This window comes from Nicotiana tabacum, chromosome 23 (genome assembly GCF_000715075.1).
Source record: "Nicotiana tabacum cultivar K326 chromosome 23, ASM71507v2, whole genome shotgun sequence".
Taxonomy (NCBI): Eukaryota; Viridiplantae; Streptophyta; class Magnoliopsida; order Solanales; family Solanaceae; genus Nicotiana; species Nicotiana tabacum.
Window position 1 is genome coordinate 11,815,033 of NC_134102.1, and position 72,089 is coordinate 11,887,121.

General features: G+C 39.0%; 2 protein-coding genes across 2 annotated transcripts; both read left to right on the plus strand.

Moving 5' to 3' along the window:
- Positions 1-44,172: 44,172 nt before the first annotated feature.
- On the plus strand, positions 44,173-51,980 carry LOC107760848 (uncharacterized). The gene is made up of 9 exons (XM_075246046.1): positions 44,173-44,388; positions 45,351-47,005; positions 47,218-47,444; positions 47,529-47,861; positions 49,407-49,653; positions 50,232-50,360; positions 50,441-50,656; positions 50,984-51,107; positions 51,391-51,980. The coding sequence occupies exons 2-9, from the start codon at positions 45,458-45,460 to the stop codon at positions 51,624-51,626; spliced, it is 3,060 nt and encodes a 1,019-aa protein (XP_075102147.1). The 5' UTR covers positions 44,173-44,388; positions 45,351-45,457; the 3' UTR covers positions 51,627-51,980.
- Positions 51,981-59,848: 7,868 nt separating this feature from the next.
- On the plus strand, positions 59,849-64,464 carry LOC107760849 (WAT1-related protein At2g39510-like). The gene is made up of 7 exons (XM_016578957.2): positions 59,849-60,128; positions 60,868-60,930; positions 61,027-61,143; positions 61,913-62,150; positions 63,025-63,189; positions 63,332-63,483; positions 63,926-64,464. Exons 1-7 carry the CDS (start codon positions 59,920-59,922, stop codon positions 64,023-64,025), a joined length of 1,044 nt encoding a protein of 347 aa, XP_016434443.2. The 5' UTR covers positions 59,849-59,919; the 3' UTR covers positions 64,026-64,464.
- The last annotated feature ends 7,625 nt before the right edge of the window (positions 64,465-72,089 follow it).

The window sequence follows — 72,089 nt, forward strand, 5'->3', positions numbered from 1 at the left end:
TTTAGTGACTGAAGTGATTGTTGATGATGCTAGTGCCGTGATGAATGTTGATGATACCTTGGAAGCCGTATTGCTTAATCATGATGATGATGAGAAGGAAGGCTTTGTGGAATGTGTAAATGTTTTTCAAGGAATGGGGTCGTACACCTATAAACCTCGAAAATTGTCCTTAGATATTGAGAACCGGAAGACTCCTCCAATAAATCCCTCAATCGAGGAGCCTCCCACTTTTGAGTTAAAGCCTTTGCCTTCACATCTCAAGAATGAGTTTCTTGGCCCATGTTCTACTTTACCTGTTATTATTTCCTCTTGCTTGACTAACGTACATGTAGATTCTGCTTTGGCGGTGCTCCAAAAGAGGAAGAAATATATAGGATGGCATTGACGGATATTCGGGGTATAAGCCCCGCCTTTTGCATGCACAAGATTATTTTGGAGGAAGACGCCAAACCCACCGTTTAACATCAAAGAAGATTAAATGAAGTAATGAAAGAGGTAGTGAAGAAGGAGATCATTAAATGGTTGGATGCTGGGGTTGTTTACCCCATTTCCGATAGCTAATGGACCTCTCCGGTGCAATGTGTCCCAAAGAAAGGGGGCACGACTGTGGTAACGAATGACAAGAACGAGTTGATCCCCACAAGGACGGTCACTAGGTGGAGGGTTTGCATGGACCATAGGAAGCTCAATAAAGTCACTCGGAAAGATCATTTTCCACTTTCATTTCTTGATCAAATGCTTGATAGGTTGGCCTTGATGGATACTCCGGTTACAATCAAATTCTTATTGCTCCTGAGAGAAGACTACTTTCACTTGTCCCTATGGTACTTTTGCATTCTCGCGGATGTCATTTGGGTTATGCAATGCACCGGTAACTTTTCAACGGTGTATGATGGCCATCTTCACCGATATGGTGGAGGATTTTCTTGAGGTCTTCATGGATGACTTTTCCGTAGTGGGGAATTCTTTTGATGAGTGCTTGGACAACTTAGACAAGGTATTGTCAAGATGTGAGGAAACAAACTTGATTTTGAATTGGTAGAAATGTCACTTCATGGTCGAGGAAGGCATAGTCCTCGGCCACAAAATTTCAAAGCATGGTATTGAGGTCGATAAGGCCAAAATTGAGGTGATCTCCAAACTCCCTCCCCTACATCCGTGAAGGGAGTGAGGAGCTTTTTGGGTCATGAGGGGTTCTATCGCCAATTCATCAAGGACTTTTCTAAGGTGGTAAACCCCTTGTGCAAACTTTTGGAGAAGGATTCCAAGTTCTATTTCAATGAATATTGTATGAAGACATTCGAATTGCTCAAGTTTAAGTTGACTACTACTCCTATTATCACCGCACCGGATTAGAGCTTACCTTTTGAGCTCATGTGTGATGCAAGTGATGTGGCGGTTGGAGCGGTGTTAGGGCAACGTATCAACAAAATCTTCCATCCGATCTACTATGCTACTAAGACCATGAATAATGCCCAAGTCAACTACACAGTGACAGCAAAAGAGCTCTTTGCTATTATTTTTGCTATGGATAAGTTTCGCCCGTACTTGATGGGTACAAAGGTGATTGTTCACACCGACAATGCGGCGCTTTGATATTTGATGAGCAAGAAAGATTCTAAAGCAAGACTAATGCAGTGGGTGCTTCTTTTGCAAGAGTTTGATCTAGAGATTCAAGATCGCAAAGGTAGTAAAAACCAAGTGGCGGACCGCTTGTCTCGTTTGGAGGAGGAGGGGAGGCCACATGATGACCTTGAGATAAATGATTCATTTCCCGACGATCAACTCCTATCCATTTCTATGACCGGGATGCCATGGTTCGCCGACTTAGCCAATTATCTTGTGAGTGGCATTGTACCGAATGAGTTCTCTTCAAACCAAAGGAAGAAGCTCAAACGAGATTGCTTGACTATTATTGGGATGAGCCTTATCTCTTCCAAATTTGTACATATGGTGTGATTCGACGATATGTACCGGAGGAGTAACAAATGGAAATTCTTGAAGCTTGCCACTCTTCGCCATATGGTGGTCACCATGGTGGAGCTAGAACGACAACAAAAGTGTTGAGTTATGGATTCTATTGGCCTACTCTTTACAAAGACGTTAGCGATCTCGTCAAGCGTTGTGATGAATGTCAAAGGGCTAGTGGAATTTCTAAGAAAACTGAGATGCCCCTCACCACCATCTTGGAGATTGACATTTTTGATGTGTGGGGCATTGATTTCATGAGTCCGTTTGTGAGCTCTTGTGGGAACACTTACATATTGGTAGCTGTGGATTATGTGTCAAAGTGGGTTGAAGTCGTGGCTTTTCCCAACAATGAAGCTAGGAGTGTGGTGGCATTTTTGAAAAAGAACATTTTCATAATGTTTGGTGCTCCAAGGGTCATTATTAGTGATGGGGGATCACACTTTTGCAACAAAGCTTTTGATACCTTACTTACAAAGTATGGTGTTACTCACAAAGTGTCGACCCCCTATCATCCTCAAGCAAGCGGGCAAGTTGAAGTTTCCAACCGGGAGATCAAGAGTATTTTGTCAAAGACCGTGAATGCCAACCGGACGGATTGGTCTAAGGAAATGATGATGCTTTTTGGGCTTATAGGACGGCTTACAAAACACTGATTGGTATGTATCCACATCGGTTAAGGTTCGGGAAAGCTTGTCACCTACCGGTGGAACTTGAGCACAAGGTTGTGTGGGCATTGAAGAAGCTTAATCTTGAATGAGATGTCGCCAACAACTTTAGGGTGGCATAATTGAATGAGCTTGATGAATTCCTGTTCCATGCATATTCAAGTTCATCCTCATACAAGGACAAGATGAAGTACATTCATGACAAGTACATCCGGAACAAGGAGTTCAATGAAGGGCGATCTTGTGCTATTGTTCAATTTTCGATTGCGGATATTTTCAGGAAAGTTGAAGTCCAAGTGGAGTGGTCCATTTGAGGTTGTGCATGTGACACCTTTTGGTGCATTAGACTTGAATAACAAGAATGATGAAGTGTTTAGAGGCAATGGTCACCGGGTGAAACATTATCTTGGCAAGGTTGATGATGGCCACATTGTGGCGTTGAGTCATTTCAAGTGATTGATGGTAACCTGCGTCGTGCCGCGACGTTAAATCAAGTGCTTCTTGGGAGGCAACCCATGTTTCTTTTCATTTTTTTTCTTTTTAGATAGTTTTTTTATTGAGCTAACTGGTTTTGAAGTGAATTGCAAGAATGAGTGTGCATTGCAGGGACTATAAGTGAAAAAATTGGCCAAGTGTTGAAATTATGCAGACCGCACAAAAATGCTTGCAACCGCAGAGAAGGCTATGCAGCCGCACAATTCTTTGTGCGGCCTCACAACTGGAGACCCAAAAACATGAACTCTCTGAAGTTTGGATTTGTAGAAAATTGGCCAAAATACGGCCGCACATAAAATTGTGCGGACCGCACAAATTTATGCGGTCGCACTCACTTTTGTGCGGACCGCAGTTCAAATAGCAGGTTAAGAGTGCGGACCGCACTCAAAATTGTGCGGCTGCACTCAACTAACTTTTTAACCGACTTGGTCAAACTATAATTAGGGCTTTTCAACGCTATTCACACTTTACGCTCTTTGAATTCCCAAGCCCTAAGAAAACACTATACATCACAAAATAGTTCACAAATCACACTCAGTCCATCAAGTTAGTTTCTCACTTGCATCATTCATTACTGGTATGTTCAATCCATGTTAGATTTTTGTCCATTTTTTCTTAATTTTTATTTTTGTTTTATTTGATTAGTTTAGTTATTTTTTGGCCTAAAAATGTCAAATTTGCTTAATATGTGCTTAAAACTCATGTGGGTAGTTTCATATATGTTCATTATGGACTGGGTAGACCATTAATCATGTTAATTTGTGCATGCCATGTCTAAATTATGAAAACTTGCATGAACCCTAACCTTATTGTCGTAAATGTTCAAATTGTGCGCCCGCACACAAATTTGTACGGTCCGCAGACCACTTGATTAGGGAAAATTTTGTGCTTGAAAAGTGCGGACCGCACTCAAAATTGTGCGGTCCGCAGAAAAATGGTGCGACCGCATAAAAATGTGTGCGACCGCATTTTTGAACTTCAGAGAATCAGTATCTTAGTATTGGACTTATGCGGCCACACTCAAAATTGTGTGGTCCGCACTTCAGGATGTGCGGCCGCACTCACAATTATGCGATCCTCACTTCAGGGTGTGCGACCGCACTTCAAAATTATGCGATACGCACTTCAGGATGTGAGACCGCACTCACAATTATGCGGTCCTCACTTCAAGGTGTGCGACCGCACTTTAAAATTGTGCGGTCCGCACCCGACAGTCTGCGGCCGCACTCAAAATTGTGCGGTCCGCATTGTCTCCTTTGATGACTGTTGTGCTGTAATTGTTCTGCAAATGTTTGAATTGTTTTGAACTCAACTGACCTATGTACCTTGTATTGCAGACAATGGTTATATCATGTGGTGGAGGCGATACATCAAAAGGGAGAGGTGAATCCTCCCGAGGCAGTGGAAAAGGCGCATGCCCTCTGCGAGTGCAATCGAAGCCTATTGCTAAAAAGCTGACCACCGGGAGAGGAAGGGCCATAGATCCCTCAGAATCCAGTTCCTATGCCCCATCCAGGGAAGCCTCCGAGGGTCATTCAATGGAGTTCCAACCTGAGGCCCAGTTCCAACCATCCCAACCCACTGGGAGTTATCAATTGCGCAACAAACCTACATCTAGTTCTTCTGGGCTTTCTGATGCAGGAAGACAGGGTTCCAAGCCCTCATCTACATCTACTCCTTCAACATCAATAGCTACTTATGTCGATGATGATGATGTCCGGATGATGGTAGGTGGGGCACTCAAGTGGGCGGCCTTGAGAGGTCGAAGAGAAAGGAAATATGGGAGGATCGGTTCGTGAGCTTGACAACCTTCAACATGTTCCGGGAATTGTGGCCCCAGAGGTCGCTCACACTTGAGCGACAGTTCTTAATGAAGGATTTGGATATTCATAATTCATATATCCTTAGACAGTTTCGGGAGCGCAAAGGGTGGAAGTGGTTCACCCACAGTGTCATCAATGCAAATGAGCACTTGGTTAGGGAGTTTGAAAGTCCGCTTCGACACATGCTCTTTGAACACTTATGTGGGATTTGAAGAAGTGAAGGCAGTCCAGTACCTAGAGAAGTTGTCTTTGGGTGATGCAGCTCGCCCTTGGCTAGCTGAGATTTTGGTCGCCCGAGGACCATCACCACCATGGATTACAACAGGAGTTCCTATCCTCTGGGCCACCCTCAATTTTGAAGCTAAAGGGTGGCAAACCTTTGTGTGTAGCCGGATTGATCCGAGTTTGAATGAGAACAACCGCCCACTTCCCCGAGCAGTTCTGGTGGCTTCTATTATGGTGGGGTACCCGATCAATGTGGGTGCCATCATGTCAACCAATATCACATTGGCGGTCTGAAAAAGTGAAAAGTCCTACCCTTATCCAAACACCCTCACAGAGTATTTCAATGATGCCAAGGTGGAGCCGAGGCCATATGACACAAAAGTAAAGGCCAAGAAGCCTTTCTCATGGTACCACTTGTAGGGTGCTGATAACCCAAAGTTTAAGGGTAAGGTCACTACCACCGTTGGTTAGTATGACGAGCCATCGGTGGTGGGTTCTGAGGCTGCTACTGAGCCATTTACAACTCCCATGCCTTCCACAACAGCCGGACCTTCCACCGAGATAGCCGCCATGCCACCACTTTCATCTTCTACGCCATTAGTTGCAGTACCAGTGCCAGCCTTATCCACTTATCTTCTTACTATGCTGCGAGTCTCCCAGAATTTGGCGAGCCTCAACAACTGGATGCAGACAACCACTTCTAAGCTATCTGACATATTTAGTACTGTTGTAGCACAATCCTCTACCCCAGCAGCACCACAGGTCCCTCCATCAGTGGAGGAAACATTACAAAAGATTCTGGACAACCTGAAGACTATTATGGATACACTTGTGACTCACGTGGGTGCTATTGAGGAGTTGACCATGCAGGTGAAGAAGATGAGGAAATCCCAGGCTTCAAAGAAAGTAGTGGAGAGTTTTAGAAAGGAGGTGACGAAGATAGCAGCAGCAGGTGATTTGCCCTTTGACCTACTGATGGAGGCAGATCCTTCAGTACCAGTTGACCCAACAGCACCATCAACAGAGGCACCAACTGGCCAGTTTGATGAGCCAGATCTCACTGCCCCCACTGTTGAGGAGATGCTTCAGATTCTCACCAACCCTGTTGTCCCTTAGCCCGGTGATGATGAGATACAATTGGAGAAAACTGAGGGTGGTGATGCTGCCAGTGACCCTGATACCACATCAGGAGTTTTCTTTACTCTCTACCCTCTTTTGTTTTGATATTGCTAAGCATTGAGGACAATTCTTGTTCTTATTCTGGGGGGTGGCCTATTTTGGTTCATTTTGGATGACTATGATGACATTTTGATGACATTTGATTACTTTTGGGTCTGTAATAACTTTAATAATCTTTTTATTTTATTTTTATTTTCCCCCTCATTATGTATATATTCATCCCTCTTGTATATATTCTATTCCCCTCGGTTTGTATATTCAATTGCCTTACTTTCAGTAGTTTATTTCATAGCTTCTTCATTTTGTTTTCTTAATAGTATAACTTCTTAGTTACTTTATTAGCTTCTTTTTGATTTGTTAGCTTCTTTTTATTTTTTGGTGAACAAGAAGCCTTTGGTTTTCTTAATGCTACGGTTCTTTCCAAAGGTGGGTCTTGTGTGAACCGGGTGACTCTTCCCAACGATGGATGGCGTGACAACCTTCTTAAGGGATCGAGTTAGTTTTTGATGATTAGGTAGAAACAAGTAGTATTAATGAATAAATAAGGGTCAAGCATGCTTCACTTGGTACCAATACACTTAACTATGCGCTTATGATTAAAAATAAGTTTTTGTAAAGAAATAGCCCTAGTTAGTGACATTATGACTCTTGTGTTGACTTAGGCAATCATCAGGTGGTTTAGTTGAACCATTAGCGATTTTCAATCTTGAACACGATTGTTGTGGGTGAGGACTCTATTCTCTTTGACAATCCGGTTGTGTGATAGGTGAGGTATTTTGCTACAAGTCCAAGTACCTGTGCGAGTGGTCTAAAACTTACCCCGAATGTGTTTCTAGGCGAAATTCTAAGTTAGCCTAGCTTGAGAAGTGATTGTAGGCTTTCCTTGATCCGTTTTGAAACCTTCCATGGCCCACCAATGATATCATCCTTAGTAAACCCTTTTGAGCCTAAAGCCTTTTTATTCGATAACCACATTACAAGCCTTTACACGTTTTATAGTGACTCTCTCTTGGCACTCGAACTTTCTTTAGCACTCATGTGATTCAAATGGCAAAAACATAAGTTTGGGGGAGAAACGAGGAGTTTAAAGATGGTCTCAAGGCACAAAAAGAGAAAAGAAATGAAGAAGAGGAAAGGCAAAGAAAAAGAAAGGAAGAACAAAAGAAAAACACAAAAAGAAAGTGAATAATGTGAAAGGGTTGAATAGATGCAAAAGATAGAAAAAGTTCAAAGCATGGAGAAAACAAAGAAGGAAAGTATGAATAGCATGACAAAGAAAGAGTGATGTCAAATTTCTGTAATCCTCCCAAGGGAAAAGAAAATGACTCAAAGAGTCAGCAAAGTAAGAGCCAAAAAGAGAATATGAAGTGCTAAAGGAAAGATGAACCAATTCCATTCCGAAATTTTTCTCCTTAGTCCAAAAGCCTTCATTACATTCCAAAAAGCCCTAAGTGATTTCAAGCCGAGCAGGCTTACATTAGTGGTGATCTACATGAGGGGCAAGCATATGGTACTTAGAGCCGGGCTTGTGACATTCTTTTGAGAGTGATGAGTGAATCTTTCTCGGGTCATTGAATTGAATTCTTCATTCGTGAGTGAGATGAGCTTCCGGAGAGTATATGAGGAGGAGTTTGGGATCCACAGTGACCTGCATGAAAGTACGAGCTTCCTTGATGAACAAAGTCAACCCTTGATGCTCAAATGTAACATTAGAACCATTTGTGCTTTAACATTCAAATCATAGGCTTGTTAACGATTCATGAGTGTGTGGGTAATTGTTGGTCCCAATTGATTTGTGTTTGATTCAACTTAGGCCAGCTGAAATAGCCCTTTTCTAGTGGAGGTAGGAAATTGCCTTAATTGCTTGAGGACAAGCAAAATCTTAAGTTTGGGGGAGTTGATAAGTAGGGATTTTGACCGCTTATTTGCTCTCTTTTACTTACATTTTAGCTAAAAAATGCTTTAAGGTATTCCCGAGAACTAATGAAATATGCTTTCTTGAAGGAATATTGGGAAACGAGACAAAGAAGTGAAAATCAACTCAAAAAGGAGTAAAATTGGACAAGAACCAAAACAAGGAAAAAAGGGCTACAGTGCGGACCGCACAATACTGTGTGCGACCGCAAACTATGAAGATGCACTGATAGAATTTCTTCACAGAGTGCGGACCGCACAATTATTGTGAGGCCGCATAAGACTAGATTCAGAGACTTGTAGTTTGGGAGCTTAAAGATGTGCAGACCACAATATTATTGTGCGGCCGCAGGATGCCAAAATGCGGCCGCACTCATAAATGTGCGGTCCGCAGAATGAATCCCAGATCCAGTCCAAAAGTAAGAGTGCGGCCGCACTCAGAAATGTGCGGTCCGCACAATTAGAGGAAGTGCGGTCGCATCTCACTTTTATGCAACCCTAGAAAGCCAACCTGACCAGTCAGTCTTAAAGTGCAGACCGCGTACAAAATTGTACGGTCGCACAACCTTCGCAGGGGCAATTTTGTCAGATATTTTTAACTGGGTATAAATAGATCTTTTTATCATTTGTAGGTAAAGTTTGGTGTACCTAAACACTTAGAGCCGTTTTTATTTACTGTATTGGGTAACTTTGTACTAGTTTATCATTTAAACATTAGATTTTCTTTCCTTAATCAATTATTATGCATTTTATCTTAGATTCTTCTTTAATTTCTTCATTTTCCATGAGTAGCTAAACCTTTAGCTAGGGTTGTGACCCAACCCTAGTATGTGTACTTAATGGGCGATTGATTTAGGGCTTATTTATGATTGGGTATATGATATTTAGCCTAGTTCTTTCTTGAATTTGAGAATTGATAGTTGCAAACATTGATTCATGCCTAATTGACTTAGTCTATGCTTGAAAAATTGAGACTAAGTCTACGAAAACTTGGCTAACAAGAAATTGGGGTAAACTTATGAAATTGATAGCCACAATTAAAGGGTCGAAACTAGAGATAGTAAGACCCGACTTGAGCATTTATCACTTGTTTCGTGAGATACCCATTTGGACTTGAGAAAGCCAAATTGGGAAAAATCACTCAAACTACTGAGAGATATAAAATGATTAATTGTGTGTGATTGCTATATTGTATCCTGATCAACCAAACATGCCCTAAATCTCTAAATCCGTTAGGTAACTAACTAGGAGGAAGTCGCAACCCTAAATCTTTTATAACTTGAAAAACAACCAAAACCAAAAACATTGTCTCTTAGCTTTACAATTACAAGAATTAGCGCAAAAGTAGAAGTAAAAAAAACAATTAAAAATATGGAAGTGTAATATCTGGCACGTCATATATTCACATTAGGTATATACCTAATCCCACATCAAGCTCCTTGTGGAATCGACCCCGACTCCCTGTGGTGTGAGTTTGGGCGACATCATCCACCCGGAAAGTGAGTTCACCAGCTTCTACATCAACAAGAGCCTTTCCCTTAGTAAGGAAAGGTTTACCAAGAATAATAAGCACCTCATAGTCCACTTCACAATCAAGAGTAACAAAATCCGTCAGGAGAATGAACATGTCAACTCGAACCAATACATCTTCAATCACCCCCAATGATCTCTTCATTGTACGATCGGCCATTTGTAAATAGATGTGGGTCTTGGTTACCCAATTCCCAATATATTGAAAACCGAATAGGGCATCAAGTTGACACTCACCCCAAGATCACAAAGAGCTTTTGCAAACTCGTCACTTCCAATGGTACAAGGAATTGTAAAAGCACCAGGATCTTCCAACTTAGGAGGCATCGAATGCACAATTGCATTCACTTGGTGAGTGACATTGATAGTTTCAAAATTCATCGATCTCTTCTTTGTCACCAAATCTTTCATAAACTTAGCATATCCGAGCATTTGCTCAAAAGCTTCAACTAATGGCACATTTATAGAGAGACGTTTCTTCATATCAATGAACTTCTTGAATTGATTCTCACCATTTTTCTTGGAAAGCCTTTGAGGAAAGGGAGGAGGTGGCTTAGGCAATAGTGCCTTAGCATTTTGCACTACCGGTTCCGGTATGTCAATCACATAATCCCTAGATGGGTTCACATCCTCTTGAGTCTCTTCCGCCGTGTCATCAATATCAATTAGCACTTCATCGTTTTCTTGCACAACATTGTTCTTGATCTTCTCTTCTTCTACCACTTGCTCATCATCCACAAGATGCCTTTGACTTGAGGTAGGTGCATTCCCACCTCTTCCACTTCTTGTAGTAACGACCATGGCATTCCCCGTAGTGTTCCCACCGTATCACTTGGTAGTGCCCTCTTAGAACAAAAATTTAAATCTTGAGAGATTTGACCCATTTGCACTTCTAAGTTACTGATTGATGTGTTGTGTGAAGCAAGTTGCGCAGAATTGACATTCTTCTCCATTATTTGCTTATACATGTTCTCAATACGACCCATTTCATTGTTGGAGAAACTAGGACCATGATAAGGATAAGAAGGTGGGTTGCTCAGTTGTTAGCACATCGAGGGCCTTTGAAAACCTGACCCCCAATTTCCTTGGTTGTTGTTCCACCCACCTTGGTTGTTACCTCCCCAATTTCCTTGGTTATTATTATTTTATCAATTCCCTTGGTTATTGCTTTCACTACAATTGCCTTGATTGTTTCCACTATTCCAATTACCTTGGTTGCTAGAATTCCAATTGCCTTGATTATTCGAAGGTCTCCATTATTGTTGACTAGGGACTTGGTAGTTGTTTATTTACCCTTGAAAGTTGTTCACATGTTGGACCTCTTCTTCTTGATCATTGTAAGAATCTCCTTGATCAAACCCACTATCATCTTGCAAAAAATTGTCCACTCTTTGTTGCACTTGTGGACTTCTTGTTTTTCTCTTGTTTACCATCATATTGACTCCCTCCATAGCATTGACTTGCCTCGGGTTTTGCACTTGTTGAAGTTGAGCCTTTGCCAATTGGTTCATGGTGGTTGTAAACTCGGCTATGGCTTGCCCATGGTCATTTAACTCTTTATGAAGAAGAATCACATTTTGATCACCTTGTGGAACATTGACTCTAGATTGCCACATCGATGAAGGATCCGCCATCTCATCCAAAATATCACACGCCTCCGCATAAGGCATAGTCATGAAGTTCCCACTGGAAAGTTGATTCACTACACATTGGTTGGTGGTATTGATCCCCTGATAGAAAGTTTGTTGAATCATGTTCTCCATCATATCATTAATGGGGCACTCTTTCACCATTGTCCTATATCCTTCCCATATCTCGTGTAGTGGTTTATTAGGCTCTTGCTTGAATGCTAGAATTTCATCCCGAAGAATGGCCATGTGCCAGGGAGAGATGTACTTTGAAATAAATTTCTCCGCTAGTTCATCCCAAGTTTGAATGGAATGATTTGGAAAACGTTCCAACCAATCTAAAGCTTTCTCCCATAGAGAGAAGGAAAAAGTCGTAGCCTTAAAGCATCCTCGGAGACATTTGTTTGTTTGCTTCCCCAACACATATCAACCAACCCCTTCAAATGTTTATGTGCATTTTGACCCGGTGCACAGGTGAAGAACTCTTGTTTCTCGAGCAAAGTGAGCATTACGTTGGTTATTTGAAAGTTGCCCGCCCTAATACGTGGTGGGATGATAGCACTTGCATACCCTTCATTCGGCAACACCCGGTGTGGAGCTGCTCGTGGTGGAGGTGGGGGTGGAACGAGAGCATTGTCTTGAGGCAGTCGGCCTCGCCTATTGGCTTGAGGTTCAAGAGGGACCTCATCCATTGCATCATCATTAACGTCCACATCCCCCACGGCTATGTTTCCGAGCTCATTATTTGCCATGATTGCACCTACAATACTCACACGTTAATAACAAGGAAGGAAAAGAAGATATTCCAAAAACACACCTAAATATATAGCTAATACTGTCTTTTAGCTCCCCGGTAACGACGCCAAAAATTGATCTCGTCTAATTTCACTCCTTCATTTGAGGATATAAAAACGGTCGATGCAATAGTAATACCCAACAAGGAGTCGGGGTCGATTTTCCACAGGGAGCTATGAATGGGTTTTAGGAATATATATTATAGTGTATGAGCTTGAATTATTTCAAATTGCACTTCCATAAATTTGGGTTGTTTCTAGGTCTAATTTAAACGAAGATTACAAACTAAGAATTTAAAGTAGGAAAGTGTTTTTGGTTGTTTTTTTAATGATATGAAAGGTCTAGGGCTATGACCTTCACCTAGGTGTTCGCCTAATGAGTTGTAAACTTTAACGCTTGTTTTATTGGTCGGAGTGTATTATAGCTATCAACACTCAATTACCCACTCAATACCTCTCGGTCAGAGAGTGAGTTTTGCCCAATTTGGCTTTCTCAAGTCCAAATGGGTATTGAACAAAGCAGTTGATAATAAGATCAAGTCGGATTTTACTATATCTAGGTTCAACCCTTTAATTGGGCTTATCAATCTCTCAATTGACCCAATTTCTTGCTAGCCAAGTTTTCCTAGACTAAGTCTCTCTTTCTCAAGTAGAGACCAAGTTAAATAGGCATGAAATAATGTTTGCAACCATTAATTCTTCAAATAAAATCAAGAACGAGGCTAGATAATCAACACCCAACCATGAACAATCAATAAATCAAACACCCATTAAGTCTACACACTAGGGTTGGGTCACAACCCTAGTGAAAATCTAGCTACTCATGCTTAAATTGAAAGAAAAAGAAGAAGTGATAATTAAAATGATGAAATCAATATTCAAAAAGATCAAAATGGCAAAAACTACTAAAAGAGTAAAAGAAAACGTCTATTGTAGTTGTTGATGACAAAACTTGACCTAAAAAAGTGAAACTCTTCTATTTATATAATGCTAAAATTTTCAGACAAAAATGCCCTTTCGGAGGTTCTATGGCCGCACAATTCCATGTGCGGTCCGCACTTTGCTTCAACCTGACAGGAATGAAAACTTACGGCCATATAATTCTGAACTGCGGCCGCACTTCTCTCTTTCTATAGTCTGCGCATTTCTGAGTGCGGCCGCACATTGCTCTTTTGCGGACTGCACAAATGTGACTGCAGCCGCGTAGCTGTTCTTCTGCGGCTACACAATAATTATGCGGTCTGCACTTCTGTTGAACTTGAGATATCATGTGCGGACCGCACTTTGCACTTGTCTCTAATAGGAGTTTCTTCACAATCTGCGGTCCGCATTTCTGAGCTTCTGTGCCTGTTTGTGTCCTTGAGTTCAGATCACTCCTTCTTGAGTTGGATTTCATCTTGGGGGCTCATTTTCCACTATTCGTGCAATTAAGCATATTTCATCAGTTTTCGGGAACACAATTAAATGCTTTTAGACTAAAATGAAAGCAAAAAGGTGCTAATAAGTAGTCAAAATTCCCCCTTATCAGTGTGGCAGAAAGGCGTAATCATACATTAATGGATATGGTTAGGAGTATGTTAAGTGACTCATCTTTACCTATTTCATTATGGATGTATGAATTAAGGACTGTCGTTTACTTGCTAAATAGGGTTCCTAGGAAAGCAATTCCAAATATCATTTGAACTTTGGACTGGTAGGAAACCTAGTTTGAGGCACCAACATGTTTGGGGTTGCCCGGCAGAAATAAGAATTTATAATCCACAAGAAATAAAACTGGATTCAAGAACAATCAGTAGTTTCTTTATTGGTTATCCAGAAAAATCAAAAGGGTATAAATTTTATCGTCCTAACCACAGTACGAGAATAGTTGAAACTAAAAACGCTAGGTTCATTGAGAATGGTGAAAGTAATGGGAGTAAAGAACCACATAATGTGGAAATTAAAGAAGTCAGGGTGCAAGTTCCTCTACCCTGCACTTCTTCTAAAATTATTATTCCTGAGATTATTGTACAACCTAACAATCAACAAGAACAACACATAATGATCCTACTTTTGCAAATGAAGTTGTAGTTGATGAACCTACAGTAGATGAACCACAAGAAGTAGCATTAAGAAGGTCTCAAAGACAAAAGAGATCTTGTTACATCTCGCGTTTTCATACGTTAAAGTTTTGTCGTAAGTTAATCGACATAAGTTCGGAAAGGAAATTATTTTGAGATTAGGAGTGCTATGCTATTTCAAAGAAGGGATAAGTAAATTCGTGAAGGCGAGAGGGTAAGCGAATCGAAGAAAATAAGTTTCTTCAAAGTTTGGCAATTTGGGATAAAATACGGTCTGAGCGATAATACCCGGTATTTATGTACTAATGTCATACAAGGTACTACATGACCATGATAGTATGACGTATAAGGTGTATTAAAAATGAGTAGCATTTTAAGTAATTTGAGATAATTCTTAATTTCGTGGGTAATTAGTTAATTATTGGTTTAATGGGAGATTAACCATGTAATTAAGAATTTATGGATAATTGTAGGTAGGGACAAAGACCCCCCCTCCCATGTAGCAGCAAGTAGAGGAGTATTGGTTTTGACTTGACTTTGAACAATTAATTAAGATGACACATGGAAAGAGAAGTCATAATACTTATCCCTACTCTTGTATTGAATGAATACCAAGAATCCATTTGGTAAGTGGGTTATACAAATGCAAAGCCAAGAACTCTTATCTTGAATGAATACCAAAATTCATTTGGCAAATGAGTTATACAGAATACAAAGCCAAGGACGATAGTCACTCCATAATATATTAGCGACGACATGAACTTCATGTAAATATGAAGTTTACATCATGAGACTTCATGATATAATAGCAACGATATTTCAACATAATTTCTTGAAAATCTTATAACTTTCTTCCAAATTCAAACATTGCAAAACATATGTTAACATCAATCCAACGAGATTTCAACACAATTTCTTGAAACAAAAAGTTCCAACGAGAATTCTTAACACCTTAGCAACATGAGAATTTGCGATTCTAAAGGAGTATGGTGCAACCTTTCCAAGAATATCATACGGATTTTTCCCTACTCTAGGTATGTTAAGGCTAAGCCCTTCCTTCATTTTGGCCTGATCACGTAATTACATGCGTTTGATAACGATACATAAAGAGAAATTCATATTCCAGAATTTATGTATATTTTCCTAGTCTCGTAAATTACAGCGTTCTCCTTATCGGGACTTCATATTTAATTGAGTATTGTCTTCTTCTAGTCAAGAGAGCAAAGAGCCTATATATACAGTATTACAGTATTTTCATTACCATTGAGCTATAATCAATAGGCAGGCCCCTATTGGGCAATCTCTAATCAGATAGTAAATTATATACCGAGCCTACTATGGTCGAGCGCCTAAGAGCGAGCCCAGTTGGTCGAGATACAAAGCCTAGTATGGCCGAGCTCCTATGAGCGAGCCTACTACGGCAGAGCAGTTATATATATATATATATATATATATATATATACCGAGCCTTATAGGGTCGGACAACTATTTTACTTACTATATTGAGAGAGTTGAGTCAGTATCAGCAGGTAAGAATATCTTCAGATTATCTTGACTCCCAGTTACTTCAGTTATTATATTATCAGTTCAGTTTTAGTTTTCAGTTATTTTATTGCCTTGCGTACTCGGTACATCATTTCGTACTGACGTCGCTTTTTCTAGGGACGCTGTATTTCGTGCGTGCAGGTTCAGACAGACAGACGGGTAGACCTCCTCAGTAGGTGTTGCCTGAGTTTAGCTTTATCGGTAAGCTCCACGTCCTTCAGAGTTGCCGGGTCTAGAAGTTTTGTGTACATCTCGTGTATATATGTATATAGACTATGGGTAGGTCGGGGACCTGTTCCGATCACAGTATATCCATCAGTAGAGGCTTGTAGACATAACCTGTCAGTTAATGCAGTATATTGGTCTTGTAAGCCTTCTATATATATTTTGTTGGTTTGTCAGCTGTAGTAGTTAGGACGGCCTTGCCGGCCCAGCTTCATATTGATGTTTAGTCAGCATTAGTTTCCGTTCAGTTTTATATTTTGCTTTGCAAATTATCTTGCAATGTGGCCCGTGACCAAAGTATGACATTATATGTTCAGAGTCCCTTAGTCGCAAGTTGGTACGCAAGGATAGGTGAGGCACCGGGTGCCGGTCTCGCCGCCCAGGTTCAGGGTGTGACAAAAGTGGTATCAGAGAAGTTCTATCCTAAGAAGTCTACAAGCCGTGTCTAGTAGGATCTTGTTTATAGATGTGTTGTTCACCACATTATATAAGCAGGAGACTACAGGGCATTTAGGAGTTGGTTACCCTTCTTTCAAATCTAAATCATGTTGTAGAACTGAGTTATAGGAAATTTGAGTTAAACTTACGTGTTGGCGTTTGCATGCACAAATGACGATGACTAGAAAGACTACAGCTAGCCAGAAGAGAGATATAACAGTAGGTGAGGGGACTAGTAGGGTACCCCCCAGTAGATGGGGCCCAATCAGAGGCCCAGGGAGAGACCCCTACTCAGCCATTACCGGCTCCTCCACCACCTGAGGAGATTCCTAGGGAGACCGCATATCCAGTTCTCCCTCCGCTTCCATCAGATCATGACTTGAGGAGTGCGGTGCATTTGTTGACACAGTTGGTAGCTACCCAGCAACATGCTAGGGCGCCCGCTAGTGCAGGATCTTCTGAGGGGTCTGGGAGTTCAAGGGTCCGAGAGTTTATTGCTTTGAGTCCCCCAGAGTTCACGGGGACAGATCAGAGGGAGGACCCGCAGGATTTCATAGATTAGCTTCACAGGATCTTTCAGGTTATGCATGCCACGGAGAAAGAGGCAGTTGAGCTAGCAGGTTTTCGAATCCAAGATATAGCCATCCTTTGGTAAGAGGGATGAGAGAGGTCCAGGGGACGTGATGCACCTCCATCTATTTGGGAGAATGTTTTGGATGCCTTCCTTGAACAGTACTTACCGCGAGAGATCCGACAGGCTCGAGTCGATCTGTTTCTAGCCCTCAAGCAGGGCAATATGAGTGTTCGAGAGTATAGTCTCCGTTTTGACTTATTGGCCCGATATGCACCATCCATAGTTGCTACTATGCGGGACATGATCCACATATTTATAGTAGGTTTGGCCCCAAAGTTGACCGAGGCATGTGCCACCGCTGCACTATAGGATAGTATGGATATCTCCCGGATTCAGGGTTACAAGTATGATCGTTATACTCAGTCAGGACCAGATGAGAGCTCACGGGTGTCGTGTTTGCAGCGTCAACGAGGTTCAGGGAAGACATGGTCATTTCCGTCGTGGTGTGACATTTGTGGTAGAGGACACTTGGGACAATGCTGAGCCGATTCCGATGCTTGATATACATGTGAACGTCTGGGGCATATGACGAGAGATTGCCCAAATAGAGATTCTGGGGGTATGGCACAACCAGCGAATTTAACAACAGGATCATCTATGTGTGTGAATCCTTCAGGGCTCGAGTCTTAGTCTTCGGCAGGTAAAGATCGAGGCAGAGGTAGAGGTTCCAATTCAGGTGGTAACCAGAATAGTAGCTATGCTTTATCGGGTCGACAGGACCAGGAGTCTTCACGAGACATTGTGACAGGTATGTTGACCATTTTCTCTCACGATGTTTATGCCTTGATAGACCCAGGATCTACTTTATCGTGTATCTCCCCATTTGTCGCGGGGAAGTTTTGTATAGTGCCTGAAATACTAAGTTATCCTTTTGTGGTATCTACACCGGTCGGAGAATCGATTATTGCTAGACGGGTTTACCGAGGTTGTACGGTGACAGTTTGTGGTCGTCAGACCTCAGCCGACCTAGTTGAGCTAGAGATGTTGGATTTTGATGTTATCATAGGCATGGACTGGTTGGCAGCTTGCTATGCCACAGTTGATTGTCGAGCAAAGACAGACATATTTCATTTTCCGGGTGAGCCAGTCCTTGACTGGGTAGGTAATACAGTGACACTTAGAGGTAGGTTCATTTCCTATCTTAAGGCGAGGAAAATGATCGAAAAAGGGTGCATTTATCATATTGTGCGAGTTAGAGATGTAGATGTTGAGATACCTACACTTCATTCTATTCCAGTAGTAAAAGAGTATGCAGATGTATTTCCAGATAAACTTCCAAGTATTCCTCCAGAGCGAGAGATTGATTTTGGCATCGATATGCTTCCGGGAACTCAACCAATATCCCCCCCCCCGGTATAGAATATCACCTACCGAATTGAAGGAGTTGAAAGAGCAGTTAAAAATATTTGCTGGAGAAAGGTTTTATCAGGCCCAGTACCTCACCTTGGGGTGCACCGGTACTATTCGTACGGAAGAAAGACGGCTCGCTGAGGATGTGTATCGATTATAGGCAGCTGAACAAGGTAACTATTAAGAATAAATATCCACTTCCAAGGATAGATGATTTGTTTGATCAGTTGCAGGGAGATAGATGCTTTTCAAAGATAGATTTGAGGTCGGGGTACCACCAGGTCAGAGTTCGGGAGAAAAATATTCCCAAGACAGCCTTCAGGACCCGATATGTCCACTTCGAGTTCCTTATTATGTCCTTCGGGTTGACGAACGCACCTGCCGTATATATGGACTTGATGAATATCCTATTCCGGCCATTTTTAGATCTGTTCGTGATAGTATTTATTGATGATATTTTGGTTTATTAACGTTTAGAGGATGAGAATGCGGACCACCTGCGAGCGGTACTCCAGAGCCTCTATGATAGTAAATTTTATGCTAAGTTTTCTAAATGTGAGTTCTGGTTGAAGTCTGTAGCATTCTTCGACACATTGTATCCGATGGCGGTATAAAGGTAGACACTCAGAAGATTGAGGCTGTGAAATCCTGTCCTAGACCTACCACTTCAACAGAGGCTTGTAGCTTTCTAGGCTTAGCAGGATACTACCGGAGGTTCGTAGAGGGTTTTTCTTCCCTTTCGGCACCATTAACAAAGTTGACGCAGAAAGCAACTAAGTTTCAGTGGACGGAGGCTTGCGAGCAGAGTTTCCAGGAGCTTAAGAACAGGTTGACCTCAGCGCCAGTTCTAGCACTTCCAGAGGGTCCAGATGGTTATGCCACGTATTGTGATGCCTCAGGTGTTAGGTTAGGATGTGTCCTGATGCAACATGGGAAAGTAGTTGCGTATGCTTCAAGGCAGTTAAGGAAGCACGAGCGGAATTATCCAACCCACGACCTCGAATTAGCTATAGTTGTCCATGCACTTAAGATATGGCGGTATTATTTATATGGCGTTCATGTTAATGTATTTACAGATCATAAAAACCTGCAATATATCTTCAAACAGAAAGAATTGAATTTGCTACAGAGGAGATGGCTTGAGTTATTGAAAGATTACGATGTTAACATTCTCTACCATCCATGCAAAGCTAATGTGGTAGCAAATACCTTAAGTCGATGATCTATGGGTAGCTTAACACATGTAGAGGCCGAAAAAAGACAATTAACTAGATAGATTCATCAATTGGCTTGTTTGGGGGTTCGGTTAGTAGACTCTGGCGATGGTGGAGTTGTACTCCAAAATACTGAAAAATCATCTCTCATAGCTGAAGTAAAGGAGAGGCAGTACGAGGACCCAGAGTTGGTCGAGTTGAGAGAGCGAGTTTCGCAGCAGAATAAGCCATTGTTAGAGATCAAGGGAGATGGAGTTCTCAGATACAGGGGTCATCTGTGTGTTCCAAATGTAGCAAGTCTACGAGACAAGATTATGTCAGAGGCATATTATTCATGGTACTCCATTCATCCTGGGTTGACGAAGATGTACCATGACATTAAGGATGTGTACTGGTGGAACAATATGAAGAAGAACATTGCTGAGTTTGTCGCTCAGTGTCCTAGTTGCCAGCAGATGAAGGCAGAGCACCAGAAGCCCGGAGGGCTAATGCATACTATAGAGATCCCGACGTGGAAATGGGAGGCGATAAACATAGACTTTATCACGGGTTTACCTCGTTCTCATCATAAGATCGATTCCATATAGGTGATAGTCGATAGGCTCACAAAATCAGCTCATTTCCTACCGGTCAGATCTACATATACAGCAGAAGACTATGCAAGGTTATATATTAAGGAGATAGTGCAGCTACACGGAGCACCAGTATCTATTATATCTGACCGAGGGGCCCAGTTTACAACACATTTTTGGAGGTCATTTCAGAGAGGTCTAGGGACTCAGGTGAATCTCAGCACAACTTTTCATCCACAGACTGATGGACAAACCGAGCGCACAATTCAGACGCTCGAGGTTATGTTACGAGCATGTGTGTTGGATTTTAAAATAAGTTGGGATGAATATTTACCTCTTATCAAGTTTACATATAATAACAGTTAGCACTCCAGTATCCAGATGGCTCCGTACGGGGTTTTGTATGGGCGTAAGTGCAGATCTCCTATAGGGTGGTTTGATGTTAGAGAATCTGGGTTACATGGGCCAGACCTAGTTCAGCAGGCCATAGAGAAATAAAGCTTATCCGAGAGCAACTGTTGACAGCCCAGAGTCGTCAGAAGTCATATTCTGACATGCGGCGACGAGACTTAGAGTTCGGGGTTAATGACTGGGTATTCTTAAAGGTGTCGCCTATGAAGGGCGTGATGAGGTTTGGCAAGAAAGTCAAGCTTAGCCCACGGTATATTGGGCCTTATAGGATCATTCGAAGAGTGGGCCAAGTAGCTTATGAGTTAGAATTATCATCAGAATTAGAGTTTGTCCATTCGGTTTTTCACGTATCTATGTTACAGAAGTGCATTGGCGATCCTACCTGGGTGGTGCCCACAGATGATGTAAAGATTATGGAGGACTTGTCATATGAGTAAATTCCGGTTACCATCCTAGACCGACGAATCCACAAGCTACTGAATAAAAAGGTAGCCTCCGTGAAGGTTTTATGGAGAAGCAAGAATGTGGAAGAGATGTCGTGGGAAGCGGATGAAGAAATGAAGTCTAAATACCCCCACCTATTTCAAACTAAAGATATGGCTCGAGGTGGGATGCCTCAACACAGCTCTATTCAAGCTAGTAGGTCATTATGTAAGCTCTTATTATTGACTTTCAGAATTTATAATGGACAGTTGCGTGAAGCCAAGTGTTGCTATTTATAAACATTGGCCATGTATGACATGTATAGTATGTTTTCTGGCTGCGTACAGGTTGGTTTTAATCTAATGTACGAAAGAGACTCTGGTAAAGTTTTCCCAAAGTCTCTAAGAATAAACATTCGAGGACGAATGTTTCTAAGGGGGGAAGAATGTTACATCTCGCATTTTCATACGTTAAAGTTTTGTCGTAAGTTAATCGACATAAGTTCGGGAAGGTGAGAGGGTAAGCGAATCGAAGAAAATAAGTTTCGTCAAAGTTTGGCAATTTGGGATAAAATACGGTCTGAGCGATGGGATAAAGGTACTACATGACCTTGATAGTATGATGTATAAGGTGTATTAAAAATAAGTAGCATTTTAAGTAATTTGAGATAATTTTTAATTATGTGGGTAATTGGTTAATTATTTATTTAATGGGAGATTAACCATGTAATTAAGGATTTATGGATAATTGTAGGTGGGGAAAAATCCCCCCCCTCCCCCCCACACGTGGAAGCAAGTAGAGTAGGATTGGTTTTGACTTGACTTTGAACAATTAATTAAGATGACACATGGAAAGAGAAGTCATAATACTTATCCCTACTCTTGTCTTGAATGAATACCAAGAATCCATTTCGTAAGTGGGTTATACAAAAGCAAAGCCAAGAACTCTTATCTTCAATGAATACCAAAATTCATTTGGCAAATGAGTTATACAGAATACAAAGCCAAGGACGATAGTCACTCCATAATATATTAGCAACGGCATGAACTTCATGTAAAGATGAAGTTTACATCATAATACTTCATGTTATAATAGCAACGAGATTTCAACACAATTTCTTGAAAATCTTATAACTTTCTTACTTATTCAAACCTTGCAAAACAGATGTTAACTTCAATCCAACGAGATTTCAACACAATTTCTTGAAACAAAAAATCCCAACGAGAATTCTTAACACCTTAGTAACGTGAGAATTTGCGATTCTAAAGGAGTACGGTGCAACCTTTTCAAGAATATCATACAGAGTTTTCCCTACTCCAGGTATGTTAAGGCTAATCCCTTCCTTCATTTTGGCATGATCACATAATTACATGCGTTTGATAACAAGACATAAAGAGAAATTCATATTCCGAAATTTATGTATATTTTCCTAGTCTCGTAAATTATAGTGTTCTCTTTATCGGGACTTCATATTTAATTGAGTATTGTCTTCTTCCAGTCAAGAGAGCAGAGAGTCCTATATATACAGTATTGCAGTATTTTCATTACCATCGAGCTATAATCGATGGACAGGCCCTTATTGGGCAACCTCTGATCAGATAGTAAGTTATATACCGAGCCTACTATGGCTGAGTCGCCTATGAGCGAGCCCAGTTGGTCGAGATACAAAGCCTAGTATGGCCGAGCGCCTATGAGCGAGCCTACTATGACAAGAGCAGTTATATATATACTGAACCTACTGTGGCCGAGTGCTTATGAGCGAGCCCAGTTGGTCAAGATACAGAGCCTTATAGGGCCGGATATCTATTTTACTTACTATATTTAGAGAGTTGAGTCAGTATCAGCAGGTAAAAATATCTTCAAATTAACTTGAATCGAAGTTATAGACCTTATCTGGGATCATATCGTATGTCGATTCGGGATACCCGCTGAAAATAGTATGTGACAATGGGAAACAATTTGTTGGCAGCAAAGTGACGAAATTCTTCTAAGATCACAAAATAAGAAGGATATTATCAACACTGTATCACATCAATGGAACGGACATGCCAAATCAACGAACAAAACTATAATTCAAAACCTAAAGAAGAGGTTGAACGACGCTAAAGGAAATTGGAGAGAAATCCTACCCGAAGTCCTTTGGGAATATTGAACAACGTCAAAATCTAGTACGGGGGCATCCCCGTTCTCCTTAGTATATGGGTCTGAAGCATTGATACCAGTCGAAATCGGTGAACCCAGTACCAGATTTTGATACACGACAAAAGAATCAAATAACGAAGCTATGAACACTAGCCTCGAATTATCGGACGAAAAACGAGAAGCTGCTCTCGTCCAATTGGCCGCCCAAAAGCAACGAATCAAAAAATACTATAATCAAAGAACCAAGCTCCGCCATTTTAAGCCTGGGGACTTAGTGCTAAGGAAAGTCACCCTCAATACCCGAAATTCGAACGAAGGAAAACTAGGACCGAACTGGGAAGGACCATATCAGGTTCTCGAGAACGTCGGAAATGGATCATACAAGCTCGACATTATAAATGACAAACAATTATCAAGCAATTGGAATGTGTCACATCTAAAATGATACTACTGCTAAGGTACGACCCTCCCATGTTCATTTGCATTTCAAAACTGACCCCTGCAGAAGTCCGATCAGGAGCTAAGATGGATCCTTCAATACGAAGACTTAGATTTGAAAGTATGCGTTGCACTCTTTTTCCCTTAGACTGGTTTTATCCCAAATGGGTTTTTCGGCAAGGGTTTTAATGAGGCAACCAATGATCGTGCTGTACTTACAATAGTATCTGAGGACTCTTTACAATCGACCTCGAATACTGTGGGGGCATTAGCCCTCAAATATATCAAGTTCTGATGCAAGAAAGTTATTTTGCAACAACGGGGTTCCAATAGGAAAAGTTGTAAGAGCCAAATGGTCAAAACGAATCATGCTCATGTAGTTGGACCGAACCCATACGCGAAACATGAACACATGTATAGTGACTTGCAAAGAAAGTTCTCCTCTTTACCAACATCTTATATCCAAGAAATATTCCTCTATTTGGAGATTTATTAAGCAAACAGAATTAAGATAAACTCAACGACTAAGCCTATGGGCTAATTTCATTTCGAGTTCGAGCAAACAACTCACTCGACCATTATGCCTACGGGCTACATTGCTTCGAGTTCGAATCATTCACTCGACGACTAAGCCTATGGGCTACTTTTCGAGTTCGAGCAAACAACTCACTCGACCATTATGCCTATGGGCTACATTGCTTCGAGTTTGAATCATTCACTCGACGACTAAGCCTACGGGCTACCTTTATTTCGAGTTCGAGCAAGCACTTACTCGACCATTACACCTACGGGCTATATTACTTCAAGTTCGAATCATTCACTCGACGACTAAGCTTACGGGCTACTTTTATTTCGAGTTCGAGCAAGCACTCACTCGACCATTACGCCTACGGGCTAAATTGCTTCGAGTTCGAATCATTCACTCGACTACGAAGCCTACATGCTACTTTGAATTCGAGTTCGAGCAAGCACTCACTCGACCATTATGCCTACAAGCTACGTTACTTCGAGTTCGAATAATTCACTCGACGACTAAGCCTACGGGCTACTTTTATTTCAAGTTCGAGCAAGCACTCACTCGACCATTACGCCTACGAGCTACATTACTTCTAGTTCGAATCATTCACTCGACTACTAAGCCTACAAGCTACTTTTATTTTGAGTTCAAGAAAGCACTCACTTGACCATTACGCCTACGAGATATATTTCTTCAAGGTCGAATCATTGACTCAACTAATAAGCCTAAGGGCTACATCACTTCAAGTTTGAATAAGCGCTCGCTCGAGGCTACGGAGTCCAAATTTTATTAAGTTGTTTAAATCATTGTGAAAACATTCATAAGGCATGAATAAAGTCTTCATAAAACAGAAGCAAGTCGGCAAAATCGTCTATATACAAAATTGTCTACATGATTGATTACAACGTAAAAATTAAGGACTAAGCTTCCTGGTCATCCTCAGGGGCGGTCTCTTCTCTATTGGGCTCCCCCGGTTCTCAGATCCTCTCTTACTCCCATAATCATTATCATCGTCATCGGAAACTAGGGCTTCATCATCGGCTTCGAGTTCTTGGCCTTTTTTATCTCTTCAACGAGGTCGAAACCACGAGCATGGATCTCCTCGAGGGTTTCCCTCCGAGATCGGCACTTAGCAAGTTCAGTGACCTAATGTGCTAGAGTATCGGCGGTCTCAACTGCCTCTCTTGCTTGGACCTGGGTAGCTTCAGCATCGGCCCGATAGACGGCCACGAGTGCATCCGCATCGGCCTTTGCCTTTTCGGCATCAGATTCGACCTTAGCAAGTACATAGGCCAACTGAGCCTCGAGCTCCTCTATTCTTCTTGCTTGAACCAGGCCTTTTTCCTTCATTCTCTGAAGTTGGGTTTCGACCGATAATAACTGGACTCAAGCAGTTTCTTTCCCTGCAGCAAAGCGGTCCATACCTTCTTTCCACTGCAAAGACTCCGCTTTTATCACGTCGACCTCCTCACGAAGCTTCCCGATCATCTCAATTTTTTGCTGCAACTGTGAGACAGAAAAATTAGCCATCATTCTGGTATCAAGCCCATAGGTTTTTAAAAGTATCATTACCTGCTCAGACAAATCGGTCTGATCTCGGTAAGCCTTGGCCAACTCAGCTCGGAGGTCTTTTATTTCCTCTTCCCTTTGCCCTAAGAGAAGTTTTAGGGAGTTCCTCTCATCACTAACCCGTTGAAGATCGGCCTCGTATCGACGCAACTCATTTTGGGACCGAGAACATGCTTCTCGATGAACTGATGCTGCCTACAAAGAAACAAGAAACGAAGTTAACGAAAAGTAAACATAAAGGTAGTACCAACAAAATAATTTTAAGGCTTACCTGATTCAAAGCCTACTACATCCCGTGAAAAAGATCTGATTCATCACTAGTACCGGCAACGTCCTCGATTCCGGTAAACAGGTCACGAAAGGGATCCTCTCCATCGTAAGGCCTGTCTAGATCGAGGGCCCCCAAAGCTTTGGTTTCCCGAATCACCCCTGCGGAAAAAGCAGAAAAGGTGCGCGAATCTTTGATTGTTGCTGCCCCAAATGAATCACTTGGAGCATTCTCTTCATGTCGAAGGGATTCAAGGGTCCCTTCAGACATATCCCCTATCCGTTGGCTCCAATGGGATGCATCTTCGATCTCCGATAATTCGGGAATTCTACCCGAATCTTTCTCCGGTATATCCTTAGTTCGAGGCGGAGCCTCATAAAGCATCATCGATCCAGCTACCGATGGGGCATCGATGGTTCTCTTCGTTCGGGCCGCCAGCGCGGACCCATCATTTTCTTTTTTTTTCTCCATCTTCATCCCTTAGACGCATAACAGATTCCATGGTCAAGGGAATGTCATTCTTGTTCGCCTTACGAGCCGTCCTCTTCTTCAGTTTTGGATCTTCGGGAACGGAGGCTATCTTCCTTTTATTTTCCTTCACCGGCTTTGGGGCAGAGGCCAAAGTTTCTTCCTCATTGGACAATGGCCTCAAAACCCCATCTTTGCCCAAACTTGCATATGGAAAATTTTATTAAAATATTTGGAAACCATCTCGTCCGAATTATCAAAGAGTACGAGAAAGGGGCTTACCATGATTTTTGGCCTCCCACCGACCCTTTGACAAATCACGCCATAAGCGCTCGGCATATGTGGAGGTCGAAACAAGAGCTCGTACCCAGTTCTTGAGATCGGGAACTGCTCCGGGCATCCAGGGAACCGCTACATCACAAAAAGAAGAGTGTCGATGAGAAAAGAAATGAAAGAACAAAATAGAAGTAACAGCAGGATCACACTTACGTTTCATATTCCACTCCTCGGGAAAGGGCATCTTTTCGGTCGGAATCAGGTCCGAAGTCCTCACTCGAACGAACCTGCCCATCCAGCCCCGATCCCTGTCCTCGTCAATGCTTGAGAATAGGGCCTTAGTAGCCCGACGCTGAAGTTTTATTAACCCTCCTCGAAAAAGTCGAGGACGGTACAATCGGAAAAGATGGTCGAGGGTGAACGACATCCCCTCGATTTTTTCACAAAAGTATCAGATCAGGATAATGATCCGCCAAAAAGAAGGATGGACCTGACCTAGGGTTATTTGGTATTGACGACAGAAGTCAATAATAACGGAATTGAGGGGACCTAATGTGAAAGGTTAAGTATACACATTCAAAAACCCTTTCACGTAAGTGGTGATATCTTCGTCAGAAGTAGGAATTATTATTTCTTTTTTATAATAATATATACACACACCCCGGGAAAGGGTAAGTATACACACGCCCTGGGAAAGGGTAAGTGTACACACTCCCCGGAAACGCACTCCTTAGGCCGTGGTTCTGTCAGTGTCTCATCGGTGGCACACTGTGAAGATGAAGCCTTCTCTTTCTGAGGAATGGTTTGTGATGTTTTTGCCATTTTCGAATTCAAAGGTGAGGAATAAAAGAAAGTGACAAAGATTTGGTAGAACTGAAAAGGGGCTTTTGCAAAGAGAAATCACAGATTTGCGGGTAAGTCAGAGAATATGAAAAAGGACTTGGGAAATTTGGAAGATTGAAGATGTAAAAGTGGTAAGTGATAAAATGAAGGGTTATTTATAGGTTTAAGCGATGTCGGTTCAGTATCAGCAGTGGCCGACCGCCGTGTGACATGCATTAAATGCCTTAAAAGACTAAATCGACGAAACAGCTATCATATGCGTCATGATCGAGCCCGATGGAAATGTCAGGTTATAATCCGATCGAGCCGTTGAAAAATCATATCGTTTCTCACCACATTCTTCCTGAGAAACAAGGGGACTATCTGTATACGATCGAAATAGATTTTGGCCTTCCCACATCCGATCGAGTTCGAAAGATAATCGATCGAAGTGAGACTTCGAGATGGGTTCCGAAGATGGAACAAACAAGCTTCGAACCCGAGGGGCCGATCAATGTCGAGTTCGATATTGTTATCGAGCTCGAATCCAAATCGAACTATGTCGCAGAGTAAAGCTATCAAACTTATGATCCATAGGCCGACCGGCATTGGCCTCGAATTAATTCAAGGATCCGAGTCAGAATCGAGCTGAAGCCAAAGATCGAGAGCTAGAGTTAGAATCAGGCTCAAGCCGAGATCAAGAGCTCGAGTCAGATCGGACTCACAGAAAGAAGCCGTTGCAATCCCACTAGATGAGAGAATCTTGGCAGGAATTTGGAAAAAGCTATTATATCATAGGTTCTTCACTATGTATTTTTAATTATATCCAAAGTAGGATCCCTCCACTATAAGAAGGATAGACTATTATTTCTGTAAGGATCCAAAATAAGAGCATACATACACTCTTATATTCATATATTACCGTTAACAGAGAAATAGAGGAGAGATTATCCTCTTGTAAGCTTTATACATTGATTCATTTTTCTAGTTCATACAATCGCTTTCTAATTCAATATTGGTTCGTATTTCATTCTTTACGGGTCAATATTCGATATATTTTTACTTACTTTCTGATTTGTATCAAGTTGTACCACATATCCTTAGAACTACGTATAAATTCAACTCTATCCATTTTTCGGGTAAACAAAAATCACTTACCCCGATGTTTTTCCTTGAGAATCTCTCAAAAATCGCCTCTCCCCAAGCTCCAATTTGTCAAAAATAAAAAAATGGGACGACCCCCTATTTTATAACTTAAAGTTTCTGTCCAGGCCTGACCTCAATTTTCATGACCTCGATTTTTCTCCAACCTCGATTTTTATGACCTCGATTTTCATGACCTCGATTTTCTCCGGCCTCAATTTTCATGACCTCGATTTTCATGACCTCAATTTTCTCCAACCTCGATTTTTATGACCTCTATTTTCTTTAGCCTCGATTTTCATTAGCTCGATTTTATCCAGCCTCGATTTTTATGACATCGATTTTCATGACCTCGATTTTCTCCAGCCTCGATTTTTATGACCTCGATTTTTCCAGCAACAGAAATTTCTAGCAGTTGTTTAAGTCCAAATTTTGATCAGTTAACCATCCGAAACTTACCCGAAACCTCCCGGATACAAACCATATATGAATCTTAATCATAAAATACGCTATGGACCTGCTCGCGCACTCAAAATACTGATCCAACCAATGATCCAAAATTACACCCAAGCCCCTCGGACCTGTCAAATCATACCAACAAGTCCTAATACATCATACGAACTTAGTCGAAACTTCAATTACGTCAAACAACACTAGAACAACGAATCATACATCAATTCAAGTTTAAGGAACTTAAGAATTTTCAACTTCTACATTCGATGCCGAAACCTATCAAATCAATTCCGATTGACCTCAAATTTTACACACAAGTCATAAATGATATAATAGAGCTATAAAAAATTTTAGAACTGGATTCCGACCCCGATATCAAAGAGTCAACTCCCCGGTCAAACTTCCAGAATTAAATTTGTATTTTAGCCATTTCAAGCCCAATTTAGCTACAGGCTTCCAAATAATTTTTCAGACACACTCCTAAGTCCAAAATCAGCATACAAAGCTATTGGAATCATCAAAACTCTATTCCGGGGTGGTTCATACATAATTCGCCATCTGATCAAATATTTCAACTTAAGCCTTAATTCTTGGAGCTAATTGTTCCAATTCATTCTGAAACGTCCCCGATAAGTCTCATAATTATACTTGAACATATAATAAGCAGTAAACAGGAAAATGGGGCTGTAATATTTAAAACGACCGGTCGGGTCGTTACAGAAACTTTATTTCAAGACTTGGACTAGTCGATAATATTGCCAGGCCGCTAAAAATTTATTGTGATAATTCCGTAACAGTCTTCTTCTCTAAGAACGACAAGTATTCGAAGGGTGCTAAGCATATGGAAGTGAAATATTTTCAAAGAAGAAGTCCAGAAACATAAAGTGTCAATTGAACATATTAGCATTAAACTTATGATTGCCAATCCTTTGACGAAAGGATTACCGCCCAAAATATTTATTGAACATGTTGAAATAATGTGCATTCTTAATAGCAATGTATGACTTTATGTAAAGGCTTTACTATGTTTATCCAATTGACATTTTGAGCTCAATTAAGCATATGTTTTTGGTATTCTATACATGTTTTCTCTTGTATACATAATGTTGAGAATAACGATGACGGGTTCTGGCTTAGATAAAGATATTCTAAGCATTAATGTTGGACCAATTAAGTATTACTTTTACAGGTTGTGTTGAGTAATTGACTGATACTGTAATACATGGAAGGGACTATATCAAGTAAGTGATGTACGACCGCCATGACTCATATTAGTTTACTTATTCAATAATAACGAGTGATGTTTTCAATGAAAGGAGAATTTAACATTTTATTATGCACATAATGATTGAAATATTTATTAAATCATTAGGAGAATAATATCACGTGTGCCAAGTGGGAGAATGTGAAATATGGCCCACATGTGGCTTATGAAATATTTTGGTTTAATAAATATATATTTTGTTAAATTATTATTTGGATAAAATTAGGGAGAGTTAATTATGGTTATAAATTCCCACTAACCCACTTTGATGGAAAGTGGAAATTAACTGATGGTTCCTCTCTCTGCCTATTAAAAGAAGAATTGCGTAACCCCATCACACTCTATTCTGAAAAGAACACAAAAAAAGGAAAAGAGAGAAGTACTTATTTTTCAAGAACAACAACTCTGAAAAAGGCTTCCGCTCAATATCATCAAGAGAACATATCATGGATTCAGGTAAGTTTTCTTGATTGAAATTATTGTATATGTATTTTATGTGAAAATCATATTGTTCCACGGTTTTAAATAATTAATAGGATTTTATATAGATTGTTTATGAACCACAATCTAGAACATTACACCACCATGAATGTATTCGTAAGCAATAATAAAATTTAACATCATCTTCGAAAGCATAATTCGTGCTTGTTTAATAGATTATGATTTGTTGCTTTTTCCATGAAAATGAACTTGTGATTTTTTTTTTGGTGGTATGTTTATGTAGTAGAATTAATATAACAAGTCAAATCTAAAATAGTAAAGAAACATCAAATGAAATGGAGTATGTGTTAAAAGTCTACCGACTACTAGTCTTATGAGATCCCGACTATCTACTAATCTTATTTTTAGACTTGGACAATGTTCCGCAAAAAATATTCCTATTTTGGAGAGGTTTATGACTGAGTGAGGTCGAGGGCCTGATTTGTGAGGATATTTATGGGATCGGGCTGCACGCTGAAACATGTTTGATATAGGCTGAGGGCCTCATTGATTTATGCCAAGATTGGCTTGATATAGCGTTTGGGCTGAATGAGCCCCTCCGGAGTCTGCACATACCCCCAGTGAGCGCAGGTACCTACTGAGTGCGAGTGCCGAGTGCCGAATGCTGAGTGACATGGAGGCATGAGTGATGGTGAGGTCTGCCCGAGGGGCTGTATACGAGTGATTGTAAGGTTGCTCGAGGGGCTGTTATTCTGGGAGAAAAAAAAGTTCCACTTTAGAAACTAATTAGGGAAGTACTGTTTCACAAGTTCCACTTTATTTTCATATTTGGGAAATTATAACATTATAATTTTTAACAATATTATTTGGAGTTATGAAAAAAGGAGTCGACGAAAGAGGTACATAATTTATTTTGTGACTTTTAAACACAAAAGGGCACACTTCTGTTCTTCACACCCTTTTTGATTTCTAAACGCCAATCTTTCCTTCACGTAAGCTCAACGTAATTTATTGTTATGATTTTAAATAATAGCAATAAGTTTGATTTATTTTCTTTTAGAGCACAAACCTGCATGAAGAAGAAAAAACTAAAAATTCTTAAAACTTTAATAGCATTTGGCAGAAAATAATTCAAAAAATTGGGAAAAAAAACTTTTTTATTTGTTTTTGATACAAATATCAACACATTACAAAAGTCTCTTTGGTCCATACCTTTTAAACGTAGCACAACTTGAAAGCAATGATGACGAAGTTACATAAGATACAAAGGCATAATTCTTAGAATATAATAGAACTATATATTTAACAAAACTTTCCATTATATGTGTTTACCCGAAAAATCGAAAAATGTTGAATTTAGGTGTGGTTCTAAGGATACGTAAATTCCTTATGATACAAAAATGACAGTACCAGTATTTTGCTATAAAATGGGAATAATCAATAGGAAGGCTCAATGAGCAACATGAACTCTTAATGTATCTTGGGGAAGATGAGTCTATTACAGTCTATGCCCCCTTTTTATAATAGAGGGTCACTACTTTATCTATAACCATATAATAAAATAATGCATATAGTGGAGGACCCATGATGGTTTGTCTCTTCCTTGATTCCTGCCAAGATTCTCTCCCTTGGTGCGGTTATGATGGCTTTTGTCGGCGGGCTCGGCACTGGCTCGAGCTTGGTGTTAGGTCGAACCCCGGTCTTGGTCCGAGCCTGTTCTGCCTTGGGCATCGATATTCGGGGCCTGTGTCGGTCGGAGTTGCCTCGTAGTTCGATTCGGATACGGGCTCGATAATGATACCGAGTTTTGCCGTCGATCGGTCTTATAGCTCGAAACTCGACGCCCTTACTCCGAAATTCGTCCGAGCTTGATATGTGGATACCCTTCGATCGAGACGTTATTGTCTTGGTCAGTATTTATGACCGAGAATCGGTTTTGACCGTACACAAATAGTCCCCTCGTTTCTCGAAAAGGATGTGGCGAGAAACGATATGATTTCTCTACGGCTCGATCAAATTCATGTTGACGTTCCTATCGACCCCGATCATGACGTATGCGATAACTGTCCCATCGATTCGGTCTTACCGAGGCTTTTAATGTGTGTCAGACGGTGGTCGGCCACCACTAATACTGAATCGTCATGCCTTAGCCTATAAATAGTCTTTCCAAACAACTTTTACCACTTCTCTTCTTCCAAATTTTCTTATTTATCCTCTCTATTTCGCTGCTTCAGGGCCGCTTATACCAGAGTTTTGGTGTTGTCCCTTCTTTCACTTTCCATCGCATTCTTTCCTTTCATATCAATGGCGAAAACTTCCAAAATCGTACCTCAAAAGGAGAAAGGTTCTTCCTCACGGCCGTTTGATGATAAGGCGCCGGCGGAGCCGTCCGTTTATGACTATGTTCCTGGCCCGTGTATTTTGAAGACCGATTTTAGGGTGGAGAATCCTTCGTCTGTTCTGGGTCGATGTGAGCACGTATCGATGTATATGTGCTCTATAACGGAGGATCATCTCGAGGCCGTCAGAAAAGATTGCAACTGGGGTCCCGAGGTTGTGTTGCAAATTCCATCCTCCGATAAGAGCGTCACTACTTATGTGGAGAGGTTTTTAAGTGTTTATACTTATCCCTTCACATTGGGACCTGTCGACCCGGTGATTATCGATTTCTACAAAAGATACCAGGTCACTCTTGGCCAAATTCATCCCTCTTTATGGCGTATAGTGATCTTGTTGCGCTTCTTTTCTATCAAAGTCGGGGGGGTGGATTTTTCTCTGAACCACCTCATATGACTGTACCGGCCTCAGATTTTCTGAGGACTAATTAGACTTCATCGTCGAGCATCGAAGGCTTTGATGTCGAGCATCGATGAAAACAAGGATCGAGGTTGGATGGGTCAATATATTCGAGTGAGGACCCATGATATTATTCCGGAGGATAAGATGTCGTTCCCTGAAGAATGAAATTTTGATCGTAAGTGATTCTTGTTTTACCTTTCATGTCTTTTTTCAGATTTTTTCTAATGTCCTTCCCTGATGTTCAGCTGCCCCTTGGATGCCACAAGTCGTGCCTGACCTCGAGGACTGGGTTCGGAAGTTAGCCTCGAGCTCTTCTTATGCCGAACGCGCTTGGTGTGATTTGGCAAAAGGCAGATGGGAGGCCAAGAGTCATGGTGAGATTTTCTTCCTGTTTTCTTCGAAGTGTTCTACGCGTTCTTTTTGTTACCGGCTTTCTTTGTGCAGGCGTAACCAGGGATGCCGCTCTGAGGCCTTCGAGCGATGAAAAAGGAAACAAGTCCCTTGTTCTCAAACAGGGGTAAGATAAGAAGCGAAGAGCTTCCTCTCGGTCAGAGGACCCGAAACCCAAAACTCGAAGGGTGAGGAGAAAAGCAATCGCCCTTTCGATGGACTCGGTCCAACGACTGAGAGAAGAAGGAGAAGAAGATAGCTCTTCGGCTTTGGTAATTCGATCTATGGATGCCATCGAAGTTGCTAGAGCTCCTGAGCCAATGGTGGTTGTGCCTGTCGGGGTTGGTTCCGAAGACCTGAGTCTCGACCGGAGTGCTGCGGGTGATTTGCTCGGGGCTATGACAATTGGTCATTCTCCTTCTCTTCCATCTTTTTCCGAGGAGGCGTTAAAGGAAGCTCGAGAGTTGAAGACTCCCGATATCGGCGTTGGCTCTGGTGTAGAGGGTCCTTTTAGGGATTGTTTTACTGGGGTCGATGATGGTTCCGATATCGGTGATGCTTCTCTTTTATTAAAGGAGGCTCAGCGTTTCATTACTCGGGTAATGATTCTTCCACACTTGATTTCTTTGTTCTTTTCCATACTTGACTCCTGTTTTTTACTGTGCATGCTATTAATAGGTTTCGAGTCGATCTTAGCCAGTGTGAGACCGAGCTCCGGAAGGTCTCAGGTGAGAGAGATGCCCTGCGGCTTCTTTGCGGCCAAAAGGACGAGGCTATAAAGGATCTCCAAGCGGATTTGGCTAAGGTCCGTGAAGAAGGGGTCGAGCTCGATAAGCAGGTGAGCCTCCTTCTATTAAAGTATGGGTCTGCCTCAACTGTGGAAGTTAATCCTTCGTTGTCTCAGTTGCAGCAAAAGATCGAAAAGATGGGGTTGCTTCGAGAGGAAGTCAATCAAATCTGTGCTGAATGCAATCGCTGGAAGGAGACCATCGACCGCCTCGCAGCAGAAAAAGAAACCATCTCAACACAATTATTATCGGCCGACGTTCAACTTTGAAGTGTCAAGCAAAAGGGGTTGGTTCAAGCTAAGAAGATCGATGAGCTTGAAACACTACTTGCTGAGGCTAAGGCGGATGTTGAGTCGTCGAAAATCTTAGCGGATAAGTCCATTGCCATTGCCATATATCGGGCTGATGCTGAGGCTACTCAGATGGAGGCCCGGGAAGCGGCGAAGACCGCTGATGCTTGAGCTCATTGGGTTGCTGAACTTGCCAAGTGTAGGTCTCGGAGGGAGACCCTCGAGGAGATACACGCTCGAGGTTTCGACCTTACCGATGAGATAAAAATGGCAAAAGAACTCGAAGCGGAAGCTGAAGCCTTGGTTTCTGATGATGATGATGACGATGGTAGCAAAAGCGGATCCGAGGATAGGGAAGAGCTCGACCAAGAAGCTTAGTTTCTAGTTTTTCATGTTTGTAAATTAATTGCGTAGGCAATTTTGTACACACACACACACACACACACACACACATATATATATATATATATATATATATATATATATATATATATATATATATATATAACAAGGCAATTTTGACCCCGTAGTCTATGATCGATCAAATTTGTAGCCCATAGGTTTGCTTGTTGGGTCGATGATTCAAACTCTGAAGGAACATACTCCGCAGGTGTAGTGTAACAGTTGAGTTAATGTAAACTCAGAATAAAAGTAGCTTATCAGCCGTCGAGTGAATGTTTTCAAACTTGAAATAAAGGTAACCCGTAGGCTTAATAGTCGAGTGAGTGTTTCGAACTTGAGATAAAGGTAGCCCGTAGGCTTAATGGTCGAGTGAATGTATCGAACTAGAGATAATGTGGCTCGTGGGCTTAATAGTCGAGTGAGTTTCGAACTCGAAATAAAGGTAGCCCGTAGGCTTAATGGTCGAGTGAGTGTTTCGAACTCGAGATAAAGTAGCATGTAGGCTTAATGGTCGAGTGAATGTATCGAACTCGAGATAAAGGTAGCCCGTAGGCTTAATGGTCGAGTGAATGTATCGAACTCGAGATAATGTAGCCCGTGGGCTTAATAGTCGAGTGAGTGTTTCGAACTCAAAATAAAGGTAGCCCGTAGGCTTAATGGTCGAGTGAGTGTTTCGAACTCGTGATAAAGGTAGCCCGTAGGCTTAATGATCGAGTGAATGTATCGAACTCGAGATAATGTAGCCCGTGGGCTTAATAGTCAAGTGAGTGTTTCGAACTCGAGATAAAGGTAGCCCGTAGGCTTAATGGTCGAGTGAATGTATCGAACTCGAGATAATATAGCCTGTAGGCTTAATAGTCGAGTGAAGTGTTTCGAACTCGAGATAAAGGTAGCCCGTAGGCTTAATAGTTGAGTGAATGTATCGAACTCGAGATAATGTAGGCCGTAGGCTTAATGGTCGAGTGAATGTATCGAACTCGAGATAATGTAGCCCGTAGGCTTAATAGTCGAGTGAATGTATCGAACTCGAGATAATGTAGCCCGTAGGCTTAATAGTTGAGTGAATCTTAATTCTGGCTGCACAATAAATCTCAAGTCATTGTACATGTGTTCATGTTTTGCGCCTATGTTCGGGCCAATCTACATGAGCATGGTTCGTTTTGACCATTTGGCTCTTACAATATTTCCTCTTGGAACCCTATTGTTGTGAAATGACTTTTCCTGTATCTGAATTTGATGTACTTGAGGCCCTGATGCCCCCCGGTATTCGAGGTCGATTGGATAGAGGCCTCGGATACTGTTTAAAAGTGCACCGCGATCGATGGTTGCCTCATTAAAAACCTTGCCGAAAAACCCATTTGGGATGAAACCGGTCTAAGGAAAAAAGAGTGCAACACGTGTTTTTAAGAGAAAGATCCATCTCAGCTTTGTGGTCTGGGTTCAAAGGCTCTGGATGGTTTAGCGATTGACTCCACATAGCAACATTTAGCTTTTGTTCGGACTTTCTGCAGGGGTTAGTTAAATGAATGTGGGAAGTTCGTACCTTAGCAGTAGTACCGTTTTAGATGTGATACATTTCAACTGCTTGATAGTTGTTTGCCGTTTATGATGCCGAGCCTGTATGATCCTTTTCCGACGCCCTCGAGCACCTGATATGGTCCCTCCCAATTCGGTCCTAATTTTCCTTCGTTTGGATTCTGGGTATTGATAGTGACTTTCCTTAATACTAAGTCCCCGGGTTTGAAATGGCGAAGCTTAGTTCTTCGATTATAATACCTTTCGATTCGTTGCTTTTGGGCGGCCAATCGGATGAGGGCATCTTCTCGTCCTTCGTCCGATAATTCAAGGTTGGTGTTCATGGCCTCGTTATTTGATTTTTCCGTCATGAATCGAAATATGGGACTAGGTTCACTGACTTCGACCGATATCAATGCTTCGAAACCATACACTAAGGAGAATGAGGTTGCCCCCGTGCTGGATTTTGACGTTGTCCGGTATGACCAAAGGACTTCAGGCAGGATTTCTCTCTATTTTCCCTTAGCGTCGTTCAACCTCTTCTTCAGGTTTTGAAGAATAGTCTTGTTCGTTGATTCGGCCTGTCCGTTCCCACTAGGGTGGTATGGCATTGATAGTATCCTTTTTATTTTGTGATCTTCGAAGAATTTTGTGACTTTGCTGCCAATGAATTACTTCCCATTATCACATACTATTTCGGTGGGTATCCCGAATCGGCATATGATAGGATCCCAAATAAAGTCTATAGCTTCCTTCTCTCTTATTTTCTCGAACGCCTGCGCTTCAACCCATTTAGAAAAATAGTCAGTCATAAATAAAATAAATTTGGCTTTACCTGGGATCGATGGCAGAGGGCCGACGATGCCCATTCCCCATTTCATGAACGGCCATGGGGATAGGACCGAGTGAAGCTGCTCTCCGGGTTGATGGATCATTGGCGCAAACCTTTGACATTTATCACATTTACGAACAAATTCTTTCGCATCTTTGCTCATATTAATCCAATAGTATCCTTCTCTGATCACTTTTCGAACTAATGTGTCGGCATCGGAGTGATTCCCACAAGTGCCTTTGTGTACTTCCCGGAGGATGTAATTGGTATCTCCCGGACCTAAGCATACTGCCATTGGTCCATCATAGGTCCTTCGATATAGTGTTCCGTCAGTGGACAACGTAAATCGAGCAGCTTTAGTTCGTAGGGTCCTGGAATCTTTACGGTCTGACGGGAGCTTTCCATTTTTTAAGTATTCAATATACTTGTTTCTCCAATCCCAGGTTAAGATAGTAGAATTTACTTCGGCGTGACCATATTCGATTACCGATTTTGAAAGTTGAACGACAGTCCCCGAGCTCAAATCATCTACCTCAACCGACGATCCCAAATTCGCAAGAGCATCGGCCTCATTATTCTGTTCTCGTGGAATATGCCGTAGAGTCCATTGTTTGAAATGGTGCAAAGTGATAAGCAGTCTGTCCAAATACCTTTGCATTCTACCTTCTCAGACTTCGAAGGTTTTGTTTACTTGACTCACCACCACCAAAGAGTCACAATGCGCCTCGATGACTTATGCTCCCAAGTTTCTAGCTAGTTCGAGACCTGCAATCATGGCTTCATACTTGGCCTCGTTGTTAGTTAACCTGATAGTTTTAATAGCTTGCCTAATAATGTTGCCCGTGGGGGGTTTCAAAACTATGCCTAGCCCGGACCCCTTTACGTTCGAAGCCCCGTCTGTAAAAAGTGACCATACCCCTGACGATATACCTAATTTCAGAAGGAGTTCTATTTCGATTTCGGGTACGAGGGTTGGCGCGAAGTCGGCCACGAAGTCTGTTAAAATTTGAGACTTGATGGCCGTACGGGGTTGATATTCGATATCGTACCCGCTGAGTTCGATGGCCCATTTGGCCAATCTGCCTGATAGTTCGGGCCTATGTAAAATATTACGGAGTGGGTAGGCGGTTAATACGCTTATGGAGTGACATTAAAAGTACGGCCTTAACTTTCTGGAGGCGCTTACTAGCGCAAGTGCCAATTTCTCTAAGTGCGGATACCTAGTTTCAGCTTCTCCTAAGGTCCGACTTACGTAATAAACGGGAAATTGCGTACCTTGCTCCTTTCGAACTAAGACACTGCTAACGGCGACTTCCGATACCGCCAAGTATAAGTACAATTTTTTGCCTGTTTTTGGAGTGTGAAGCAATGGTGGGCTCGATAGATATCGTTTTAATTCCTGCAATGCTTGCTGACATTCTGGTGTCCAGGTGAAGTCGTTCTTCTTTTTAAGTAGGGAGAAAAATTTGTGACTTCGATTTGATGATTTTGAAATGAACCGGCCTAAGGCTGCAATTCTTCCCGTTAACATTTGTGCAACTTTCACGTTGTACACGATGGTAATGTCTTCGATGGCCTTGATTTTCTCGGGGTTAATCTCGATTCCCCGATTTGACACCATGAAGTCGAGGAACTTGCCCGAACTGACCCCGAAAGCACATTTCTCGGGGTTGAGCTTCATGTTGTATTTCCTCAGAATCTCGAACGTTTCCTGCAAATGGGTCAAATGGTCCTCTGCGCGCAGGGATTTAACTAGCATGTTATTAATATAGACTTCCATTGATTTACCTATTTATTCTTCGAACATTTTATTTACTAGGCGTTGATAAGTAGCTCCTGCATTTTTTAGTCCGAAGGGCATTACGTTGTAGCAATATGTTCCATATTGGGTCACAAATGAAGTCTTTTCCCGGTCGTCCGGGTTCATCTGAATTTGATTATACCCGGAATAGGCGTCGAGAAAAGTGAGGATCTCGTGGCCAGCCGTGGCATCGATCATGCGATCGATGTTGGGCAGTGGAAAGGAATCTTTGGGGAATGCCTTGTTCAAATCTTTATAGTCCACACACATTCTAAGTTTGTCCCCCTTTTTAGGCACTACAACCACATTGGCTAACCATTCGGGGTATTTTACCTCCCGAATGAACCCTATTTTGAGAAGTTTGGTTACCTCATCCTTTATGAATGCGTGCTTTCCCTCGGACTGGGGTCTTCTTTTTTGCTTCACCGGTCTGAGCCTAGGGTCCAAGCTTAGCTGGTGCGTCGTTATGTCCGGCGGAATCTATGTTATATCTAGATGGGACCAGGCAAAACAGTCGATATTATCAATAAGAAATCGAATGAGTTTCTTCCTGAGTTCGGGGCTCAAACCCGTCCCCAGGTATACCTTTCGCTCGAGCCAGCATTCGATCAGTATGATTTGCTCCAGTTCCTCAATCGTTGATTTGGTGGCATCAGAATCATCCGGGGTTACGAAGGATCGAGAGATCCATCGATCATCATCTTCTTCAATGTTTCGCTTACCTGATGGGTCGAAGCCAATGACTGTGATTGCTATTTGGCGCTCTGCTCTTCGATTATGTTTCTTTCTGAACCTGATCCTTTTATTAGCGAAGACGAGGATATTGATTTTGCTGCCTCGACGGAGAATATTTCCTTTGCGGCCGGTTGTTCTCCGTACACTATTTTGACGCCTCTCGATGTTGAGAATTTTAGGACCTGGTGCAGGGTCGAGGGTACGACTCTCATGCTGTGGATCCATGGCCTTCCGAAAAGGGCGTTATATCTCATATCACCTTTGATCACATGAAACTTTGTTTCCTGGATGGTTCCGGACACGTTTATCAGCAGGGTAATCTCGCCTTTGGTGGTTTTACATGCCATATTGAATCCGTTTAGAACCAAAGTCGCGGGTACGACCTGATCTTGCAGGCCGAGCTGTTCTACGACCGTCGATCTGATGATATTGGCCGAGCTACCTAGATCAATTAACACATGCTTAATATTAGTTTTATTCATGAGTACGGATATTACCAGTGCATCGTTATGGGGTTGGATGATTCTCTCTATATCTTCATCATTGAAAAACAAAGTCCTTATGGGTGTGTAATCTTGAGTTTGAGATCGTTTTTCGCTCATGATCGATGTTTTAGTGCGTTTAAGCATCGGTCCTTGAGGGGAATCGACACCGCCGATAATCATATGAATGACGTGTTGCGGTTCTTCTAGCTCGTTTTTCTTGCCGAAGTCCTTGTTCTTAAAATGGTTCTTCGCCCTGTCACTCAGAAATTCCCGAAGGTGTCCTTTGCTAAATAAGCGGGCTACTTCCTCTCTTAATTGCCTGCAATCTTCCATTTTGTGTCCATGAGTGCCATGATGTTCGCACATTTGATTGGGATTCCTTTGGGTAGGATCGGTCTGCATGGGTCGAGGCCACCTGGTGTCTTTGATACGTCCGATGGCCGATACAATGGCAGGTGTATCGATGCTGAAGTTATATTTCGATAATCGAGGAACTTCTATAGGATCTGCATATTTATCAAAGCCGCTCTTACTCATAAGTCCCCGAGAATTTTGCCCCCGATCAGTCCTTCGGTTGTTCCGAATCGTATCACGTGCTGAACCGTTATCCATCCGATCTGTGACGTATGGTTGGTATCGATCTCTATTCGATATTTGTTCTCTGTTGATTTCCCTCTGATTTTTAGTGGCAGTGCGGTTCTGACGCGCGGGTCCGTATGAGGCTCCCAATTGATCATCTTCGACCCTGATTTTTGATTGGTACCGATTGTGTACATCTGCCCAGGTTATTGCCGGGTACTCGATCAAATTTTTTTTCAGCTGATGTGATGCTGTCGAACTTAACCCGTTCAACCCTTGAGTGAAAGCTTGTACGGCCCAATCGTCTGTGACCGGCGGCAAATCCATATGTTCCATTTGGAATCGGGATACGAATTCCCTCAGTATTTCGTTACCCCTTTGTTTTACTTTGAAGAGGTCTGATTTCCTTGTTACGACATTTATGGCACCAGCATGTGCTTTTACGAATGAATCTGCTAACATGGCAAAAGAATCAATGGAATTTGGAGGCAAATTGTGGTACCAGATCATTGCTCCCTTTGCGAGGGTTTCTCCGAATTTTTTCAACAACACAGATTCGATTTCATCGTCCTCCAAATTGTTGCCTTTGATGGCACATGTGTAGGAGGTGACATGTTCGTTAGGATCGGTTGTACCATTATATTTGGGAATTTCGGGCATACGGAATTTTTTGGGGATTGGTTTTGGGGCCGCGCTCGAGGGAAAAGGTTTTTGTATAAATTTTTTCGAATCAAGCCCTTTTATCATCGGCGGAGCCCCCGGGATTTGATCGACCCTAGCATTATATGTTTTCATTTTTTATCGTTGGCTTCGACTCGTTTTGTGAGTTCCTCGAGTAATTTAGCAATTTCAGGAGTGGTCTCTAATTCTTGCTCGTTTGATTTTACTATGGCGGGCTTCGTTACGGGGGTGACTTCTCGAAGAAGTGGATTGAAGTTCGGCCTGCTTTGCATATGAGTTTGGCTCTGTAACTGAGCTATCGCTGCTTGTTGGGCTTGTAGCATTTCGAAAATCATACGCAAGCTGACCCCGATTTTCCCCGTGATGTGGGTGTCTTGGGCTATGGGTCGAGCACCGCCCTGAATGCTTCTTTCCGGTTCAGAACGTTGATTCGCTTCTAGAACTATTTGTGAATTGATATCCAATGGTACTTCGGCTCGAATTTCGGGTTCTTCGATCCGAGCCTCGTTGCCGTTGTCAGGTAGCCTTCCGGCCCCGGGCGCCAAGTTGTTGGTTTCATCTTGAAGGCCGGCTTCGAGGTCAATAGGTAGAGCCATTGCTGATTTGAGGCTGTAAGCTGGAGTGTACTGTAGATTTATATCAAACAATCACTGTTACCCTTAGCCCCACGATGGGCGCCAAACTGTTTACCCGAAAAATTGGAAAACATTGAATTTAGGTGTGGTTCTAAGGATACGTAAATTTCTTATGATACAAAAATGACAATACCGGTATTTGCTATAAAATGGGAATAATTAATAAGAAGGCTCAATGAGCAACATGAACTCTTAATGTATCTTGGGGAAGATGAGTCTATTGCAGTCTATGCCCCCTTTTTATAATAGAGGGTCACTACTTTATCTATAACAACATAATAAAATAATGCATATAGTGGAGGACTCATGATGATTTGTCTCTTCCTTGATTCCTGCCAAGATTCTCTCCCTTGGTGCGGTTATGATGGCTTTTGTCGGCGTGCTCGGCACTGGCTCGAGCTTGGTGTTAGGTCGAACCCCCGGTCTTGGTCCGAGCCCGTTCTGCCTTGGGTATCGATATTCGGGGCCTGTGTCGGTCGGAGTTACCTCGTAGTTCGATTCGGATACGGGGTCGATAATGATACCGAGTTTTGCCGTCGATCAGTCTTATAGCTCGAAACTCGACGCCCTTACTCCGAAATTCGTCCGAGCTTGATATGTGGATACCCTTCGATCGAGACGTCATTGTCTTGGTCAGTATTTATGACCGAGAATCGGTTTTGACCGTACATAATATGAAAAGAGAAAGAAGAGGGAAATGACTTCTTAATACTTGATTAATTGACTTGATTAATAATAAAAAGAAGTTCCTAGATTACATGTCTATTGGTTTCTTAAGAAAAACTCACGATTTATTTTTCTTCCAAACCTAGAATGAGAGTCTAATAAAGAACAAAAGTTATTAACTTATTACTACTTGCATCAAATATTTATGCCTAATTTAACTATAGCGTTAAAAGTTAAAGAAAAAAAATATATACCTTAACAACATCGATAGAAACTTACTCGTTCTCGATCTTTACACCACATTATTTATTAGATGCATGATATTTGTTTGCAAATATAATTCTCTCACGTAGCCGTGGTTAATTTATACTCTATCCGGTCCATTTTGTTATTATATTTCTCTTTTATACGTCATTTAATTAATAAGAAGATCGTTTGACTAATATACTCTTATTTACTTTTAACATTTAATTTTTTTTTTATTGTTATGTAGTAATCAATATTTTTTACAAGATGGGAAAAAATTTAATTATACCGGAAGAGTATATATTACTATCATCTTATTAAATTATTTAATATGGTAAATTAATATTATTTGATATAAATACTGTAACAACTTATACCATAAATGTGTGCAGGAAAAAGTATATAATATTATATTGCATTTATTAATTTTTTGATGTAAATAAGTGTAACTTTTGCCCTTTTTGTTGGGAGGTAGGAAGCCGAGGGGAAGAATAATGGTGAGGTTCGAGAACATGGGAAGAAAAGTAGCTTAAAATATAGGCGCTGATACCTCAACTTTGAACGTGGCCTTTGTCCACTCTCTCTTAAAAAGTCGTTTCCCTGAACCCACAAACCCCTCATTCATTTTCATTTGCTCACTCCTCAAGGTATTATTATTCTCCATCGAATTCTCATGTATTTATCATTTTCCACTGATTATTTTAAATGCTAACTCGTAATTTCATATAATTCAGCGTAATCTGTATTCCGTTTGAATTTAAATCTGCTTTTCTCGGTTAGATTTGGTGTTTTTTTGAGATTAAAATTCTAGATCCTGTTGCGTTTTGAATTGCTGTTGTAGGGGAGAGTGCTGGATCGTAAAACTTTGCTTTTATAGCTATGTACTGTGGTGCCTAAAAATGAAACAAAATGGTGAAGGAATTTGTTTTTCCATAAGTAAATTATTAGATCAATTGGTTACGTGTTAATCACGGATTAGTTGGGATCAACTGTGTGAATCCTCTGTAATTATTGTGCTTCATTTGGGCCCAGTTCATTCTAATACTTAAAACTAAACTATTCAATCAATCAACCAACTATACCTCGATCCCAATCTAGTTGGACCGTCTATATGAATCCTCTGTAACCATTTTGCTATGCTCAAAAACTATTTAATACCCTAGGTGTGGCCTAGTGGTCAATGAAGTGGGAGGAGAACTATGAGATCTCAAGTTCAAATCCTAGTTGAGCAAAAAACTCTAGGTGATTCTTCCATTTGCCTAAATTGTAGAGGCAGAGTTACATGGTTCCTGTGCCGGTGGAAGGTAGCAGGTGCTCAGTGGAATAGTTAAGGTGCGTGTAAGCTGGTCTGGACACCACCGTCATAAAAAGTGGAAGCTAAACTATTTAATTAATCCACTGCACCTTAATTCCAACCTAGTTGAGGTCGACTGTATGAATCATGCGTAACCATATTGCTCGATGCGGAACTATTTCATTCTAATACCAAAAACTAGACTGTTGAGATTACTTGAATTCTAGAAATTGATTTTGATTGTTGAATGATTTCTGTCTGTTTGCTGTTCCGTTCAAATTATTGATTGTTGTATTTTCCTGTTGTTCTTACTAGGTTATTTCTCAAGGTATAATGATTGTGTTTTGAAGTTTAGTTGGTTGAGGGTTTATTGAAACTAGTGAAGTACTTTTAAATTCAATTTGAGGGCTTGATTTACAGCAATGGCATGGTTTAGAGCTGGATCTAGTGTGGCAAAGCTTGCCATTAGAAGAGCTGTGTCTCAGGGTGGTTCTTACGTGCCAAGGAGTCGCATTCCTCCATCACAAAGTAGATATTTTCATACCACAGTTATCAGGCCAAAGGCGCAATCTGCACCTGTCCCGAGGCCTGTACCACTTTCAAAGTTGACTGATAGCTTCTTAGATGGTACCAGCAGTGTCTACCTTGAGGAGCTTCAGCGGACTTGGGAACAAGATCCGAATAGTGTGGATGAATCATGGGACAACTTTTTCAGGAATTTTGCTGGCCTAGCCGCCACATCGCCTGGGATTTCTGGCCAGACGATTCAGGAAAGTATGAATCTTCTATTGCTTGTGAGAGCTTATCAGGTTAATGGTCATATGAAAGCCAAATTAGACCCGTTGGCTTTGGAGGAGAGGGAAATTCCAGATGTTCTGGATCCAGTATCATATGGGTTCACTGAAGCTGATCTGGACCGAGAGTTCTTCCTTGGTGTTTGGAGGATGTCTGGTTTCTTGTCTGAGAATCGCCCCGTGCAGACCTTGAGGGCGATATTGACAAGGCTTGAGCAGGCTTATTGTGGCAGCATTGGTTTCGAGTACATGCACATTCCCGATCGTGATAAATGTAATTGGTTGAGAGAACGTATTGAGACTCCTACACCGAGGGAATACAACCGTGAACGACGTGAAGTTATTCTTGACCGGTTGATGTGGAGTACTCAGTTCGAAAACTTCTTGGCGACCAAGTGGATGGCAGCCAAGAGATTTGGGCTTGAAGGTTGTGAGACCTTGATTCCTGGCATGAAGGAGATGTTTGATAGATCGGCAGATCTGGGAGTTGAGAGCATAGTAATTGGGATGCCGCATAGAGGTAGATTAAATGTTTTAGGTAATGTTGTTCGAAAGCCACTAAGGCAAATTTTCAGTGAGTTTAGCGGTGGTACAAAACCTGCGGACGGAGCTGGCTATGTGGGAACTGGTGATGTCAAGTATCATTTGGGAACCTCGTATGATCGACCTACTAGAGGTGGTAAGAGAATTCATCTATCATTGGTTGCAAATCCCAGCCACTTAGAAGCTGTGGACCCCGTTGTTGTTGGAAAAACTAGAGCAAAGCAATACTATTCTAATGATGTGGATAGAACAAAGAACATGGGTGTTTTGCTCCATGGTGATGGTAGCTTTGCTGGGCAAGGTGTTGTTTACGAGACATTGCATTTGAGTGCTCTTCCAAATTACACAACAGGAGGGACCATTCACATTGTAGTGAATAATCAAGTGGCCTTTACTACTGATCCAAGGTCTGGAAGATCTTCTCAGTACTGCACTGATGTCGCTAAGGCTTTGAGTGCTCCAATTTTCCATGTCAATGGCGATGATGTTGAGGGTGTTGTTCATGCCTGTGAACTTGCTGCAGAATGGCGCCAGACGTTCCACTCAGATGTTGTGGTTGATATTGTCTGTTATCGTCGATTTGGACACAATGAAATTGATGAACCATCTTTCACCCAGCCCAAGATGTATAAGGTTAGTAGCTCTTGAAATTCCTTGTGCTCTATGCAGAATTATATTCTCCACATATGGGGCTGAAGTTACTCATTTAACTTCCTGTTATCAGTTAAAACTGATGTAACTGAACAATATAAATATGTTTACCTTCTCTTGAAATCAATTGATCTTTTTCTATTCCTCATAACTGCAGTCAAAGCATTATTATTTTTCTTCAATGGTTGTTATAGGTCATCAGAAGTCATCCTTCTGCATTGGAGATCTATCAAAACAAACTCCTACAATCTGGTCAGGTGACAAAAGATGATGTGGAGAAGATACATAACAAGATCAATACGATCCTTAATGAGGAGTTTGTTGCTAGTAAAGACTATATCCCTCAAAAAAGAGATTGGCTTTCAGCTTTTTGGTCTGGATTTAAGTCACCTGCACAGCTTTCACGTGTCAGAAACACTGGGTATGACTTTTATTTTTCTTTTTGCTGTAAATAGTTTATTTTCAACCTTGAATTGTGAGACTCAAGATAAATGCTGGCTTGTAGTGTCAAACCTGAGATCTTGAAGGACGTTGGAAAAGCAATCACAACTCTTCCAGAGGACTTTAAGCCTCACAGAGCAATAAAAAAGGTTTATGATGAGCGTAAGAAAATGATTGAGACAGGGGAGCGTGTTGACTGGGCATTGGGAGAAGCACTTGCTTTTGCAACATTGCTGGTGGAAGGAAATCATGTTAGGTTGAGTGGTCAGGATGTTGAGAGAGGTACTTTCAGTCACAGACATTCTGTTCTTCATGATCAGGAGACCGGGGCAAAGTACTGTCCTCTTGATCATGTTATGATGAACCAAAATGAAGAGATGTTCACCGTGAGCAACAGGTATGTTCTGATGGTTGTCTGATTATGGAAATTTTGCAGTGTTTTATTTTCATATATTTCAGTTTCTATCTGGATATTTTGTCTAGGCATTTGGATTTTGTGTTTCCATTTGATCTCTGCCGAGTGTATCTAGTTGTGGTGGGTAGATTACTACTTATCGTTGCATAACTAGAAGTGCTTCCGGATGCTTACGAAACTACACTGTAACTGATCCTTGATGTTGTCATTGCAAAATTCTTCTGCCTAGGAACTTCACAACCCGCTGAACAGTTAGTATTCAAAATGTTTCAGCTCGTGATTTGGAGAAAATACTTACCTTACAGATGACCTAACGATATATATCTTTACCTTCCGGGCTACAGTATTGTGAAAGGTGAAAAGTGCAAAAATGCACCAAGACCTGCTGCCCTTAAAGCACAAATTGTGATTTAGTCAATAGAAGCGAAAATTGAAGACCTTCTACCTCCACATATATATAATGCTAGAAAATTTACATAAATTATTCTGAAATATTAATATATATATATATATATATAATGCTTCTCTTTGAGACTATTTATTCTGAAATATGAGTAATTTTTTTTTTATAAAAACAAAGAAATTCATCCGTATGAAAAGTATAGCAATGTAATAGAAGTCTGGTAAGGCAAAAGCGCATCAAAGCATCAATGAAGTTTATTACTCGTATTTGTAATAATCCATAACATCATCCTCTTCTTCAAAGGGTAGACTCTCATTGGCATCGTCATAGTTATACATCTGAATCTCTTCTTGATCTGATTCCCTCTTCTTTATTAGTATGTTGGGATTGAGATTTTGAAGCTGTGGTTGGCTAGCTCTTGTTCTTTCTCCTTGTCGCCTTGTAGGTCCCTTTTGACTTCCTGAAGCCCTTGCCACACTAATCTGTTTTAAATTATCATCTCTTCCTATAACCAGTTGTCCAGTTCATCTTTTGCCTCAGCCACTCACTACCATAATCAAGATTATCCAATGAGGTTTGATCAGTGATGTTCTACTGCTTGAAGTGAGCTTCCTAGAGCACAATGTACTTGTCATACACTAGATCGTTCAATCTTTTCTTTCTACCAGGAATTAAAAACGATTATTGCTATGACAACAAAATAAAGAAGTAATAAAACATCAGAATAATTTGAATCAACTTAGAGAAAATAATATGTAATGGGACTCAATTCTCTTTTTCAATTGATATACAATAAATAATAGAATCAGGAAATCTTTTATTTACTGAATTAAAAAGAAGATAGTGAACCTTTATTGTGAAGAGGTTAAGACAGAGAACATATTGTGTTCACTAAAGCATGCATTTATCGTGACATCATAGAGCCAAGGGGGTGGGGCCTCTCTAGTGGCAAGAAAAGCACACATGCTTGAATGAGTATAACTAAGTCAATCACTTCTGTAGAGTTAACTCTTGCATGAGTTTAATTTGGAAGTGGTTATGTCTCAAATTTTTTAATATATAAGGGCTGTGTAAGGACTAAGGACTATATATGACTCTATGTTTGCTCTTGTATTTTTGTGCAGCTCCCTTTCAGAGTTTGGTGTTCTGGGATTTGAACTGGGTTATTCAATGGAAAATCCAAACTCTTTGGTTCTCTGGGAAGCCCAATTTGGTGATTTTTCCAACGGAGCTCAAGTAATATTTGACCAGTTTTTGAGCAGTGGAGAGGCCAAGTGGTTGCGCCAGACTGGGTTGGTTTTGCTTCTTCCACATGGTTATGATGGCCAGGGCCCTGAGCATTCCAGTGCACGTTTGGAACGGTTCCTCCAGGTATTGTAGCTAATTCCATTTTCCTCAAGGCATTACTTCTTATTTGAAGAACTTGCTCCTTCCTCTTTGGTTAAGGAGCCTTAAGATTCATCTGAAATAAATATGATTTGACATGCTGACTTTCTGTGTGAGAAAAAAGGTCAAGTTGGAACAAGTCAAGGCCATGTGAATCTAATGAATGCAATCATTGTGCGATGTATGCTAGATAGTAATAAGGCCCAATTACATACTACAGCAATGCCGTTGCATTTATATCCTATACTTCAAAGCAGTTTTGAAGAGTATCATGTTCCATCTTCCCTTCTTTACAGAGTTGTTGCATCTTACACTGTTAGGTTAGGATATCTTTATTTGTCTTTTGCTAGTGACTAGCTACATGTTACTGTGTTAGTTAACCATGGAGATCAATCGCAATTAGCCGCATGGTGGACATGGTGTTTGGGTTCTCTATATATATTCTCCTCCAAAAAGTGGGGAAGATCTTTACTTTACCCCGGGGGCATTATGAATGTGTGTTACTTTGATGCTTCTAAAGTATATAGCTCATTTCGTCGTTTGCTCAATGATTTTCATGGCAGATGAGTGATGATAACCCCTTTGTCATTCCGGAGATGGAACCTACATTGAGGAAACAGATCCAGGAATGTAACTGGCAGGTGGTGAATGTGACAACTCCTGCAAATTATTTCCATGTGCTCAGGCGTCAGGTATGTCTGATTGCAAGTTTTTTTATTTTTTGAGCTCGTACACGTATGTATTCTCATGTAGCGCATCACCACCTTCTTAGATTCACAGAGATTTCCGTAAACCTCTTATTGTGATGTCCCCGAAGAACTTGCTCCGTCACAAGGAGTGCAAGTCAAACCTGTCTGAGTTTGATGATGTCCAAGGTCACCCAGGTTTTGACAAACAAGGTACCCGGTTTAAGCGTTTGATAAAAGATCAGAACGACCACTCAGATCTTGAAGAGGGTATCAGACGCTTGGTCCTTTGCTCTGGAAAGGTGCTTTTTCTTATTTCTTTCTTATGATTGACCCCTTGCTCTGTTGTATACTTGTATTTCCTCTCAAGTTTGTTGATATTCATGTCAGACACAAATAATTGCTTCATTTAGCAATAAACGTGTAGGTGCAGACTGGGTGACAAAAGTAGCATGGATAATAGTAAAAAGTATTTGAGTTTATTTTACTTGTTCCGCTCTTTATTTTTTTAATCAAGAAACCTTTTTACTGAATGTCCCCTAAGGCACTGCAGCACTTTTCTTTGAATAACTGTTCTTTTGTGCTCACAAGTTGCTAGTATTGAAGTATGCTTTCATGCCTTATCCCAGGTGTATTATGAGCTTGATGAGGAGAGGAAGAAAGTTAGTGGGAAAGACGTTGCAATCTGTCGGGTGGAACAGCTTTCTCCTTTCCCATACGACCTTGTTCAACGTGAATTGAAGCGATATCCAAGTATGTCTTCTGAAATATTTGGCCTATCCTTTGTTGTCAAATCACAGGGAATGCTACGTTTTCTTTTAAAACATTCAGAAACTGCACTAAACATTTATAGCAAATACGATAAGTTTCTGCACCTGAAGCACAGTTGCTAGCAATACCTTTAAGGCAGTAGCTCGTGTAGACAAACACCAACTGATTTGGCTTTGATGGCACCTTTTATTGAGGTTGCTACTATAAAGTTATGTCAAATGTTTAGCGAAGCTAATTTAATGTCGTTTAACTGTCATGTTGTCAGATGCGGAGATTGTTTGGTGCCAAGAGGAGCCAATGAACATGGGTGCATACAGTTACATTGCACCACGTCTTTGTACTGCGATGAAAGCACTGGGCAGAGGTGATATGGATGACATAAAATATGTTGGTCGAGCTCCTTCTGCTGCCACAGCTACTGGTTTCCAGCAGGTTCATGTGAAAGAACAGACCGAGCTTGTCCAGAAAGCCTTGCAACAGGATCCAATTAATTCTCCCTGAAGCTGAGGCTTTGTTCTATTCTTTGCAATAAGTACCAAGACTGATGGTGAAATAAGAGATCTAACTCTATACAAACTACTTTCTGGTGAAAGTTTTGATTCTTTGGGAAACAGGGGCATATTGTTTGTGCTCTTTTTTCTTTTTTCTTGGTTAAACTCAATTAATGCTTATAGTATCCTAGATCTGTACAAATAAAATGTCAGAACTAAGTGTCCTGTTCTCCCTTCAATTCTTGTGAGAGAATGAACTCCACTATTTGTCCTCAGAGCTGGCGATACATTTGCAGATTTTGTTTCCAGTTTGTCATTGACCCATTTAAAAGAAGAATGAATGAAAGCTCTCCTTATTCTCCTATAATTTGTATTATCTTCTTCAAATTTTTTTTTTTAGCATTTGCTTATTAGTATTTTCTAGACTTGATTTAGAGAAAAAAGGCTTCCCTAATCTAATGGTAGTCCTTTAATCTCCTGTTACCGTAGATATTTGCTTCTTGGGTTTATGTCTTTTTTGATGTAATGCAATTCGTCTAAAATAATGATTAAGTTGTTCTAGCATTAGGAAGAAACTGCTGAAACTTTTGACGATTTGCAGGAACTAAGTTTGAACTGAGAAAAGTAAATCTCTTTAAAAAAAATCATCAATGTTGCAAGATTGAAGAAGAGAGTCATGAATTTTTAATCTGAAAAGTGAGTTAAATCAAGTGAAAATTATTGGAAAAGTTTGGAAACATTGGCAGGGATGAATATTGATAGTTCAAACTTGAGAAAAACTGCTTAGCTTCAAACATATATTCAAACTTCAGAAATACATGTTTACATGTTTGAAGTTTGAGAGTTCCAAGCTTTAACTTCATATAAGTATGTTAGAAGTTTGGCCTTGGCAAACCAAACTTCAAAGGCCAAACTTCAGATGCGTATATCAGAAGTTTGCTTGCACAAACGTTATACCAAATTTCTGACATTGGTAATTCAAACTTAGAGATATACATATTTGAAGTTTGAGACTTCCAAGCTTAACTTCAGATGCGTGTGTTAGAAGTTTGTCCTTGGCAATCCAAACTTTAAAGGCCAAACTCCTGTTGCGCATGTAGGAATATGCCAAACTTCTGATATTGGTAGTTCAAATTTCAAAAATACACACTTGAAGTTTGAACCTTCCAAACTTCAGACGCGTATGTCGAAAGTTTGCTTGCACAAGTAATATGTCAAATTACAAGCAAAATTTGTAACTTCGTACACGAATATTTGCAACTTCAATCGCGTATGTTGGAAGTTATTTCTAAAGTGGCTAAACTTACAAATATTAATAAATTTCGGCTACGCCCTAAATGGGGTTCCTAAAATCGGCTATATGTGTACTTGACCCATTAAACTAGAGATGTAATCCCCTTTCTCCAATTACAATTGTGGAAACAACTCATAACTTATTCCCGTTTTATTGATTTTTGAAATATTCATATCAATATCGTAAAAGAGATTTATAATTGACGATATTAATTTGATAAATTTGATAAAGTTCCCATATTATTATATTCATGGTGGTGCTAACAAATATAAACATTATCAGGTCACATATAATGTAAGGCAAACTACTTTATTTATTAAGCAGTAACTGATAACCTAAAATAATCAGTTATACTGGTTAGGGGTATACAAACTGAACCGGAAAATTGCGCCAAACCGATTAAAAAATCTGACTAGGTTTGGTTTAATTTAGTTTGGTATTGAGTAAAAAAATCCGAACCAAACCGACATATAAATATATAATTTTAAGACTTTATATAGAATTTAATTTAAAAGATGTCTAGAAATATTTGAGATCCTCTCATGTGATATAATATTTAATAGAACTATAAAGTGCATTCATTTTTATTTACTTTAAATAATAGATTGTATCACTTTCTTATTATGTATTATTGAAATGCGTCAATCATCTCTTTGTTCTTTCATATTCATATGTCAAGATTTATTATATGTTTTTCGAATTTGAAGTGGTATTTTGATAATCTAAAATTACATAGAACATTTCATTATTTAGGTATCATATTGATTTTTATGTTTAATTATTAAATTTGATTAACCCTGAAAGCGTACATTAACCAAAAATTATTGGTAGACGACTAAGAAAATAAACTATTATGTGTTACTAAAAACAATTCTCCCATAAGATCACTTTAATAGATCATATGTTTATTACTTTTTTTTTAAAATATTTAGTAAACATATATTCAATTATCAAAATTTATCTATAACTTTAATAATGCAAGATTGAAATAATATTCATGTAACAAAAAAAATCCGAAAAACCCAAAAAATCCGACAAAACTGAACCAATCTAAATCGATATAATTGGTTTGATTTGATTTTGATAAAATCCGAACCAACCCGATCCATATACATCCCTCGTACCGGTAATGAAAATTTCTTTTGGACCGTTACTGCATATTACTTAAGTCCAAAAATGAAGTAGCTTAGTCACATCACACTACAAAACCTATGGAAAAACAGATAGGGATAAGGTGAAAGTATGAGGTGTATGTCAATTAGACTAAATCTGGAGGCGGTAAAAATGAAATGAGCCCTTTTCCTTCACCTTTAATTTCCAGCACTACGTTTTCCTTCACCTTTAATTTCCAGCACTACGTTTTCCTTGTTTTTTTTTTTTTTTTTTGTTTCCTATTCGATTTTGGTATCTGCGTAAGGGTTCGATCACATCGTGTAAGGCTTATTAAAAGGAAAAACATATTTTTAAACCAGGATATTTTTTATTTGCAGGACTCGAATTCAAGACTTCTAATTAAGTACGGTGAAATCCTATTCATTCCACTATTTCGCTTGGGAGTAGGTTTTCTACAGCTTTGACATTTGTGTGAGGCACAAAGCAAAAGTTTTTTTTTGACAATGTGTGTCAACACATATTTACTTCGCTTAGATTGTATACAAAAACGAATTTAGAATTTAGATAAATTCAGAGTTATTGTGAATTTATTATATTTATATATCATTTTTGAATAATTTTGTACACACATATGTGTGCAAGATCATTGAATCTAATTGAACCCATTACAAGTGGTTAGATCTGCAAATGATCATATACTTTATTTTATTTTTAAAAATATATATACATATTTGAGTTTGCATCCAATCACAAAGAAGTAGCCTGTGCAGTGGTACTACCTGACTATAAACTTGGAATCTTGAATGTACTCTAACATATACAGGATTTGTACAAGCAACATCATTCTATTGTCACACTTTCACTTGTGAGTTTTGTTTTAAGATTTACGATGGTTTTAAAACTTTACTTCCTATCTCAAATTGATTGTACCTTATTAAGATGGTCTCAACCTTGTGTATACATACATGTTAATACTCAAAAATTAATATATACGCACAAATATAAGAAAACGTATCTTCTTATCCGCAAATTTCTTTTATTATGTGCTGGTTCTTTCGCTTCGATTATTCTATCAACTTTATCTTGTTGTTGTTATGTTTGTTGTTTTTGCTTCTTCTTTTTTTTCATTTTTTTTGAACTGGTGTCTATCGAAAACAACCTATATGCCTTCACAGGGTAATGATAAGGTCTACGTATATTCTACCCTCCCAGACCCCACTTTATAAAATTATACAGAGTTTTTTGTTGTTGTTATTGCACAAATATAAGAATAATTCTAAGTGAAGTGGTATCGGATTACACCCCAATAAAGGGTATGTCCACCAATTTGAATTCTCCTCTATCTAGTCGTGCTTTTACTTTTATATTTTCCCCCTTTTTACGGTAAAAAAAAGTTCTTGGCGTAACTAGTAAAGTTACTGTCATGTGATCAGAAGATCACGGGTTCAAACCATGAAAATAGCCTCTTGTAAAAATGTAGAGTAATTAGACTGCGTACGATAGACTCATGTGATCCGTCTCTTTCCGGACTCCACGCATAGCGGGAGATCAATTTAGTACACCGGACTGCCTTTTACCGTGGGAAATAGGCATCTGGTTTCAAGGGAATCACAGCAAATGTCAAATAGTAGGCATTCATTGCCCAAGTGAACGCGATCTGACTAGGAATGATTTGTGTTTGCCAACAGCTAATATTTGTGAAACTGTCACATTATAGTTTGTTGCATACTGTTTTAATTTATCTACTGATGGGATGTAAAGTACTTTAATTTGTCACATTAACGTGTCCCTGCATTTTCCTGTTTTATCTGATCAATTACAAGATAATGAAAAAAATCAGAAATCCTATGTAAAAGTACTGACCTAATTTACCTCAAATTATGGTTCCTAACGAACTGAGACAACCCATTACTCTCCCCCCTAATTCTTTGTAATCGTGGTTTACGTTGTATCTTTTACTCAATTTACAATAACAATATTAATCCTTGAGTCGTGGATATATCAAAAACATCGTCTTTACCTTATCAAGGTAAGGATAAGGTTTGTGTATATACTACCGCTTCAAACCCCATTTGTGGGATTACACTGTGTTTGTTGTTATTGACAACAACGGTATTAATTAGAGGAGATCCAGGATATAGACTTTATGGTTTTGAGTTTGAAAATTTACCATAACTTATTTAATAAAGTGGATTTAAAATCTATTACTTTTACGTATTTGGTGAATTTTTCAACAGATATACATGAATTGAGCCAAAATTATTATATTCAGATGAACCGTAACATATACACTACATTCGACCTTAGTTAGTACTAATAAGGGTTCAATTCCACGACCGAAAGTTAGTCTAATTCCTCCCTATTCACAAAACTTGGGAACAAAATTGAGATTACATCTTATAAATTAAGAAAATTAAACTTAAAGTCTTATCTGCGAATGGGAGGTTTGGCGTAACTGGTAAAGTTGTTGCCATGTGACCAGGTTATGGATTCGAGTCGTGGAAACAATCTCTTGCATAAATACTATGTACGATAGACCCTTCTGGTCCGACCTTTCCTCGGATCCCGCACAGAGCTTAGTGCATCAGGCTGCCCAACTTAAATCTTATCTGCACATGTATCATCACGTGCCAGTATTTACCATCTAAATTGTTTTAATTAGTGATGAATATGTCTTGCTAATAAAAGATACTACATGATAACGGAAACATCGAAAGTTGTACTTGTGATTTTAATAAAAAAAGCACTCTACTGATATCGTTGTCTTTTCCAATTAACAAAAATATATTACTCCACTATTGATCTGCAACATATAACTCTTTCTTGACACAAACTGAACACTCAAGAAAGAATATATCAAGAAAAAATTAACTATTTAGCAATGATAATTTTGGCAATGTAATGTCTAAAATTTGTTTTAATAATTTGATTATACAAATACAGTTCGGAAAAGAATGAGTCTTGGTTACAATTTTAGTATATCCGAAACTCATTAATTGTGCTCTTATTAATTGAACCAATTCAATTTTTTGCCAATTAAATTGCCACTCTAGAGCAATAATTTTAGTTGGTTACTGCTCTATTTTCCAATTCGTTACTAACAGATTTATAATGAAAGTATATATTATGTTACTTAGCATGATATAAGTCGTTATCTTGTCTTATCATTTATGGGAGATGACCTTGTATGCGCCAGAGTATGGTTAGTATTAGGGTTGACATGGACCGGGTTTGTTCGACTTTTATTAAAATCAAACCAAACCAAACAAACTATATCGGTTTGGATTGATTCGCTTTTATCGGATTTTTCGATTTTTTTGGATTTTTTTAATTAAATGAATATTATTTCAATCTTACTTTGTTAAAGTTATAGATAAAGTTTTGATAAGTGAACATATATTTAGTAAAAAATTTAAAAACTGACAAATATATGGTCTATTAAACTATTCATATAGAAGAATTCTTTTTAGTAACACATGATAGTTATTTTCTTAGTCGTCTAACAATAACTTTTTTATGTATGCTTTCGAGGTAATTTAATAATTAAACATAAAAATCAATATGATACCAAAATAATAATATGTTCTATTTAATTCTAAATTATCGAAATACCATTTCAAATTCGAAAAAAATATAATAAATCTTGATATTTAAATATGGAAGAACAAAGAGATGATTGACACATTTCAATAACACTTGATAAAAAAGTGATACAACCCACTATTTAAAGTAAATAAAAATAAATACACTTCATATTTCTATGAAATATTACATCCCATGAGAGGATCCTGAATATTTCTAGATATTATTTTTTATAGAAAATTCTATATAAAAATTATATATTTATATGTCGGTTTGGTTTAGATTTTTTTACTCAACACCAAACCAAATCAAACTAAACCTAATTAAGTTTTTTAATCGGTTTGGTTTGACTTTTTAGTTTGGTGCAATTTTTCGGTTCGATTTGAACCTCCCTAGTTAGTATACTTCCTTACAAATTTACCTAATTACCTTAAACGTAACGTGCAGGTGAAATAATGTTGAAGCAGAAATGATCTAGCATTCATTCATGCAATTTTTTTGGTTTCCCATTCGATGCCCATTATTCGTATTGAAATTCTGAATAATCTAAATTCTAACTAAGCTCGAATTCAAGACCTCTAACTAAAGGTGGATAAATCCTGTCCATCATACCATAATTTTTTCTTGGGTGGTTAAAGATTTTTGTATTAATGCATTTGCACTTTAGTTCCTTCCAATATTCTTTTTATTCTCGGGACTCAAACCCGAAACTTCTAGTTAAGGATGAATAAATTCTATTCATCATACCACAATCCATCTTTCGTGGTAGAGAATTTCTTCGTTAATGCATGTAGAAGCGGACCCAGGATTTGAAGATCGCGGTCGCACTTTTGGATTCAACCAAAATCTGCTTTGTATATAAGGTGATCACTACTAATATATCACTATTTTTTTAAAGAGATATATATATATATATATATATATATATATATATATATATATATATATATATATATACATACATAAAATTTTTGCCAAACTTTACGAGTATCGTAATTGCTCTCCGTATAGCATAGGTCCGCCTCCGAGTGCATGTGCACTTTAGTTCCTTTTTGAGTTAAACTTGAAACTCCCTTCAGAAAGTATCAAAAGGTCTCTTCAACAAATATTTCAAAATGCCTAACACCAATTTTCAGCTATTAAGAAATTTTAATAGACAACGCAAAGTTAACGTTCAACTTCAATTTCCCAATTTATCCAAACAAACAAACTCCAAAACCATAGTGGTGTACACTTCATAGCTTAATAATCATTCACTTTTCACATGTAATACAAGTACAAAACATCATCTTGATTATTCACTCAATATTTATGCTGGTTTTGATTTTTATAATCTTTTTTTATTTATGATATAAATATTTATTTCATAAAGCAATATATAAAGTAATATTCCGATTTGTTGTTTCTATTATTCTAAAGATTTTAATCTGACTGAATGTCCACTCAGATGATATCTTTTCTTAGTGCAATTATAATTGAAACTTCTATCTCCTTCTCATCTCAGCACATATGTTTTATCATATTTTATGTTGAAACTGCCACCTGTTTTTTTGGTTTTGATATTGTTTTCTTTGTAAAAAAAAAAAAAAGATTTTACTCATATTTGTGTACAAGTGAAATTTACAAATTGATCACGTAAAAAGCAAGAATGTAAACATGATAATAATGGATACTTTTTTCGTCCCAATTTATGAGATTTATTTTTCCTTTTTAATCTAATTAAAAAAGAATGACGAATTTTTTTCCTAGAAACTATTTAATCTTAGCATCCTCATTATAAACTATAAACATGATTTATTGGGATCTCCTTGATATAATAGTTCTTTTCTAAAGAGGGAGAGAAAATGAAAAGACATGTGAAACTCTCAGGACCACTCATTTAAAAAGATAATTTTGGTGTTTTGTAATTTAACTTATACTTGTCAAAACTTTCCTTCAATTTTTTAATCTTAGCGTCCAGTCAAATGCCGTCACATAAAATGAAATGCAAGGACTACTTAATTTACAATAAGCCAACTGAATGTAAAAGATTGTCTTTAACAAGTTGAAACTATTAGGGGAAGAGAGATTATTTATTAGTGAACCTCTTCCTAACACCTTTTAATAGAGAAATTAAAGTAGTTTAGCTAGAAGAAAGTGTTTAACTGAACACTCCCATTATAAGATAGTGGAATCCATAGGTTAATTGATATACGGATTACGTGCTTAAATCACTTTAATTTGTTCCCTATATATACCACTCAAGATCACAGAATTGTTAATTACAAAACAATATCATTTGTTATTAGAGAAAAGAGAGGGAACAGAATTAAGCATGTCAACTACTACAAAGGAATGCTTAATTAAGTTTTTGAAAGAAGCAAAGCCATATTTGGCAGTCATATTCTTGCAATTTGGATATGCAGGCTCAGCTATTATAGCTAAATCTGCTCTAAATCATGGAATGAGCCATTACGCTTTTGCTGTCTACAGAAATTCTTTTGCTGCTGTTGTCTTTGCTCCTTTTGCTGCTATCTTAGAAAGGTGATCTTTACTACCCCCACCCCCTCGACCTCCACCTCCACCTCCAATTCCCCTTCCTACCTTTTTCCTCACACACCAGCAAACAATGTCGAAATCAGAAATTTTGTTAAGGGTATTCAAGATTTAACGTACTGTAAAAGGACATCCCGGTGCACAAAGCATCCGGCGTTTACGCAGGGTTCGGGGACGGGCCGCACCATAAGGAGGTGTGATGTAGGCAGCCTATACTGATGTAAGCATCAATGGCTGATCCCACGGATCGAACCCGTGACCTATAGCTCACACGGAGACAACTTTACCGTTGCTCCAAGGCTGCCCTTCAAGATTTAACGTATTGAACATATATAAAAAGTAAGAGCGATATTTGACCTTTCTACACGGTATAATTTTTCGGACAAAGAGTGTTTAATTGACCATTCTTGTCCGCCACTATCCACAAACACACATGAATGCATGCAAGGCAAAAGCCTAGAGCTAGTGACAAAATCTAGAATATAGACGTTGTGGGTTCTGAGTTAAAGAGATTGAATTTTATAATTTATATCTAACTCTATCTATATATAGAAGCATTTATTTTTTAAAAATATATAAGATTCTGCCTTGAAACAATGGGTTCTACCGAACGTATGAACCATGGTTGGATCTGCCACTATACCTAGAGCATTGAAATATTATTTTATTTTGATGGATTATTTGGTTTGAAATTACTAATGTAATCTCTGGTTGTTTTAACATGCAGGAAAATAAGACCAAAAATGACTCTATCCATATTCTGGAAGATTATGTTGCTGGGCTTGTTGGAGTAAATATTCCTAATACTACCAACACATAATTTGTTTTCTTGATTTAATTTATTATATTGAATCTAATGGATTTCAAATGAAATTATTATTTGCAGGCCTGTTATCGACCAGAATTTGTATTATGCTGGGATGAAATACACCACTGCAACTTTTGCAACAGCAATGTGTAATGTTTTACCAGCCATCACATTTTTATTAGCCTGGATCCTAAGGTATATAAATAACTTTTTTTTAACTTAGTTAATTACGTGCACTAAATTTATAAGCCAACATTTTTCCATAAATTAAATATTATTTCTATTAGATTGTTGGAAATTGTTGATTAATAAAATTCACAAGTATTTAAAAACTCAAGAAAATGGACTTAAGTCGAGACAAATGCAATCCTAAGATACAATGATTAATGCATAAGTGTGATGGGATCCAATATTGTCTTTATCAAAAAATAAAAGAAAACATAGAAAAGTACAGATGTAGGTTAGTTGATCATGTCATCTCCAATGATATGGGATAAAGTTTAATTTCGATAAATAGACAATATAAAAGTTTTTTTAAAAAATAATTATCAGGTGATTTAAAATATAATAATCGATTATTATTCATAATAATCTAAATTAGTACTTAGTAACATAAGCTTAAGACAAATCAATATCCTTCTATAATATGCTGACTTGTCGGGCAAGGTTTGCGTACACCCATCCTTCCCAAACCCCACTTGTAAAATCATACTGGTATATTGTTATTGTAATATGTTCCCCCGATCCTCCCCGATCCCCCCCAATCCCCTTTGTTGGAGCTGTTACTTCTTTGATGACTCGAACCCATGACCTTGAAATTATAGGTTGGGGGAGGGAGATGCTGACCATCTGAGCAACCCCTCTTGTCGTTGTAACATGTTGAATTATTGTACTGTAAATTTTTTATTACATAGTTAGTATAAGGTAATTACATTGGAATAATGAGTGATGAGTTGAATTATAGGCTTGAGAATGTGAATATATGGAAGATACATAGCCAAGCAAAAATAGTGGGGACAATAATAACACTTGGAGGTGCAATGGTAATGACACTTGTTGGAGGACCTACAATTGGATTGCCTTGGACCAAACATTCTACTACTACAACTAGTGTTGCTTCTCCTACTGAACTGAATCCTGTTAAGGGTGCTCTCTTCATTTTAGTTGGTTGTTTCTGCTGGGCTTGCTTTTATAACCTTCAGGTATATACTATACCTCCCCTTTTTCTCGTATATATGTTGATCGAAATCTTCAAAAATATTATCGGATACATGCAGATCTTCTAAAAGTAGTATATTTTTTAGAGAATCCAGCACGGGTGCGATAATAACTTTGAAGAGTACGACAGCATAGTTTTTCTCTATCAATGTGCTTATTCTTTTAATTGCGATTTAACTTATGTATACCGATAGTAGTAATTTTTTTTTTATATGTAGTATCAGTCACCTAAGACATGATTATAGGTAATCATATGTACGATTAGTAACATGGAAACTAAGACAAGTAATATGCTACGTACAATAGGTAAAAATACATTGAGAGTGTTACAATTATTTACACTATCAGTATATATACTATAAGTAAAAAATAATGCATTTTGGATGATTCGATATGGATGCGATAATATTTTTGAAGAGTCTTGAGCAACATAGTTTTCTCTATCAGTGTTTGTTCTTTTAATTAGAATTTTAATTGAAGAATTAACCCAAATAGCCACCCACCCTACCACTTAAATTAAAAATAGTCGGGAAGGTATAATATATGCAAAACCTATGTATTACATGTGTATAATCAATGTATATGACTAGAAAAAATAAACAATTAATATGACCGACTATTTGTGTAAATATCGTAAAAGAACTTTTACAGTATCAGTCACCTAAGAGATGACCCAGAATAAGTACGGTTAGTAACATGAAAAGTAAGACAAGTAATATGCTACAAATAGGTAAAAGTACATTCAAAGTGTTAAAACTATTTAATATTGTAATGTATATAAGTTAAATCCATTCTAATTAACTTGTATATATGACGACTGTGATGTCTAATCGAATAACGTCACATAAAATGAAACAGATGATTACGTTGAAGGCATACCCAGCGGGACTGTCCCTCACTTCTTTAATATGTATGGCTGGGGCTTTGCAAGGCACTGCACTTACACTTGTGGTTGAAAGGGGAAATTCTGCAGTCTGGTCTATTCAATGGGGAAGTAGTAAATTATTTGCATATGTTTATTGTGTAAGTTTATTGGAAATTCATAATTCCATTTTTTTATTACTAATTATACTGTATTATCATTTTTGTTATCAGATATATACTAGTCATTATTTTAATTTTTCTACAGCTTAATTTATGCATAAAAAAATTATTATGGATGCAGGGAATAGTGAATTCTGGAATTGGCTATTATGTTTCGGGATTAATAATGAACGTCAAAGGACCGGTTTTTGTCACTGCTTTTAATCCTCTCAATATGGTTATTGTTGCAATTTTGGGTTCATTCATTTTATCAGAGCAGCTTAACTTGGGAAGGTATTTTAGTAATTATTTGCCTCTTTTTATTTCTTTTTATGAATTTGAGTTATATGCACCAACACTTTTAATATTATCCTTCTTATTTAACATGTTATAGTATGTTAGTTACTATTTTTACCAGGTTACTGATTATTTTTATCGTAAATATTTTATGTAATGACAAATGATATGTTAGTGTACATATTGTTTAGATCGAAAGACGGTTTTTGAAATTCATTTATGATGGTTTATTTTTCAAAGAAGAATTAACTTAAATAGTCGTCCACCAATCACTTAACTAAAATTAGCCGGTGGATATACAATATATATATAATCCATGTATAATATGTAATGTATATCATCATGTATAATCTATGTATACCGACTAGGAAAAACAAATAGAGAATTCAGCCAGCGATTTATGTAAAGATCCTTGACAATTGGTGGTGTTTGAATGTAGGGTTGTTGGAGCAGCTGTTATTGTAATTGGATTATACCTAGTAATATGGGGTACGACAAAGGAACAAAAATCCTCAAAAATATTGAGCACTAATAACTGAAGAAGAAGAAGCAGCAGTTGACAAAGAACTAGCTGAGATAAAATCTTCAAATCAGGCAGTTATAACGGGAGATGAATCTGTTTAAAACCATGTTTGCACTCTATTATCATTATGAAGACGTATCACGTCCAGATCTGTTGTTCAAATCGAATCACGAAAATGAAAAATATTAGAGGATAAATACTATTACTAAGGCTTACAGTCTAGTGGTGTCGGTTTGATGTCTCTCATTCTATAGATGTCGGTTTAATTCTTACTGTCTTTTTTTTCTTTTTTTTTTTTATGATCTCCTAATGTAATAAATTTTGTCTTCTATATTGAGAAAACAAGTTGAGCACACCTAGCTAGAGGCTGGGTTTTAGTATAATGATCAAATTCCAATTACAGAGGATATATGCTACTTTTAGTTTCCCTTTCTTATTAACTATTTTTTAGCATATTTCTCTTTTGTCATATGATTTAACGCCGTTTAAAATTTGTTATGTTAACTTCCGATTGACACTTGTTCCGATCATAATATATATATATATATATATATATATATATATATATATATAGTATAAGGGAAACATCAATAGTTATAGGGATATTAGGAGCTATTGCTGTCTCATTAATAATAAAATAAAAAAATTCCTAACAACTTGGCTCAAATGGTAAAATAGTACAAAAAATTATAAGAGAAAGCAAAAGAAAGACTAAAAGAAAACATATATACAACAACATATATGAAGCTGCCTAACGCAACTGTATTCCCCGGCTAAATATGTATCTATCTATATTGTTCGGATTTTATCAAAAATACTGTCCGGTGTATACCAAATCTTCCAAAATTAATATATTTTGGAGGATTCAAAATAGGTCGCATTTTTCAAGAAGCCGAACAAGACTTTTAACACACAAACGAAGTGTTTGTATGCACATGGATATGACCCTTTTGCTTGGATGATTTTTCTTTCTGAGTTAAACTTCTTTTGCGTGTACACATGTTTACATTATCGGGTTAAATGACTTACAACCTGACATATAATTGTCTATACTAATCCTAATTTAATAACCCAAAACATATATAAATGACATGTTATAACCGATTAAATACATTGATCGTGTAAAATAAAAGTTACACTGTGTCATTTTGTATAAATTAAATCCTTTTCTTTCATTTTTCTATAATATTCCTAATTATCTGTGTTATGTAGAGAAAGAGGCAAACCCGAAAATAAAGAAGATAAAGAATACCAAATTTTAACGTGAAAAACCCTTCAAATCGAAGGTAAAAACCACGGGATCATAAAGATCCAAAAAACTCCACTATAACAATAAGAGGGTTACAAAAGATATCCAAATTGGCTACACAATAAGTGCCAAACACGGAGCAACAATAGCAACAAGAGCAACGACAAATCAATTGAAGAAAAAGGAGAAGTCACAAAATTGGAGCTGCTGTTCGGGGCACAAAATCTGATATTACATGTCACAAAATCCGATCTCCACCATTCAAATCAAAGACAAATTGTTATTAACACTCAGTCAAAATTTCAGCCCGATCCAACGGTTAACGAATCGGTAAACGGGATTTGAAGTTGGCTGGTCGGAATAAAATCTGCAGCAAAACGAATACTTTTCTTCTCTCTTCTCTCTTGATGAAAGCTCTCTCAAAAACCACTCTTATGTGCTTAAGTCTTTCAAAGAGTTGTACCAATGAGCATGGAAAAATTCTTCAAGGTTGTCCTATTTATAGATAATGAGTGGTGCTTTCTCGTAAAGCTAAAACCAACTCTAAATAGGAATAAAAATCGAATCCAATTCCGAATAGGAATGGAAACCAAAAGAGAATAGGATTAGGCCATTGAGCCTTTGGTTGGACAACATGGGCATGGGCCCAACAAACTCCGCCTCCAGCCAAGGGGCCAAATATGTCTTCAAGTAGAGGATAGAGTTATGCACTTCTGTAGTCTATATTGCCAAGAAACATCCCCCTGCAAAAGTGATCAAATAACCGGAAGTGGATCTTGAATTATCAAAATTGCCTCCTAAATCAGAGTCTTGTAACAAATAAGTTCAGGCTTGCCATTGCCAAAGCACAACTTCAAATCTGCATTACCTTTCAAATACCTTAATATTTATTTTACTGCATCCCAATGTTCTTTTCTAGGATTAGAAAGGAATCTACTAACAGTACCAACGACATGTGTAATATCTGGTCTAGTGCAAATCATAGCATACATCAAGCTACCGCAGAAGAGTAAGAAATACGAGACATTTCCTTTTTCACTTCATCAGTAGATGAACTCTGACTAATACTCAATTTGAAGTGTTTAGCAAGAGGAGTGCTAACCACTTTTGCATCTGTCATATTGAACCTCTTGAGTACCTTCTCAATGTATTACTTTTGGGATAAAAATAACTCCTTTCTATCTCTATGTCGGTGGATTTGAATGCCCAAATTTTTTTTTTCTGGCCCCAAGTCCTTCATCACAAATGATTTGCTCAACTACTTCTTACGGACTGCAATTCTGGATTTATTCTTGCCAATAATAAGCATATCATCCACATAAAGCAATAAGATAATAAAATCATCATAAGAGAACTTCTGGAAGAATACATAATGGTCTGAAGAAGTTTTCTTGTACCCTTGTTCTTCTATGACAGATTCAAACTTCAAATACCAATGCCTTGGAGCTTGTTTCAATCCATACAGGCTCTTTATTAATTTGCAGACATAGTTTTCTTTTCCCTTAGTTACAAAACTCTCAGGTTGCTCCATGTAAATCTCCTCATCTGAATCACCATAAAGAAAAGCAGTCTTGACATCCATCTGCTCAACCTCTAAATCTACACTAGCGGCTAAGCCTAGAACCACACGAATAGAAGACATCTTCATAACAGGAGAGAAAATTTCATCAAAGTCAACTCCCTTCTTCTTGCCAAAACCTTTAACAACTAACCTCGCCTTGTATCTAGGCGCAGAGGTATGGTTATCTTGCTTTATTCTGAATATCCATTAGTTAGATAAAGCTCTCATACCTTTCGGAAATTTCACTAACTCATATGTGCCATTCTCATGGAGTGACTTCATATCATCTTCCATGGCTTCGATCCATTGATATTTATGAGTATCTTGCATGGCTTCATCATAATTCTCAGGTTATCCCATGTCAGTCAAAAATACATACTCATCGGGAGGATAACGCATAGATTTTTGCTTCTTCCTTGTAGATCTTCTAAGAGAGGTTTCAGGAGCATTCGAAGTAGTTACCTGAACAGGAATTGGTTGCTGATCAACCACAAATCCATCAACTGGAGCATCCATAACATCTCCACCATGACGATTATTTTGATCTTGATCACTATCTTCATTATTATCTTGGGTTCCTTCATGTGCAATAGGTGCCTTAACAATTGAAACTGGATCAATATCGACTAAACTCTCATTACTATGACAATCTATCTTCTCAGCTTTGTCAATATCTTCAATAGTCTAGTCTTCAAAGAATATTACATCATGACTTCTAATAAGTTTATTGTCAACTGGATCATAAAAACGATACCCAAACTCATCTTGACCATAACCGATAAAGATACACAACTTAGTTTTGACATCCAGTTTCGATCTCTCATCTTTAGGAACATGCACACGGGCTTTACACCCAAAAACTCTCAGGTGATCATAAGAAACATCTTTGGCAAACCAAACTCTGTCTAGGATATCACCATCCAAAGTAAAAGCAGGAGATAAATTGATAACATAGGCAACAGTGTTAAGTGCTTCTACCCAAAATGTATTTGGAAGTTTAGCCTCTGAAAGCAAGCATCTAACTCTTTCAACTAGAGTTCTATTCATCCTCTCTGCCAAACCATTCAATTGAGGCATCTTGGGCGATATTTTCTGATGACGAATTCCTTGTTCCTTGCAATAGTTATTAAAGGGACCACAATATTCACCACCATTGTCAATGCGAATACATTTTAATTTCTTCCCCACCTGTCTCTCGGCTAAGGCCTGAAATTCCTTAAACACGCCAAGTGCTTGATCTTTAGATTTCAAAGGATACACCCAAAGCTTACGAGAATGATCATCAATGAAGGTCACAAAGTAAAGTGCACCACCTTTTGACTTTACTTTAAAAGGACCACACAAATCAGAGTGTACTAGCTCTAATAAATCTTGCTTTCTTGAGGGAGGATGGCTATGAAAAGAAACCCTTTTCTGTTTTCCATCTAAACAATAGATACATCTTTTCAACTTTGCTTGTTTCACTCCAGAAAGGAAACTTTTCTTAGCCAAACACGTAATCCCCCTCTCACTCATATGACTCAATCTTTTGTGCCACAATTCTGATAAAATGTCACTTTCTACCAGATTTATGGAGTCATTAAGAATAGAGCCTTGTGTCACATATAAATGACCAGACTTGACTCCTCGAGCCACTACTAACGAGCCCTTGGTAAGCTTCCATTGTCCATTAAAGAGGGCATTATGGTAACCTTCATCGTCTAATCTTCTTGCGGAGATCAAATTGAAAGGAAAGTTTGGAGCATGCTTGACATCTTGAAGAACTAACGTTGAACCATTATTAGTTTTCAAACAAACTGTGCCAACACCAAACACCTTAACTTCACTGGCATTGCCCATCTTTAACACTCCAGAATAAACAGAAGTATAAGATGAGAAAAAGTCTTTTCTTGGTGTGATATGTGAGGTAGCTCCAGAATCTACTATCCAGCTTGTCTCATGGGATACCAAATTGATGACGTTTTCATCATAAGCAAGAAGAATGTCATTGTCACGACCCAAACCGATGTGCAAAGACAGGTGCCCGAGTCCTACCTGTCGAACACCCCCAAGCATGCGTATAGGATATAAACATGAATAACATCTGCTGAATTACGAGAATAACATACATGAGGAAAATCTGTCCAAAAGACATATGTACATATATGTGCAAAATACGTAGGGCGAGCCGACAAGGCTGCAATAGACAACTATATACTCAAAACTGGAATCCAGCAAGGCCACATACTATCCAACTATACATACTGTCTACAAACCTCTAATAGAATATGCAACTGTACAAGGACGGGACTAGGCCACGTCATACCCATATATGTATACAAGCATATCGTACCAAAATCAAAAGCAGCTACGGATCAAATGGAGTACGCCAACTCTCGCTGATCAAGGATCCTAAGAAGGGGGACCATCAACTTGTCTACCTGCACCTGCGGGCATGAAGCGTAGGTCCCGAAAAATAGGGCGTTAGTACGAATAATATACTGAGTATGTAAGGCATAAAAATCAGTACATAACAGACATAGATGAAACATGGAATAAGAAATTCTGCTTGTAAGTCTAAATCACCTTGTAAATCCTGAAACATTTATAATGTTATGCACGTGCGTATAAATGTAGTGTCATGCATAGGTATAGGTGTACATAACTTCATCAAGCCTCTGAGGGCATCCCATTATATCATCTCGGCCACTGTGGGCAAAATCATCAACATGTACCAGCTGATCAGGTGGTGGTGCGTATATAACGTCGTAACCTTTTCCCATATCCCATGTACATATAATATATGCGTATATAATGCCATCTGTTCATGGATCAATGCACATATATAAATGCATAAGAAATATGTTAATAAGATTTCTCAGAATGTCATAAAATCAATATGCCTTTCGGATAAACTTTATCAAATACGTATTTTTTGAGACCCATGAACAGAAGATATAATAATAATTCACATGGGGAATCAAGAATATAGATACCCCTAGTACTGCTAATAATAGAGTCATTTATGAAAATTATGTATTTGCTCGTTTCGTTCGTATCGTATTGATCATGCCAAAAATAAAGAAGGGATAGCCTTAACATACCTGAACCGATTCTTATAGAATTTGCAATTCACGCTTTACAAAATCAACAAACAATGTTGGTTATCTATATTTGGTATGGAATTATTTTGCTTTCTTATTTACTCACGATCATCCCACTTTCTTTGCATGAGAGATTCAATTGGATTTTAAGGCTCACATGAATTTGTATTGAAGAAACATGAAACAAACTAATTGTAATAAGATGGCATGTAATATCTTACTAATTGTAGAAGGCCTTTAGTGGGTGTGGCCCACTTAGTGGATGACTAAGCCACCCTAATTCTTCAAAATGTGATATCTATGCAAGACTTAAGAGTCACATTAAATGTGATGTGGTGTTGCCATATTTGTTTTTTTGGGGGGGGAGGGGGGAGGGGGAGGGTTAAATCTTTATCCCATAATTCTTTAGTTAATTAGGTAATATCCCGTTACTCAATAATTGACCAATTACTCACATAATTAAGAATTATCTCGAATTACTTAAAATACTACTCACTTTTAACACACTTTATGTATCCTACTATCATGGTTATGGGGTACCTTGTATGACACTAGTCCATAAAAATCGGGTATTGTAGCTCGGACCATATTTTATCCCAAATTGACAACCTTCAATGAAACTTATTTTTTTTGATTCATTTACCCTTTAACCCCTTCACGTAACTTACTTATCGCTTGTTATAAATGGCATAAATGCTTATAACTTCACGATAATCTCATCCCCGAGTCTACGTCAATTATCTGAAGACGAAACTTTAACGTGCGAAATCGCGAGATGTAACAGTCATCTCGAGCAATAGCAGCAACATTGTTCTCGTTATTTTCAATTTTCTTTCCTTCTCTAGTGTCTTGCTTCAACTTGTGGCAAAACCTTTTGATGTGTCCTTTCTTGCCACAGTGGTTGCATGTAATATTATGGTATTAGAGCCTTGGTTATTTATCCGGGTTGTTACGGAATGGAGGCGAATATGAGCAAGATGGTATGTTTAAATGGGAGAAATTATAATGTTTGGAGAAGCAAGATGAAAGATTTGTTGTTCGTGAAGAAGATGCATCTACCCGTTTTTGCAGCTCATAGACCCGAGACTATATCTAATGAAGATTGGGATTTTAAGCACTAACAAGTATGTGGATATGTACGACAATGGGTTGAAGATAATATTCACAACCATATTATGAATGATACACATGCGAGATCATTGTGGGAAATGCTAGAGAAACATTTGGCACCTTGCAACTGATCAAATAAATCATCAATCCTCGGGAGCGGGTACTTATTCTTGATCGTCACCTTATTCAACTGTCTATAATCTATGCACATCCGCAAGGAACCATCTTTGTTTTCACAAAGCAACACAGGTGCTCCCCACGGTGACGTACTAGGTCTGATAAAGCCTTTTTCAAGCAAGTCCTTTAGTTGTTCCTTCAACTCTCTCAGCTCTGAGGGTGCCATTCTATAGGGAGGGATAGATATTGGTTGAGTATCTGGTAATATGTCAATAGCAAACTCAATTTCTCGTTCTGGCGGAAGACCCGAAAGCTTATCGGGAAAAACATCGGGAAACTCCTTAACCACAGAGATAGATTGAATGGTTGGTAACTCTACTTTCACATCCTGAACCCGAACTAAGTGATAAATATATCCCTTTCTGATCATCTTCCTTGCCTTGAGATAGGAAATAAATTTACCTCTCGGCGATGCCGTATTACCTTTCCATTCCAAGACAGGCTCCCCTGGAAATTGGAATCGGACCATCTTTGATCTACAATTAATGTTGGCGTGACAAGAAGCCAACTAATCCGTACCCATTATAACATCAAATTCTACCATATCTAACTCGATTATGTCCGCTACTGTAGATCGACTATGAACTACTATTATACAATCTCTATATACTCGGATAGCTATCACTGAGTCCCCAACAGGTGTAGACACCTTAAAAGGTTTAACCAATTCCGGTTTTATTCCAAACTTACTAGCAACCAACAGAGTGACATATGATAAGGTGGAACCTGGGTCAATCAGTGCATATACATCATATGGGAAGACTGATAATATACCTGTAACAAACACCCAACCCCATACGGCATTGCCCGGCATGCTGCTTACCACACTAGGCACATCGCGGCAAGGGCGACCTCATCTGACTTGACTCGCCCTTATACTGAGAACTTGAGGCCCTAGAA

Coding starts and splice junctions, on each gene's coding strand:
- LOC107760848 (XM_075246046.1), top strand. CDS start 45,458: ATGGCATGGTTTAGAGCTGGATCTAGTGTGGCAAAGCTTGCCATTAGA. Junction 49,654..50,231: donor GTTTGGAACGGTTCCTCCAG/GTATTGTAGCTA, acceptor TTTTCATGGCAG/ATGAGTGATGATAACCCCTT. Junction 51,108..51,390: donor TGAATTGAAGCGATATCCAA/GTATGTCTTCTG, acceptor TCATGTTGTCAG/ATGCGGAGATTGTTTGGTGC.
- LOC107760849 (XM_016578957.2), top strand. CDS start 59,920: ATGTCAACTACTACAAAGGAATGCTTAATTAAGTTTTTGAAAGAAGCA. Junction 60,129..60,867: donor TTTGCTGCTATCTTAGAAAG/GTGATCTTTACT, acceptor TTTAACATGCAG/GAAAATAAGACCAAAAATGA. Junction 63,484..63,925: donor GAGCAGCTTAACTTGGGAAG/GTATTTTAGTAA, acceptor GTTTGAATGTAG/GGTTGTTGGAGCAGCTGTTA.